Consider the following 60,948-nt stretch of genomic DNA (forward strand, 5'->3'; position numbering starts at 1 on the left):
AACAGGTATTGTATCAATTTAAAACTTGCACAACACAGTTCCCAGAATTGTCAATTTAAGTATATTTAGCCAATTTATTCATTACCAAATTTAGCTAACATTAGGTAGTTAATCCAGAGATTCTTACCTTAACCTCGATTCGACAGTCTCGTCCAGATCATGGTATTTGTAGTTCTTTATGGTAGCCACATTAACATTTCATTTATTTATTTATTTTTTTTTGGGGGGGGGGGTAAATATCAGCAAATATATTAATAAAAGTCATATTGTTATTAAAATGTTACCCTGTGGTAAGCCTACATGAAACACAGCCCTTATTTTAAGTGTTTCTAAAATCTCCTATGGGAAAAATGAATGGTGGAAAAACGATTGGAACCAATTTCTTGTTTGACCGTTAGGTTTGATGGGTATTATGACTCATACTGTGGTACTCTATTGCAATGACATTAAGTCTAAATAAACCTAGGCTACTCTGCTTTGTCAATACTCCAGTGTGATGTGCTTCAAAGTAATAGCTGTGCCATAATTTATTTGATGTTCAATAGCCTACATGTTATTTGATGTTAGGCATTATGAATGTTCAGAAACTTAACACTGTGGAGAGAGAGGCTTGTTTCCTAGGTAACCAGGATGGTTGAACATTTCCCCCCTGCTTAGCAAGATGGATGCTCTTGTGCCTCCTGTGGTTACTTGGACACCTTGCTCCCGTTCTCCATTCAGGGACATCTCAAATGACATTACCCGCCCCCACAATCAAACAAAACATCTAACCAGCACACATATCTGTCAATACCAATAAGGTAAAACGACACATTCATGTCACACTTTTGGAAGAAGTCGAGCTTCAATATTTCATTGTACACCAGGCTGGGCAATGCTTTAAGATGCAACTCTATAAATTATTCAGACGTTTTTATATTTGTGTATCCCCATGTCAGTGCTCGCAGTAGCCTAGACAAGCAGCATACTGTGCTTACGTTGGAGGTTTTGCATGATTGAAGAGGTTGAAATATGGATGACATGGTTACATAATTGATTGGCGGTTTGAAAGTAAAGGAGAGGGAGGGGATGTAGCCTACAAGTAATTGGTGGTCCTGGTTGGTCTGAGTCTATGAAATGATGGGGATTTACAGCAGGAGCCAGTTCAACTGAGACCGGAGACACATCCCCAGCCAAATAAACAAGCAGGCTTCCAACTGGGCACAGACATCAATTCAACATCTATTGCATGTTGGTTCAATGTAATTTCATTGAGATGACGTGGAAACAACGTTGATTCAACCAGTGTGGCCAGTGGGTTGAGTCCATCTACTCCGTGCATTATAGGAGTACTGTTTGAGAAAAAATCTCACATATTGGAATCGTTGGGTCACTGGATTATTGAGGTGTCAATTTTCATTGCAATGGCAGCAACCATCTGCAATATTCATTTATCCTACCTAAAGTAACCTACAATATTCACACTTTAAGAAATAATTCGTTTTTCATCACAAATGATGTTTTTTTAATGAGATCAATTATTGTTGTTCTCACACACCAATTGTGTCTTGCTTTTCTTTGATGCCCTATTCATAATCTAAACTGCCTACTACCATTCCTGTCATATAGTGAATAACATTGTTGTTGAGATGTTGAAAATACTTTTGGTTGATGATTAGCTTCCTTTGATTCATTTCCTGTGACATTCTAGAAGAAGAACGCCAACGCGAAATCAGAGATAGATCGCGGACGCGCGCACCACTGCGCGTGCACAGCTGTCAGCACCAAGGACAGCCGCTCAGCCCCGAGCACAGCGTCAGTATTATCACCTCACAGAACAGCCCGCGCCGAGCCCACAGAGGACCGGTAGAGCAATAATACTGTGCACAAAGGGAGCCGCATACGCCACGAAATATGCTCTAACTCGTTTATATCGACATTGGAAGAAAGACAATGGGGGAAATAGGCAAAGGAAGATAATAATCTTTGAAGAAATGCTTCTGAATCAGCGGAGATCCAACAACGAACAAGGTCCTGACCATGCACATTCCTCCGCATTGCACTTAAATCAAATGTGCAGATTTTCCATACTGTCCAGCGGGACGGTGGTTCAAGTCGTGGTAACCGGGTGAACAGTGCAGTCCAGAATCCGGGAAAGCCCACCTGCCAACACGAGGGAAAGACGGATCTGGGGTCCACTGTGCGTTTTGGTCGTTTACACGATGCGTTTGTTTCTGCTGGCGGTGTTCCTTTCGTGCTCCTGTGCGCGGGCTGGCTGCGAGCCGAAGATAGTGAACATCGGAGCCGTCCTGAGCCAGAAGAGGTACGAGCAAGTCTTTAAGGATGCAGTGACCCAGGCGAACCAGATATATGGGAGAGATAAATTCAAGTTGACCGCCATCTCCGTAACGCACAAACCCAACGCTATCCAGATGGCTCTCTCCGTCTGCGAGGACCTCATCTCCAACCAGGTATTTCAGGAGTGCACCAGCGTGCCAGCATTGGTGTTAAATGATAATAGCCTAATAACATGAGTCATTAGCACATATATAGCCCATCTATTCAATGTCAATCATATGAATCCAAATCATTTAGAGGGCTCAGAGAATTGTCCAACATTTGTATGAAGCCTATGGCCACTATTGGGGGGAAAATTAATCATCCTCTTTCGTGTGTTGCATCTTCCCGTTTCTGCTTCAAGGGAACTGACTGATGTGAGTAATTGGGCAGATGAGGTCGATATATTTTGACGATCACTTTATTTGCAATGAACAAACCAGTAAGCATCTCATTCTAGACTATAACCTCAGTGCCTGCGAAACAATGTGCCACCTGTTTCCTGCCTGATCTCATAGATCAAACATAACAGTAAATCCGGGACACTCAAATTAGTATGATATGTAACGTTTGGTATGTGTAACAGTGTTGCCTCCATCCATCTCTTTGCCCCAACCTGGGCTCGAACCAGGGACCTGTAGGTATAAAAATAATAATAATATTAATATATATATATATATATATATATATATATATATATATATATATATATATATATATATATATATATATATATATATATATATATATATAAATTATTGGAATAAACATTTAATTTGGCCTTACTGCTATTAGCGCATAGAAACGCATTGAATAACATGTTTATACATGGCAAAACAGGTAGTTCAAAAAATGATTCAAAAGGAAGTATGTTTTAAAGTGAATCCTATATGAAAAGAAATTGAATCCAATTTTATTAATCACATACGCCGAATAAAACAGGTGTAGACCTTACAGTGAAATGCTTACTTACGAGCCCCTAACCTACAGTGCAGTTTCAAAAATACAGATAAGAATACGAGATAAAAGTAACAAGTAATTAAAGACCAGCAGTAAAAAATAAAATAACAATATATACAGGGAGGTGCCTGTACAGAGTCAATGTGCAGGGGCACCGGTTAGTTGAGGTGGTATGTACATGTAGGTAGAGTTAATTAAAATGACTATGCATAGATGGCAACAGAGAGTGGCAGTGGTGTGGAGGGGGGGGGGGGCAATGTGAATAGTCTGGGTAGCCATTTTACTAGATGTTCAGGAGTCTTATGGCTTGGGGGTAGAAGCTGTTTAGAAGCCTCTTGGACCTAGACTTGGCGCTCCGGTACCTCATGCCGTGTGGTAGCAGCGAGAACAGTCTATGACTAGGGTGGATGGAGTCTTTGACAATTTTTAGGGCCTTCCTCTGACACCGCCTGGTATAGAGGTCCTGGATGGCAGGAAGCTTGGCCCCCGTGATGTACTGGGCCTTTCACACTACCCTCTGTAGTGCCTTGCGGTTGGAGGCTGAGCGTTTGCCATATGATGCAACCAGTCAGGATGCTGTCGATGGTGCAGCTGTAGAACCTTTTGAGGATCTGAGGACCCATGGCAAATCTTTTCAGTCTCTTGAGGGGGAATAGGTTTTGTCGTGCCCGCTTCACAACTGTCATGGTGTGCTTGGACCATGTTGGTTTGTTGGTGATGTGGACACCAAGGAACTTGAAGCTCTCAACCTGCAGCATGTTAGCTAATTCTTCCCCTTTAACCTAACTCCTAACCTTAGCCTTAACCCCAAACCTAACCCCTAGATTAGTTAAAGTTAGCCACCTAGCTAACATTAGCGTTAGCCACTTACAACCCGAATGTCTACCAACCCAAAGGTTGTGTGTTCGAATGTCATCACGGACAACTTTTGCATTTTAGCTAATTAGCAAGTTTTAGCTACTTTGCAATTACTTAGCATGTTAGCTAACCCTTCCCCTGATCCAAACTATTTAACCTAACTCCTGGCCTTGCTAAAGTTAGCCACCTAGCTAACATTAGCCACAACAATTTGGAATGCATAACATATCATACGTATTGCAAATGTGTCTACCCACCCCTGAGTCCAGGTTGCTATTTATTTATTTATTTTTTATCTAACTAGGCAAGTCAGTTAATACAGGATCAATGACCCCCGGCCAAACCCTAACCCAGACGACGCTGGGCCAATTGTGCTCCGCCCTATGGTAACTCCCAATCACGGCTGATTGTAATACAACCTGGATTCGAATCAGGGTGTCTGCAGTAACGCCGCTAGCACTGAGATGCAGTGCCTTAGACTGCTGCATCGCTCGGGAGCTGAATGCAACAATATCAAATGTTTTATTGCAGTTTACATTTTTTGTTTAAAAAAAATGGGACAGTTTATATGGTTAAAAATGGGACTGTATATTTGGGAAAAAGTCAGTTTCTGGCAAATATACAGGCAAGTCAGTTAAGAACAAATTCTTATTTTCAATGACAGCCTAGGAACAGTGGGTTAACTGCCTGTTCAGGGACAGAATGAAAGATTTGTACCTTGTCAGCTCAGGGGTTTGAACTTGCACCCTTCCAGTTACTAGTCCAACGCTCTAACCACTAGGCTACACTGCCATGTTACTCTAATATACAATATTTCTTCAAGCCTAGGCTATGATAACAATACAATGAAACTGCAGCCAAGCCTTTAAGAGATCCATCACATATGGTAATACAGATGGAAGCTGAAGTGAAATTCTACCTATTTATCCATATGTTGTTGTTACACAAACAGTGGCCAATATAATGAGTAACTACCAAACCAGAACTTGAGGCCAGACATTACAAATAAAATGGGCAGTGAGACTGTGGCTAAATCTCTATCCCCATATCTGTAGTCTATTATCCAGACGAAGCTAGGGTGTTCAAGGGTTAATATAAATCTTATACAAAAGTTGTTCTTTATCATTTAGAACTGGACAATCAATATATCCTTTAAAAGCCATGGACGGATTGTTTTTATCTCAGGGCCAAAAACACACAGATTTGTGGGGGATGAGAGGCCAACTCACTTCAGTGTACACAGCTGCAGATCCACTGAACTGCAAACAAACTAACTCACCAAGAGAGAAATGAGTGATGCATCCTTAAATGAGATTTACTGCAGTTTCAATTTTCACAGCTCGTGTCATGTGACGAAATGTTGCCTAAAAGGAGGCCAACATGGCCACGTATGCAATGGGCACGTCCATCAAAGCATCACAGGGGTAGCAGCTGGGAAATGTGTAGTTATAACTGGTTTATGTTATTACTAGATCAATAATGAGACACACAAGTGTATGGAAGGCAATGGTTTTCGGCTCTAGACTCCAAAAATTACTGTGTTTTTCACTTCAAGTGCGATTCTTTTTTAGGTCATAATATCTTTTGTGTATAAGACTTGTGCAATTTAAACCTAACAATGAAAACAATATCAATAAGTTATGCATTGCGATGTTACCCCTTTGAGATTTGTTTCAACACTGAAACACATTGCTAAAACCCTCGTCCATCCCATTCACATTAAGCATTACATTGCTTCTGAAAGCCGCAATATCATGTAGTGAAGAGAACTGAGGCGTGAACCACCCCTCCCCCATCCCTCTTTCTCTCTCTCTCTCTCTCTCTCTCTCTCTCTCTCTCTCTCTCTCTCTCACACACACACACACACACACACACACACACACACACACACACACACACACACACACACACACACACACACACACACACACACACACACACACACACACACACACACACACACACACACAAAGGTCTCTCCCTAATTCCTCCACTCAATTCCAATGTCCCCGGTTCTCTTCATTGTAATGATTGTTGTAATTGATAGAGATGGTTATGTGCTGACATATCTTTGCTCCCTACGTTCCGCAATATCTGAGTCCCATCCTATCATCTCAGAGGGCTGCAGGGATGAGAAAGGTGCCAATGTTCTACATGTACCTTTTCTTGTCAAATGCATGGAACAGTGCCTACTAACTGCCTAGATGGAGACCTAACCCTGTGAGAGACTCAATGAGATGGTCTTGGCTCTGTGGTCATGTTAGTCACTCGAGAGAGGGTCCATGACAGATGGTATGGTAGATGCCTGGAAGCGCTCTTCGGATGAAAGAGGCCCAACCATACGGGCTGCACACACTAACCATCATGCCTGCATATCATGCCAGTTTTGTCTTCCCCCTCAGTTGGATCAGTTTTCCATTTCTAAAGAATCCTATTAATCTAAGAATCGATATACAGTTAGTAGAGCTGCATTGAGGAGCATCTATCTACTTCATCCAGGATAAGTGTCATTCAGCTTTGAGCCAAATGAATAACCATCTACCATGCAGCAATTATGCTGATGAAAAGTGAGGATGGTTTAAAAGAGGAAAGAGCTGATTTGACATTTCCATGTCGCAGTGAGGAATCAATAGTCCCTACACTTTATTATCCTTTCACCTCTCTTTACAGGTGTGTGTTTTTCTTTAATCCCCGTACTTGTGTCTGCAGGTGTATGCCATCCTCGTGAGTCATCCTCCCCAGTCCAACGACCACCTCACCCCTACGCCTGTGTCCTACACCGCAGGCTTCTACCGCATCCCTGTTGTGGGCCTCACCACACGCATGTCCATCTACTCCGACAAGGTGAGAAATGATCGAGAGAGAGAGAGAGAGAGAGAGAGAGAGAGGGAGGGAGAGAGGGGGGGAGCTGAATGATGGAGCAGACCATGGGGATCTAAACAAATAAGAGAGACATACATTCTACTCCACTTCTTCTCTAGCTACCAAAATAGCTGTGGACGAATTACATTCTGCTCCAAATGTCCTGCAAGGACAAGACATTTCTGTTTGATTGTGAACAACTGCAAAGGCCTCATGAATATGTAAGAAAGAACATAAAAACCGTGGATAACATGCAAATATTTTCCTCGCACTCCTTCTTATTTTGCTTTCTCCCCAGAGTATCCACTTGTCTTTTCTGCGGACTGTCCCCCCGTACTCCCACCAGGCTCACGTGTGGTTCGACATGATGCGAGAGTTTCGATGGAACCACATCATCCTGATCGTCAGCGATGACCACGAGGGGCGGGCCGCGCAGAAGAGACTGGAGACCCTACTGGAGGAGAGGGAAACAAAGGTGAGACGCTCGGGCTCGCCGGACCCCTAGTGTGTGTGGGTGTGTGTGTGTGTGTGTGTGTACTCTCTGTTTAACTCTCAAAGGTCTTCTATGTATATAACTGTTTTCCTTTCTGTCGTGTGAACACATCTCTCACTGACCATTGTGTAAACATTGGCTAACATCAAAATGCTAGAGACATCTACAGCGTCTAATGTGTTCTGATCTGAGTACATCTTTTACTCATCTCATGTTGCTTTTCACCATAGTCAAATTCTCCTGGGTCAATCCACAATGGGAGCCAAATAGCGGACTTTAACCTGGGGCTTTGCAAAATATCAATGACTCCCAAACAGAATGATGGTCCATATATCCTTGATGAATATTTGTGCTGTGGTACATGTATGTTGTTTGGAAGGGATACAGTTCACAAATCCAGTGTAATGCTCACTTGGAGACTTGTAATGTGATGGATGGTTGACATACAGCAGTATATCAGATGGTCATCGTGTCCTGTGCTAAGACACTAAAACGGTGAAATACATATCTTTGGTTTTATTGTGTCCTTGTCAAATGATGGACTGAGACCATAGAAGTGAAATGACAGGCATGTGACAAACTGTCCATAAGCATTACTTTAGCCCAGAGTCACCTCTGAGGTTGTGTTGCTGGGTAGCTAGCTCATTAAATGTGCTGATCCACCTAAAGCCTAAAACACAGCAGGGATGAACACATGTGTCAAACTCATTCCACGGAGGGCCCAGTGTCTGTGGGTTTTCAACCCACCCCTGTACTTGATTGATTAATTAAGGTTAGTGAATAGTAAGGAACTCCCCTCACCTGGTTATTTTGTTCTTAATGTGAAAAAAACCTGCCGACGCTCGGCCCCCCGGGGAATGAGTTTGACACCCCTGCCCTAAAAGATCATGTTCCCTAAAGGAAAAGAGAAGGACCAATTTACACATTGTTAAAAAGACAGGATGTGGTTAAGACTGTTAGACACTGCGCTGTTTGTTCCCCTAAAGGGCTCCTTCCTGTAATTGTGTGACGGAGTGAAATGAGTCCTGATTTGAAGAGTAATTTAATCAGAGGCTGATGAAACGGTTCATGTGACAGACACATGCTCACGATAATCCACACCGAAGGGAGAGGTGAAATGTCAAACATGTTGTGGTTCATCAGTCACACTCAAACATGTTGTGGTTCATCAGTCACACTCAAACATGTTGTGGTTCATCAGTCACAATCAAACATGTTGTGGTTCATCAGTCACACTCAAACATGTTGTGGTTCATCAGTCGCACTCAAACATGTTGTGGTTCATCAGTCACACTCAAACATGTTGTGGTTCATCAGTCACACTCAAACATGTTGTGGTTCATCAGTCACACTCAAACATGTTGTGGTTCATCAGTCACACTCAAACATGTTGTGGTTCATCAGTCACACTCAAACATGTTGTGGTTCATCAGTCACACTCAAACATGTTGTGGTTCATCAGTCACACTCAAACATGTTGTGGTTCATCAGTCACACTCAAACATGTTCAAGATTGATTAGGAGTCACTAAGTATACTTTTTGTCAATAAATCATCTTGTTATAAAGGATTTTGACTTTATTGGATTATACAATGACTTTACCTGTGTTGAAGTGGTGTTTTCTATGGTAAAACCTACATTAGATTATATAATAGTTGGTTAACCGCTAGCTACATGTTTCTTCCTTCTTGGAATCCATCTTGTCGCTCTCTCTCTCGCTCTCTCTGTCTCTGTCTCTGTCTCTCGCTCTCTCTCTCTCTCTGTCTCTCTCGCTCTCACTCTCTCGCTCTCTCTGTCTCTGTCTCTCTCTCTCTCTCTCTCTCTCTCTCTGTCTCTCTCGCTCTCTCTCTCTCTCTCTCTCTCGCTCTCTCTCTCTCTCTCTCTGTCTCTCTCGCTCTCTCTCCCTCTCTCTCTCTCTCTCTCTCTCTCTCTCTCTCTCTCTCTCTCTCTCTCTCTCTCTCTCTCTCTCACTCTCTCTTTTAAATAATGCCATAAGCAACAATTGGATAGATTTACAGTTACCAGATTGTCAATGTCACAGAATCCTTGGGATGGTAGACAGTGTGAAGTGATGCTGTAAGGAAGTATCTGTGTTCTTTATCAGTGGTTTTAAGAAATGACTCAGCCAACTAGTTTAGCAAATGCTGAGTTTGCCACATTTGGGGAGTTTGTGTCATTTTCTCATTTAATATAAATATTCTATTTATTCACATTTCATATTCCGTATCGTGCAGATTATTCACACTGTAATTGCAGGTTTATGTGCTGTGCTGCTGTGACAAGTCACAGGGACAGTAGTTATATGGGGTTCTATACCACAGCCGGTAGCGAGAATCTTCTACCTGTAGTGGATTCAGTCAGAATACTGACATGAGCGACACAACATACAATATTCATGCTTGACTGAAGTAGCAAAAATAGAGCACCCAAAGAACTCTTTTGGGAAAACAAAGCCAGTCATCTAGACAGCTTTTTTTTACCAAGGCATTGCAGTGCCACACAGAGACAGCTGCAAGATGGTGGAGGGCTAGAGAAAGAAATGGACAAAAATAGATTTGGGTTTGGGGGACTCAATACATGATTTGATTATTTATATTCTAAATGAAGACTGTAGTCCCATTCACTCCAGTTCGATTAATACTTGTTTTGTAATGCCATGATTTATGATTGTGCACTGACCGTGAAACACTACAACACAATAGCATGCAACATTTGGAAGGGGAGCAGTGTTTTACAGAGCAGCAGTGACTACAATAACTTCAGATTACATTTGAGGCATAACAGATCTGTAAACCTTTCAATGGAGTGAGCGTGAATACAACTGAGGAGAATGGGATTTACTTTGGATTTGCTTGTCAGGCAGTATAATGAACGAATGCGGCAGAGTCACTGTAGCATATGGGATGTGGAGGACGCAGATCCTGAGCGCTCTGCCTGCCTGCGGTCTGAGCTGAAAGGTCGGGCATCAGGGGAGGCAGGTCTGTCAAGCAGAAGATGCTGTGTTTCACTGCAAAATGGCTCCCTGACTAAGGCAAAGCAGGAGACTGCCTTGCGGCTCCTTTCACAATATACAGGAACTGAGTGGAATTCAAAATGGAGAGAGCCTGAGGGCCATTAGTTTGCAGAATCAGACTGTTTACCTGTTGGGATTGCTGACACACAGACATTTTAGCCCTCTCAATCTCACTGTTGTACAGAGAGTATGACTGTTTCTGGACCAATGCTGGACAATGGTTTGAGGGTCTTGAGTAGTATTTGAAAGATTGTGAATGAGGTCATATGACATAGCATTAAATAGGATTGCTAGTTGTCAGTGGCTGTCTTTGATTTACTTTGCAAGCCCCAGTGTTAGGGATCCCAATTTGAAGCAGAAAAGTGAAGATTTGTTGGAATGCTTTACTGCGATCCATTTTCAACAGTTTTTTAATATTCTTCTGTGTCTGCATATTTTCTCTGTGCACATTACTCATCAGAATAAAAAAAGGAACTATGAAAACCTCGACCAACTGTCCTATGACAACAAGCGAGGACCAAAGGTATATTTGCATGGTCAATGCACGCCGCCCACCAACTTTCCAAACGTAGCAACTAGAAACCAGCCCAAGCAGCCACCAGCCGACCCAGAAATGCCCCTATCTTGGTAGCACGTGTTTCTTTTTACTTTGAGACATTATCCCTATAATTTCACTGAACAATGATTTTGTTATGGAAAGACTATAAACATTAACAAATGAACAGCGCTCCGTTTCAACCATTTTCATTTTTTCATTCAAATAAAGGAATGCATGTTCTCAGAAGGAAAAAAAAAGAGATTGCAAGTCTATTCCTTTGTGGAGATCCGGTGGGACAAACACCCAGATTACTACCCCCTCCTGTTCTGTAGCACCTCCCTAGTTTTCAATAGTTTTTTGTTGGGGGGAAAAGTTTCCCCGTCATTCCTCTTTACCTGTTTTTAGTTACTGGTTGCATTGACCTTCTTCTCCCCCCTACCTAACATGCACGTCCTTCTTTGGAGCCTTGATAACCCTCAGTTTGCATGCGAAAAAGGCAAACGTTTTCCCCCTCCAATTTTTTTTTTAGTTGAGCCGATTTCCCTGGATCGCTTTCCTTTTTTTCCTCTCTCCCTTTTTCAACAAAATCTGCCAAATCGAGCACAACAGGTAAAGAGTCAGCATGGTTTCTGAGGTGGGGGTAAGTAGTTGGCTTGACTTATTTTGTGCCCCAATCACAGGCAGAGAAAGTCCTCCAGTTCAGCCAGGAGACTAACTTAACTGCGCTGCTTCTAGAGGCCAAAGAGCTGGAGGCTCGCGTCATCATCCTCTCCGCCAGGTGAGACCCTCTTACAGCACCTCCCACTTGTCCCATCAGGCCCCTCCCATCAAAAAGCCCCTCCCATAAGTACATTTTCACTATTCCTATTGAAACCACAACATGATTTACAATGACTTACATTTTACACTTCAAAGTGGTATAGTTTACACCTCTATTGCTAAATGCTGGCATAATGCCACACAGTAGTGATTTACTGCCATGATTTAAATTAAGGATAAGTAACCATGTCTATGTCACTGAACATCTCTTTTTTCAGCGAAGAGGACGCTGCTGCAGTTTACAAGGCTGCCCGTTTCCTCAACATGACGGGCTCGGGTTACGTGTGGCTGGTGGGAGAGCGGGAGATGTCGGGTAAAGCCCTGAGTGAGGCACCAGATGGTACGTACCGTACGCTGCTACCCAACAGCCACTTGGAAAACACTTCAGAATGCTGGCTTTTTTCTGGGGTCACCTTTCATCATCTCACCTCTATGAATAGGGCGAAAACCCATAATAACGAGAATGCCTCGTTATTAACAATGTATTATGTATGATTATTTGTTGAGTGTTAAGCATTTAAACGTTTAAGCATTTTTTATGTTTAAAGGTTTTAAATGAGTCACAGAAATGTACACTATAATCTCTTAAACAAATGTTAACACAGTGTTAAGTCCTGTGTCTCCGAACCTATTTATTTATAGTCAGAACTATTGATAGGTTAACTCGTACATGTATGTTTCCTAAAAAATATATGTTGGGTTATCCAAAATTTCGCTTGCTGCCTTTATAGTGCCATTCTGATATATTAATAGCTTGGTTCTCATGAGTTTATAAAGGGTGTTTTGCAACCCCCACATTGAAGTGTAACTGAAATAGAATGGTAAGCTACAACTGTCCTTTCTTATGTCCCGGAGTCTGCACAAGTCTCACGTAATATGTCACTTTGTGGTCACAAACATAAGTGTAAACCCCTAGGCACTCCAACACCCCTGACGCCCATTGTCTTACGTTAGGTCGCGTCAACTCCTACGTGACGCTTGTCCCTCAGTGCAGACGATTAGTAGCGCTGTCTAACGTAAGGCAATGCCCCGATCCCTGCAGATAATTCTTTGTCAGTCATGTCCATGTCTCAGCATCTGTTGCTGTCTTAAACTCACCTCTGTGGCTTCTTTCAGGAGTCTGCAAGACTACTGGACCAGTTGCAATAAGAAAACTTAGCTGAAGTTGGATTGTTAATGTAATTTGTATATTAATTCTCTAATCTAGTTGATGTATGTTTGTTTGGTCCCACACATACACTGTAGCTTTCTGCTTGTGGTATTTTCTAACCTAACCCCTATAAAGTGGGTGATAGAATTGAATCGATCCAACTTCAAGGGACTCTTTTTCCCCCCATGCTGGGCAAAGTTCACTAACAACCTCAAATTATTGATCTAGCTATCACTCTCTGATCATGTTGCCTCTTCTTCTCGGAAAGGAATAAAAAAGAACATCCGAAATCAATTTCCATCAAGATGAAGTTCATTCTTCAAAGACTTCCAGTGCTTGTTTATTCCAGTGCTGGATGATCCAAATTAATATCACAAATAGAGCAACAGGATGGTGCTGGATCTAAAACTTGCGGTTGGACCTTTCCTGGTGATGGCTGAACAAGAGGTTCCTATAAGTTTTTAGTGTGTGTATTGCAAAAGGATCCGGATGGTTGGTAGTCTAGCAGGTCACTGATTTACTTTGTTCTGCTGTTGGTGTGATGTGAGCAGGTCTCATTGGCCTCCAGCTCATCAACGGCAAGAACGAGTCGGCCCACATCAATGACGCAGTGGCCGTGGTGGCCCAGTCCATCCAGGAGCTCTTTGAGAAGGAGAACATTACTGAGCCGCCCAGAGGCTGCGTGGGAAACACCAACATCTGGAAGACCGGGCCCCTCTTCAAAAGGTACATTTGTATAATTTAGGAAGACACCAACACAAACACTTTCTCACTCTGCCTATTCCCCTACACTCTCACACTCAGATCTACTTCAATTTCTCCTCTTGCTCAGGGTTCTGATGTCATCAAAGTACCCAGAGGGCCTCACTGGACGAGTGGAATTCAATGACGATGGCGACAGGAAGTACGCTCACTACAGCATTCTCAACTACCAGAAGAGTCGACTCATTCAAGTTGGGATTTACAATGGAACACAGGTAACTTCATGGCAACAGTGATTATTTATGTTTTTACTGTGATCTTCCTGTCTATTGCTATTACACATCTATGAAGAAGTAAGCATGGTAGTAAGAAAGCAGGTTTTAATAGCTAGATGCTGAGCTGTTGCTAAAGCAGCTGACTCTTCAGTATTGGACTCCCCTGTGCTTGGCTCTCATCAGCTCCACACACTATGTCAGCACTCCTCTAATCATGGTGTCATGACCATGTAGGTGGTGATGAATAATCAGAGGAAGATCATCTGGCCGGGAGGAGAGACAGAGAAACCGCGGGGCTTTCAGATGTCCACGAGACTAAAGGTATCACATTTTACCCTCTTCAAACAATGATATTCCGTATATACAGTATATATATATATATATACTGAACAAAAATATCAATGGAACATGTAAAGTCTTGGTCCCATTTTTCATGAGATGAAATTAAAGATCCCAGAAACTTTCCATATACACAAAAAGCTTATTTTTCAAAAATGTTGTGCATGAATTTGTTTACATCCTTGTTAGTGAGCGTTTCTCCTTTGCCAAGATAATCCATCCACCTGACAGGTGTGGCATATCAAGAAGCTGATTAAACAGCATGATCATTACACAGGTGCACCTTGTGCTGAGGACAATACAAAGACACTCTAAAATGTGCAGTTTTGTCACACATGTCTCAAGTTTTGAGGGAGCGTGTAATAGGCATGCTGACTGCAGAAATGTCCACCAGAGCTGTTGCCAAAGAATGTAATGTTAATTTCTCTACCATAAGCCGCCTCCAACGTCATTTTAGAGAATTTGGCAGTACGTCCAACCGGCCTCACAACCGAAGACCAACTATGCCAACCCAGGACCTCGACATTCTTCACCTGCAGGATCATCTGAGACCAGCCACCTGGACAGCTGATCAAACATCAGTATTTCTGTCTGTAGTAAAGCCCTTTTGTAGGAAACAACTCATTCTGATTGGCTGGGCCTGGCTCCCAAGTGGGTGTGCCTATGCCCTCCCAGGCCCACCCATGGTTGCGCCCCTTTCCAGTCATGTGAAATCCATAGATTAGGGCCTAAAGAATTTATTTCAATTGACTGATTTCCTTATATGAACTGTAACTCAGTAAAATCGTTGAAATTGTAGCATGGTGCATCATAGATATTTTTGGTTCAGTGTATATATATATATTATAAGTTAAACAACGCTTTATATCTTGCAGAATCTTCAATGGAATGGGCCTGCAAAAGATTCTACTATTCTCTCTCTCTCATTCTCTCTCATTTTCTCTCTCCATTTCTACCATGTGTGTGTGTGTGTGTGTTTTATGTGTTCCTTGTGGAGGGGTTGTTGTCTGGAGGGCTGGTGATGTAGAGCTCCCTCAGGGTCAGTGTGAGCTAAAGCCCACTGTGTGATAAACAGCATTCTCTCCCGTCTGTTATAGATAGTGACCATACACCAGGAGCCCTTTGTGTATGTGAAACCCACTGAGCAGGATGGAACCTGCAAGGAGGAAAAAACCTTAAATGGAGTGGCAGATATTAAAAAGGTGATCTGCACTGGACCAAATGAGACCATCCCAGGTAACACAACAGGGACGTTTATGATATCACTGTGCTTTTACTACGCCCGCTAAGTACCAACTGGAGATGCATACATATATATGCAGTAGGTATCTATATATGTATGCATGTTGCTGATTGTGCCTTTGTGTGATTGTTGGCGTGTGTGTGTGTGTGTGTGCGTGTGTGTGTGTGTGTGTGTGTGTGTGTGTGTGTGTGTGTGTGTGTGTGTGTGTGTACAGTGTGTACAGTGTGTATAGTGTGTACAGTGTGTATGTACAGTGAGTGTACATTGTGAATACTGTATGCTAGAGTGTTTGCTTAAATGTTTGCAAACAGTGTGGGCATGTTCCAGCCTGTTTTAAGCAAAGAGTGTAAGTGTGTGAAGTCTGGTTGCAGTGAACATGTGTGCAGTGTGTTACTGTATTATTAAGTGAATGGGTGATTTTGGATGAATAGTGTGCGGGCAAGTGATGTCTGGTGTTATAAAAAAAGATAAAAAAATGTTGATTGATTGATTGTAACTTGCAACCCTCTGCTGGTTTGGTTACAGGACGTCCAATTGTGCCTCAATGTTGTTATGGATTCTGTATTGACCTACTTATCAAGTTGGCTGGAACCATGAACTTTACCTATGAAGTACACCTGGTGGCTGATGGGAAATTTGGAACACAGGAGCGGGTCAGTTCCTATAAAAACTCAGACTTCTCTCTAGATAGAAAACCTTACTGGCCAAAAATGATTTGACCAACAATTGTGTATTTGCATATATTTATATTACATTCTATTAAGTAAGTTATGAAGCAAATTACACAAATCTTATCTCTGAGATGTGCTTTTTGCATTTGTAACGTTTTGAAAATGACACAGAATCCTCTTATGTTACTGCACTCACAAACACTGTTTTCACTAACTAAATCACTAACTAAAATAAGTTCTTTAGCCGAGAGAGCCATGGAAACCTAGGGTCCCACCACATTGGGAACTTTAGTTCCGTGTTGGAGGGACAAGGTGGTGGTGAGACCCACGCTGATCTGTCAGGATTTACTGAACAAGCAAGATAGGCTGAATGGAGCTTCTCTGGAGAGCCAAGCTCAGTTACCACATCTCTGAGCCAGAGAATACCATTCAGACCATACTGCTCATTTTCATTTGGGTTAATGGCACCCAGGTTTTCATCTTTGGCTACTCACCAGAGTCAAGAGAGGGCTTACTTGTTGTTTCTGATATAGAACAATTCATTCTGAAATTCATTGTCAGGTTGGTTTGGTTATTATTTACATCCATCTACCACAGGTGAACAACAGCAACAAGAAAGAGTGGAATGGCATGATGGGAGAGCTCCTGGGGGGTCTGGCAGATATGATCGTTGCCCCGCTGACAATAAACAACGAACGAGCCCAGTACATCGAATTCTCCAAACCTTTTAAGTACCAAGGCCTAACCATCCTCGTTAAAAAGGTATGTCCCCGAATTCCTCCCAAAACCTATGAGACAAATTGAAAGTTCATACAAACCATACCTGATTTAGTCCTCATTGCAGATGGGATGGTTGTAGACTGTAAGTGGTCTGTGAATGACTGTCGGTGCTGTGTGTTACAGGAAATCCCTCGCAGTACACTGGACTCGTTCATGCAGCCGTTTCAGAGCACACTGTGGCTGCTGGTGGGTCTTTCGGTGCATGTGGTGGCGGTGATGCTTTACCTACTAGACCGGTTCAGGTACAAGGGGATCCATGTGTCCGTCTGTCTATATGTGTGTATATGTGTGTGTGTTTGTGTGGGTGGGTGCTTACGTGTGGGTGCATTCGTGCACACGTGTTTTTGTGTGTGTGTGTGACATACTCTACCTCTGCTTATGCTCCAGACCTCTCCAGATGCTTCACAGTGGATGAGGGGACAGAGGTGAAGACTGGCTCCAATCATTCCACTGCTCTGCTCATCTGGCCTTCTCTTTCTGTTTTCTTTCTGTGCTCTCGTTCGCTCTTACGTAGCCACTTACACAGACTTCCTCCCTGTCTAGTGTTGCCAGGGTTTTCTCCTCTGTCTTCTCGTGTATGTCTCACTTCACATCTTGCTCTCTCTCTAGCCCGTTTGGGAGGTTTAAAGTAAACAGTGAAGAAGAAGAAGAAGACGCCCTCACCTTGTCGTCAGCCATGTGGTTCTCCTGGGGAGTGTTGCTTAACTCCGGTATTGGAGAAGGTAGGAGAATTACTATCACTAAATAACCGCTAAAGATCAGTACAGTTGTTACTATACTAGCTAGTTAGTGTACTATTTCTGCAAATACTACCAGTTTGTGATACTGATATTAACTGTGGAAATATTGCATGTCGATAAATAATGTTGCATGTCATATTTGGGAGATGCTACACATACATCGATATATTGAGCCACATTTGATGTCCCATAGAGTGAACATAATGTAATGTTTAATGGGCTTTTCTTATCCAGGCGCGCCGCGCAGCTTCTCAGCGAGAATCTTGGGCATGGTGTGGGCCGGCTTTGCCATGATCATAGTGGCATCGTATACTGCCAACCTGGCTGCCTTCCTGGTGCTGGACCGGCCTGAGGAGCGCATCACCGGCATCAACGACCCGAGGGTGGGCATAAAGAAATAGTCCTGCTTTAAATACATACAGAGAATCTCTGAGTACACCTCCACCTCGATAACTTGTGGATAGTAGGTTGCATACTACCAAAAATGTACATGTTTAGCGAGGTGCGAAAATTATTGGGGGTGTAAATGCTGTAAAGTAAGTGGTTGTGTAGCGTCAAAAGTTTTCATTTTTACAGAATTCCAGAATTAGTCAACTCTATGTGAATGCTGAATGTAATGTTCCCTCCAACCATTCCTATCCTTCAACAGCTGAGGAACCCATCAGACAAGTTCATCTACGCCACAGTGAAGCAGAGCTCTGTGGACATCTACTTCCGGCGGCAGGTGGAGCTTAGCACCATGTACCGCCACATGGAGAAGCACAACTACGAGAGTGCCGCTGAGGCTATCCAGGCCGTGCGCGACAAGTGAGTCCCGGCCGGGCCGGCCTGGCCTGGGCGTGTCGGCCGGAGCTGGTCAGATAGTCAGGTTAGGGAGAGAGAGAGAGGGTCAGTCAGTCAGACCTGGGGGTTCTGGACCTCTGGAACAGTGAGACCCAGCAGGTCTTACTGCAGCGCTCCTTCTGGTCCAGGCCCATCATCCAGCCAAGACAGATCCAGGCTCAGACTTAGAACAGGGCTGCATGAACTGTGTCAGTAGCACTGACACCAGTCTATAGTTGAGCTAACGTTGAGTTGAGGAGCACCCTTTTTCAGGTTTTATCCAAGACGAGCTTCTTTGAGGTGGGGAATCCAATGGGGGACGCGCCGTCGTCCGTCCGGCATTGGATTTCATTTTTCAAGCGGCGGTAGACATGGCTGGTAACGCTGACTCACACGCTTTGTGTGGCCAAAGGGGAGCCGTAAATGTGTGTATTGACAATCACTGTACTGTTGCACCGTAACCCCCTCCTCCCCCCTGCCTCCCTCCGCCAACAGCAAGCTGCATGCTTTCATCTGGGACTCTGCGGTGCTGGAGTTTGAAGCCTCGCAGAAGTGCGACCTGGTGACCACGGGAGAGCTGTTTTTCCGTTCGGGCTTTGGCATAGGCATGCGCAAGGACAGCCCCTGGAAACAGAATGTGTCCCTGGCCATTCTCAGGTCTGTCCCAGCTCAAGCAGCATTGTGTGTATGTTGTTATTTTTATTTTCCTTTTTTAACCATCCGACACACCGCTGTGTCAGCTCTCTTCTCTCTCTGTATCTCCTCATTCCTGCCCTTTGACTGTCTGTTAGTCTGTCAGTCAGTCTGTGTTTGTTTGTGTCGTCTGTGTTAGTGAAATTCTGGGCTTTCTCTTCTGGAGTGTATGGCTTGGCTTTTTGTTAACTGTCTTACCTCTCTGCCCACTCCCCTCACCCCTGCAGTTCCCATGAGAATGGCTTCATGGAAGATCTAGATAAAACCTGGGTGAGATACCAGGAGTGTGACTCACGGAGCAATGCCCCAGCCACACTCACCTTTGAGAACATGGCAGGTAGGGTTCCTCTTTTGGGTTTTAAGAAACCTAAAAGTGATTGGACAAAAACTACAGTGTTAAGGTACTGTAGCCTTTTTTTTTGTCCAATGCTTCTTTTTTTTTTGTTACGTGAAGTGTGTACTGTTAAAGTAATTTGTTGTGGGTTACTGTAGTTCTAGTTGTTATAGTTGTGATCCTAATATCAACTTGCAAGGTTTGCAGCGGACGGCGTGAAGTGGAAGCAGGTCGACGAAAGGACAGCAACCGTTGACCTATTAGACTAGATTCACACAGACACAGTCGTGGTCAGTGGGTTGCGGTCAGTGTCAGACGGCGACTCACCACCCATCCCTGTGTCTGTCTGTCTCTGTCTGACAGGAGTGTTCATGCTGGTGGCTGGAGGCATAGCAGCAGGGATCTTCCTCATCTTTATTGAGATCGCCTACAAGCGACACAAAGACGCCCGAAGGAAGCAGATGCAGCTGGCCTTTGCGGCCGTCAACGTCTGGAGGAAGAACCTGCAGGTATGGCATCTCTTTCCCCCCGTAAGCACTGGCACCCGGGGGGGGGGAGGGCAGAGATGGGCTGAGACACGCCCAGCATAGCCCTTCCTGCAGGTTCCTCCAATACAGGTGTACGACCAATCTTTTTTTTTTGTGTCACTATTAGCATCCTGTCTGACCTTGTTGCCAACTGGTGACAGTCACTCACGGATTGCTGTGTCACAATCAGTGATGAAGTTGTTCCCAAGGCATTACCATGAGCCACCGTGGGTCCATCCTCCAGTCCCTTAGACCAATGGCCCCTATGTCTCCTCTCTGTGCTGCAGGACAGTAAGGAGGCCTCTGGGAGCCAAGCTGTGGGCGCATCGATGACCCCATCGTTAGTATGTAACATAGACAAGAGCCATCTCCACCCCACGTCACCCTTCGCTTTTAGAATAAGAGTTAAGCTAAACCAAAAGTAGCTCTAACATGAGAACATTTGAAACTAAAATATGCATTCCACGTTCATGGCATGAGCCAGTTAAGCCTTAACACTTACTTTAGCACGTATGCAACGCAAGAACACAATTAGCTGCGCAAAATGGCCCTTCTGCGTACTTGCTTTGTAAAAATATGTGTGCAGCCCAAAATGTATAATGCATTGCAACTACGCAGAACGGCCATTTTGCGTAGCTAATTGCGTTGTTGCATTGCATACCTGCATAGGATATAAATTTGACTTTGTATGCTGCTGCTATAATGCTTTTAGGCTTTGTAAGGTCAGATGATGAGGACATGCAGGGGAATAAGGTAGTCGATGAAAGTAATTTAAATAAGGAGAATCTCACATAACTATGAGATTCAAAGATAAATCTCATGCTTTTTAATAGCTGTAACAGTGTGTTGTTACACTGTCATTTCTGACCCCGACTCTCCTATGCTTGACATCTATACTTGTCCAGTATTTACATCACTCCATCCCCCAGTTTCCCCACCCCCTACAGTGTTTATGGACCCTAAACATGAGAGTCCTCTCAGAGAAAGCCTGCGTGTCAGTGACTTATTTCAGAACGGTGGGCACCTAAAGATAATCAGGCAAAAACCATTCCAGCTACAGCTGAGTTATGTGCTCGCGCCTCAGTGCATCTAGTCACTGAAGAACATGATTTGCCCTTAACTCCAATATCTTCCGCTGTGAAGCGTTGGTGCCCCCCCAACTCCCTCATTCGCCTTTCCGCATCATCCCGCCCCACCCCTACCTACCCTACCTCCCACCCTGCGCTGACCTATCATCCTCAGCAGGAGGAGCGTGGTGTGGGGGTACATGGGAGGGAGGTGACGGGGGCACACGAGCTGAGACGGGCAGTGGACACTGTGAGCCTGTGATGTGGCTCTGGCAGCCAGCCTGCCCCCATGCTGGCTCTTTGTTAAGCACTCACAAAAGGTCAGTGGTGCACCGGTTGTATTGACAGCAGGGTTGGAGGAAGGTACGGTAAGATCACAGTCTCCAGTGTGTGTCAGCAAATCAATGTCCTTCCGAGACGGTCTGTCATCTACCTTACGACCAGATGTAACTGTTGTCCATGTCTTCATGTCTGTGTACATGTATAGGCACATACAGTAGACAAATGCATGCAGGCGCCCGCTGAGAAAGGAAAAGGTCTGTGTAATATCTGTGTTAAAGACAAGGTTATGTTGACACAGTTTATTAATAATTCCAGCACTACTGAACAAAGATGTCTTCATCCATGCAAATCGTACACAGCATTATTCTCAATAGGGCCTAGAGCTAATATGGGGTTCACATGCTTTAAACAAATGACAGTTTTCTGCTCTTATTCCTTAACTGGAGTATCATGCTTGGAGTAGCAGAAGCGAGCAAATCATTGAATCTAATACAGTATGAAATGAACATGATTAAAATTAATTGTCTCTCGATGCCATCAATATGATTACTTACAGAGGAAGTATAATTCATACAGTATTTCACACTATTCAGTATACACGATTATCATAACAACAGGGTTCGGTGACAGTTTATGTGAACTTTTCCTTTCTCTGTGGGTATTTCCAGCTAGGTGTCCAGCATCATTTTTACTGCTAGTGTGTTTGTATTTTTATATTTTTGTTTGTTTTTATACTTCTGTGCATAATGCAACATGTTTGTATATCTATGCCTTCCAACACAGGTACCTCCAGAGGACGTGCAATTCTGAATAACCTGTTTGAGTCCCTCTTAGCGTTCACTATATTGCTGCTCTGAATTGCTTACACCTTAGTATCTTCTCCAGTAACTAACCGACCCATTCCAGCTCGGGCTAAATTCCATTTGGAATTTCAATTCACTTCCTGAATTGATTCAACTGAATTATAATTTACCCCAACTCTCAGCACCTTTGTTTGCTTGTATCTACTGAAAAAGCATTGTGAACTGAATCTGTCCCCCTCCCTAGTTTAAGAGAAGCTACGGTATCAAGCCGTTCGTTTTCTCTGTTGTGGCAGGTCTTATTCAGAAGTGCACTGCCTAAAAGTGGAGGAGATATTAGGAGTGAGATCAACGAAATGTCAACGAGAACTAATGCACTCTAGTGGCTGTTGTTTCCTATTGGAGACAGGAGACATGCGTCCAGTGGGAAGCTTCCTCCATTGGACCAGCATGCTTTGCATGACCGGAACTTTGCAAACACAGCACTTCACAAGCGGTCGGTGTCGATTGATGTCATGTGAGACCTGGATATTCTACGCTGAAAAGTACAACAAGAAAAAACAATTTTGACGAGAAACAGAAAAATACAAAATAATATAAAAAACAATGCTTTGAGTTGCTTGGGCAATGAGCATTATTTTTTTAATCTAAATGTCTCTATGCCTCATCTTTACCTCACTGATGGAGTTTTAACATGAGGTGACTTTGACCATTGACTAACGTCTAGATGTCATCTTCCAACAGGAAATCCATTTTATTTACTTTTTTCTCACTGGTGACTTGTCCATCACTCCTCAGCCAATCAGCTCCACCCATCTTCCACACCACCCAATAGAACATCACCTCTTAATGCTGTGGCATTAAGATAATGGGGATGGTTTGGGTGGTGATGGGTGGCTCAAACAGAGGCCCAGTCATGTGATCTGATGACAGGGGATGTTCTGTGGGTCCAGTGCTGGCCTGGGTTGACTGTCATGCTTTATGTTTTTTTGTCTCCTTCTCTAGCCCTTCGCTTACTGTCCCCGCCAAGCTCTTCCCATCCTTCCGTACCCCTTTCTGCATGTTCTCAGATTAAATTCACACCACACTGCCCCCCAAGTGCCTTCTCAACTCCTAACTCACCTTACTCTCTAAATCTTTTACCCATCCACTCCTAGGGCCTCCCCATTCCCTATGACTAATTCACCTTACTCTACATCTCTTACCATTTATCTAGGCCTAGGTCCTCCCTAACTCCTACATCTCTTAACATGTATCTAGGCCTAGGACCTCCCTAACTCCTACATCTCTACATCTCTTACCATTTATCTAGGCCTAGGACCTCCCTAACTCCTACTCTCTACATCTCTTACCATTTATTTAGGCCTAGGACCTCCCTAACTCCTACTCTCTACATCTCTTACCATTTATCTAGGCCTAGGACCTCCCTAACTCCTACTCTCTACATCTCTTGCCATTTATTTAGGCCTAGGACCTCCCTAACTCCTACTCTCTACATCTCTTACCATTTATCTAGGTCTAGGACCTCCCTAACTCCTACTCTCTAAATCTCTTACCCATCCACTCCTAGGGCCTCCCCATTCCCTATGACTAATTCACCTTACTCTACATCTCTTACCATTTATCTAGGCCTAGGACCTCCCTAACTCCTACATCTCTTAACATGTATCTAGGCCTAGGACCTCCCTAACTCCAACTCTCTACATCTCTTACCATTTATTTAGGCCTAGGACCTCCCTCACTCCTACTCTCTACATCTCTTACCATTTATCTAGGCCTAGGACCTCCCTAACTCCTACTCTCTACATCTCTTACCATTTATCTAGGCCTAGGACCTCCCTAACTCCTACTCTCTATATATCTTACCATTTATCTAGGCCTAGGACCTCCCTCACTCCTACTCTCTACATCTCTTAACATGTATCTAGGCCTAGGACCTCCCTAACTCCTACTCTCTACATCTCTTACCATTTATCTAGGCCTAGGACCTCCCTAACTCCTACTCTCTACATCTCTTACCATTTATCTAGGCCTAGGACCTCCCTAACTCCTACTCTCTACATCTCTTACCATTTATCTAGGTCTAGGACCTCCCTAACTCCTACTCTCTATATCTCTTACCATTTATCTAGGCCTAGGACCTCCCTAACTCCTACTCTCTACATCTCTTACCATTTATCTAGGTCTAGGACCTCCCTAACTCCTACTTTCTACATCTCTTACCATTTATCTAGGTCTATTTTTTAGGCCTAGGACCTCCCTAACCCCTACTTTCTACATCTCTTACCATTTATCTAGGTTTATTATTTAGGCCTAGGACCTCCCTAACTCCTACTTGCTACATCTCTTACCATTTATCTAGGTCTATTATCTAGGCCTAGGACCTCCCTAACTCCTACTCTCTACATCTCTTACCATTTCATCTAGCTAACCATCCCCATCCAGACCTCACAACAACTTGGCCAAAACCTCTCATGCCGCCTATCACCAAAACCTTCCCACACCCCTAACCAGCTCGCCAAAATCTCTCATATTTCTAAATTCCACCCCCAATCCCTGCTCTACCTCCAGTTAGTAGTATATTGTATATAGTACATATATTATTCCATATACTACCACCCCATCACCATATATTTCACTCCCTAGGGAATTTCCATTATACCCAGCCACAGGTATAATGACTCAAGGAGCTTAAATTATATACTATTATTTGTTGTTGTTTATCTTATGTTGGTATGCATTTTAGTCGCTCCCCTGCCTTATAGAGCACCTTTTTATGACTGCTTGGCTTGCGCTGTGGTTTGTTTCCTTTGCTATCTTTTCTATTGGCTCGTTTGGTTCCCTTGGCTTTGCTTCTGGATCTTAAAGTAATAACTATCTAATAGCAAGAAGACGGATGTTTATTTATTTTTCTTTTCTCCCCCCCCCACCTCCTCCCCCCATGCAGCCCTCTTCCTCTCTAGAGACTCAGGATGTAAGAATACCTTAATATGAGCTTTTGCACATGAACACTGCCACGTACCTATAGAGAGTAGCTGTGGGGCACTTTGATGGCATGAGGGAGGGAATAAACACAGTTGATGTGTGAACATGTTGTAAGGATATGGTTAAACATGGGTTTTTGGAAGATGTTTGAACCTCCAATGAATGCAGTTGATTCTGTTGACTGTGACATTTCATAGTCATAGTATACTGCCCATTTAGTTGTTCCTCAGTCCTGGCTACTGTTTATTTTCTCTCTGAAAGGTTGTGTGTCTTGGGGTGAAGGGGTGGAGGTAGGGTGGAAGTGATTATGTGGGTGTGTGTGTGAGTAAGAGTGAGTGTGTGAGTAGGATGTGGTAGATGATTAAAGCAGCATATCACAGGTGTCACCTACACATGCTCCTCAAACCATTCCAATACATTTCTAGGGGCATGGGGGTGTTTGGATGTGTCAATGCTTGGCTAGGTATTTTCCATCATGTCCAGTCCCACTATGATGAAATGGCTGCTAGTGTAAAAACATTCTTATGGGATTGGCCAGACTACAGTCCCAGGCAGTCCCACCACTAAAAGAGGTGCAAAACTCCTGTTGCCTCCAATATCCAATGGAGACAACTTTGTGTCGGGAAACTCACCTCATACCACTTCAGATAGTGAAATGGAAGAGGGAGGGAGGGAGGGTGTGGAGAGAGGGTGAGTGGGTGAATGGGTGAGACTGAGACCAAGGTATCACTCCACCCCAAGAATATGAATAATTGTTCTACATATATTTATTTTAGGATAGGAAAAGTGGTAGAGCAGAGCCCCCCGACCCCAAAAAGAAAGCCTCTTTTAGGTCCATCAGTACCTCCCTGGCCTCCAGCATCAAGAGACGTAGGTCATCCAAAGACACGGTAAGGAGATGAAGAAGGGAACAACATCTTCCCTTACTCTTCCTACTCTTCTCTCTCTTTTCTTTTTCTCTACCTCTGTCTCCTCTTCTCTCTCAATCTTCCTCTTTTTCCTCTGTCTTTTCTACCGCCATTCCCATCTCTTAATTGTGAGAGAGACCCATTTCTCTCACCCATCCTACATGGCTCAGCAGCCATGGCCACATGTCTGTCAGTCCACCATCGATCAGCCATCCAACCAGATGCTATTTGTAAGCCGATGCCCCCTACAGGATGCTAGGCAGCAGGGCAGAGCAGGGCAGGGACTTGAGCTGGTGTGCTGGCAGTGGGGAGAGCAAATGCAGGGCCAGGCTGGGCTGGCTTCATGGGATTAGTGGGTGTAGTACTGGAAGAGAGGGCAATTCAGCAGTCTGTCTTGCTTGTTTGGGCTGCTCTTCCTCCCTGCCAATGATCTGGATGTGGTTTTGACCAGTTTGTCTCTTGGTGACTTTGTAGTGTGTGTATGTGTGTGTATTTGTGTTAGTCTCCTGTTTCTTTGATTGCCTGATCCTGTTCAATCCATCTTTTATACACTTCCGTTTTGTTTGTTTGTTGGTTTTGATTTCAAAGCATGTGCCAACGTTATGCCATTTGCCAAAGTCAGTCAACCGTTCTGAAAACAAACTAACATATTTTTTTTTTACCAACAGACCATCTATTTCAGGATTTTCTTCGTGGAGTTATATTATTAGATCTACTGTCTACTTTTGATTTGTCATGTTTACTTTGTGATGTTTGCAATCATATTGTCTGACAAAAGGATTTTCTGTGTCAATTTTGCATGCATTTTAAGGTCTATTTCTAGGTTGTTAACGCAGGTGGTTCTATTGTGTCTTCCTCTGTTTGTTGCCTTTCTCGGCTTGAGATTCTTTGAAGCATCACGCTTCTATTGTGTCCGCAGCTTAGACCCACTATAAAAAGAACTCAGGCCTTATTCACCTCTGTTTCTATTGGAGTCTTGCTGCAGCACAATAAGAGTGGGATGCTCTCTCATTTTCTCCACAGTCCAGTTGGAAGGGCCTGCTCTTTGCTGGTGGGGAGGCTCCTTCACAGTGGCCTGACAATCCAGTGAATTGCAACGTTCTCTGTTCTGCTGTTCACCCTAACATAGCTGGCTGATGTCCAAAATCTAAGTTAACCAGCTATGCTCAATCCGGATTTAGCTGAGAGTTGCACAGTAGATATCAAAGCTTTTAGGTTTTCCTTAATTACTTATTGGCCAAATCGAACATGGAAAAAAGTTCTCTGTTGGTCTGTCTTTGTTTGATTTTCTCTTTTTTTCTTGATCTTATATCTATTGTCTCTGACATTTAGAGTGATGTTATTCCTTTGATCCAAATCAAAACTACAAATCTGCCATCCGCCACCTACTATCACCTGGAGGTGTTTCTATAGAATTGGTCAACTATTGGAGTGGAGAAGATGGAATGACTGTTGCTGTTGTGGGAGGTTTGGGATGGTGGTTTGGGAGTTATCGTGCTCTTACACAAATCTATGGTGAAAAAGAGAAACCACACAAGTTACAACTAGATTATAACCAAATATGTACCATCCTCAATCTTTGACCATTATTTTGATTTTATATAAGTGTTCTTCTTTTATATTAATGGTTATCAATGGACTTTTGAGTGTCAGTGTCCCTCACCCACATGCCACACTGCTCCTCTCTCCCTCTACAAGCATGTGAATTACTGTTATTGTTGTCAGTAGTGGTACTAGCAGTAATACTAGTAGTTGAGATAGATGTAGTAGTATCAGTAAGAGATATTATTTTAGTACTAGTAATTGTAATAATACAGAAGTCATTGTGGTAGTGGCCATACTGTAAGTATTGACGTATTGAAGGGTCTCTCTTTTGCTGGTCCACCTTCGGCTAGTAGGGGGTGCTCTAAGTGATACCACTAACAGCAGGCCCCTGAAGTAGCCCCACGTGGTTGTAGCCCTGTGGTGATGCAACGTTTAGATCTAAGTGTTAGGTCTTTTGTAATTATTAGTCAAACATCAGTGTTTTTTTATATCTGTAATACCCTATGATGATGTTGACCCTTGACTTAGCATGGTAGTTGCATCATAACTTATAAAACGCAATATGGGTCAATGCTTGAAGAAAAACATCAACACAGCTTAAAATGAGACAATCATCAACATCTAAAATAATAATAATAATAATTATATGTGGATTTGCGAAATTGACACACAAAATAGATTTCATCAATAATTAAAAATTGATTTTTGTGAAGATAGAATGGATGGAGGTACACGGTGGATTATGATTGGCTTGTACTGAAGTGACCCTGTTCATCAAGCCATTTTCTTTAAGTCTTTTCACAGCGTGAAAAGGTGATGTTAATCAGGTTTTTCCAACTTTTGCACTGTAAATCGGAATCAATGGCAAAGTAAGTTGGATTTCGATTTGACATGTTGGAAACAACGCTGATGAAAACAGTATGTCTTGTAGGTAGCATGATTCAGCACAGTGGTATGGTAAGGAATTATAGGAAGGCAACAAACTTTACAAAAACACTCCCTTATATTTTGCAAGATCAGTTCATGGCCATATTTGCAATGCATAAGGAACAATCCACAACAATTGCAGTGGTTAGTGATATTGCTACAGCGTCACTTGCTAATGGAACCATCCTTACCATTGTCAAGTATGTTCCCTGACATTAAGCCCAAGGCAGATTACACAATCAATGACACTAAGTTACGCAATCCCAAAGTCACAGTTGCCATAGTAACTGAGCACCTGCATGGAGCTGGGTATGTTGCTACCCAGCACTGTAGATACCCATTAAAATCAACAACTCTGCTCCTCTGGAGTACAGTGAAATATGGCCTGGAAGTAAGAGTCCAACTGCACAGCACTTTGAACCAGCCGAGAGGCTCAAGCATGAACCATATTTTTCTCTCAGCTTAGCTGCGGAAAATTCAACAATGTCTACATACAAATGAGTGGTCTTATTTTTTGGCTGATTCAACTGTGTTCTACGCTCTGGGCCTTACCTCCACACCACTGTAGTAATATGATAACCCCCCTCAGACAGAGCAACCAACACATGTATTTCCATGGTTGTATTGTACTAATCTGAGAAACCCACAATGGAACCAAAATGTTTCCACCTTTCCTAACTACACTGCCTTTGGGGGGGGTTATAAAACACCTCTGCTTCGACGATTTCGACTGAAATGGAGCATAGATGTTCTCTTCTATATCAGACTTGTGTTTTAGGGCTTTTGTAGGGGACTGACCGTGGCTCAGTTTTCTCATGTTCTCTCCATCTCTGCAGCAGTACCCACCCACCGACATCACGGGCCAGCTCAACCTGTCCGACCCGTCTGTCAGCACGGTGGTGTGAGAGGGACAGAAGGAGAGAGCAACATTCACTCCTTGGAGAGAGAGAGAGAGAGAGAGAGAGAGAGAGAGAGAGAGAGAGGGTGGGTGGGTGGACAAAGAGAGGCTTCCCCCAGCTCGCTGCATTACTGCTGAAGCTAGTTGTCCCATTGGCTTTACAGTGGAGCCATGGAGATAACCCTACATTGAAGATAGGACTGATCTGATCATGGCACTTGTTACAGCTGGATCTAGCCCGGCATTAGTCAGCTCTAGGGTTCTGAGCTTACTTACACATACTGTGTTTTTTTCTGTTTTCTCTAGTCACGCTCAATTTATGCTTAAAACAGTCCTATCTTTGTCTAAATTGACTTACTGCAGTGCAGACATTGTGGTGTTGGATACAAGTACTATTTAATATATCTACATTATCAATGTTGCAGTTTAAAAAGTCCTGTTTAGTTATATGACTTAAGTAGAAAAATAAGTGGACTTAAGCACTGTACATATCCTTTAACTGACAAGAACTGACTGTAACACACATTATCATTTCACAGTATGAAAGGTACACTGCTAAATATCAACGTTTAAGAAATACCTGTCTTTTAACTCCACATATTTAAATAAAATATGTCTTTGATAAGTTGGACATGTTTTAATAGTGAGAACATAAACTTCTGTGCCAATATAATATTTTGAAGCAACGATACTAGAGATGGAAGCATGCATGTATTGTAAATGCATACCCACTGGGCACAGACATCAGTTCAACGTCTAGTTTGAACTTACATTTTGTTGAGTCTTCAACTAATGTAAATTTAACGTAAAATCGACAAAACATTTCACCATGTCATTGGATATAGATAAACGTTTGGGTGGAAAAAAACAGTGCCCTTACGTTGATGACTTTTTCCAAGACCAATCAGTTTTCCACATTGATTCAACGTCAGCGCATAGATTTTTGGCATTAAAATGACATGGAAATAATGTTGATCCAACCAGTTTTTGCCTAATGAGTAGATGCAAATGAGTATTTATTGAATGAATTATTTGTCCCCATGGTGTTAATACTTATACTGCTATTCTAATCACGGACGTTTTCAGAGATACAAAAATAACTATCCAGTAAGTATTATCCTTTAGCGAACCTTGAAAACGTTCTGCCTGTGACGTAATGTTCACATTTACCTGTATTTGGTCCAATGAGGTCTTTACACCTTTGGTATTGAGAAAGTGGCAATACTATATTCTTATTTGAAGGGGATTTTCAATCACTAATCCAGTTCGAAACTATAGGAAATATGTTATTTGTTATCACTCTCTGAAAGTATACTATCAATGTTTCTTAATCCTGGTCATTGGGACCCAAATGGGTGCACATTTTTGTTTTTGCCCTTGCACTACACACCTGATTCTGCTAATCAAAGGTTTGATAATTAGTTGATTAGTAGAATCAGGTATGTAATGCTAGGGCAAAATCTAAAATGCCTACCCATTGGTCGTATTCCCCTGCTCAGATGTTGCTGACACATGCGAGATCTTACACAGCCTGGATAGGTATTTTACATATTAGCTTACCACATCATATGTAATAGCAATCTGGTACCAGACTCCACAGTCGATGACATGACACGCAACCATTTGTTGATGCATGCAATGTCTGGGAAGGGGAACATGACCTTTGTTATCGGCCATATGTTTGGGAACACCCTCTCCCTTGCTTTCATTAGTCTTTCTCATCTCCAGTTTCAAAGGGTTGCATCAAAGAGCCAGGTTTTTCACCCAACCAGCACTTGGTATTTCATGCAAAAACCTCCTACCTGTGCACAACAGTCTATCTTCCATTTGCACTTTGGTATGTCTTACATGGAAGGAACCCAAGTGAATTGATAATTCAGCTTAACTTGCAGTCTTTGTGCTGTGAGGTTGTATACATATCTTGGTTAGATGCGAAAACGGGCCGTTTCCCAGGCTCTGGAGTTGAGAAACAACTGAGGTATATTGAAAGAAAGACTATTGCACAGTTCTGGCATGGCACTGCAGAGCACTTTAAAGGGATACTTCGGGATTTTGGTAATGAGTCCCTTTATATACTTCACCAGAGTTATCTACTTTGCCAAGTCATGGATACCATTTTTATGTCTCTAGTATGAAGCAAGTTAGAGGTAGTTTCACGAGTCAATGCTAACTAGCGTGCTAGAAGATACCCATAAACTTCCAGTCATTGCACTAACACTAGTTAGCAATTGCGCTACCGGTAGTTAGCAAATTAATTCAAACTGCACGCAGAGACATACACATTTTATCCACAAGTTCATCTGACTGGGGAAGTAGATAAAGGGCCTCATTGCCAAAATCCGGAAGTATCCCTTTAACTTGAGGGCTTCCCCATACTGTTCCCATCAACAAGGCTAATTGAGATATTATTATGCATTCAGCAGGCAAGTACATAAAAATGTATATGAATAGTAGTAGAAAAAGGCTCACAACAGAGATTATGGTCTAATTGTTATAATATGCGTATCTCATACAAACACACATTTCTTTATTTGTTTGGTGGCCAAGTTTTCTATGAAACATGTAGATTGTAGTACTTCGCTGGAGAAAAAAACACAATATTTGTCTATTTAAAGCACTAAAACAGCATTTAGTTTCTGAATGTGAAATTTGATCATTTAAAAAGTTACTTCTGGTCATGTTCTCATTCTGGCCTATGCATGCTTATGTGTGTTTAGCAGTATTCTTGTTTGGTTCTTGAATGCCTACTGATTATTGGCCATGCAGATCTTGTTTCGTTTTCTGAAACGCATACTATGAATGCAATGTAAATAGAATATTGCACTTGTCGTAATACTGCTGAAGAGAATGTCATTTTCACACACAAACACACACACACACACACACACACACACACAATCACCCTCAATGACACACACACATGCACTGTACACATTTTTAAGTTTTATCTCCTCAATTATAAAGATGATATAGAAAATGATTTTCAATAAAATAATATTGTTTGTATAGATGCACTTGTAAATAAAATGTACCTATTGCCAAATGTAATTATAGATGCTTTCATTTTTGCACATATACAACGTTGTCACGCCCTGGTCGAAATAAATTATGTTTATCTTCATTTATTTGGTCAGGCCAGGGTGTGACATGGGTTATTGTGGTGTGTTTTTGTCTTGGGGTTTTGTGGGGTGTCTTGCATAGTCTATGGCTGCCTGAGGCGGTTCTCAATCAGAGTCAGGTGATTATCATTGTCTCTGATTGGGAACCATATTTAGGCAGCCATATTCTTTGAGTGTTTCGTGGGTGATTGTTCCTGTCTCTGTGTTTATGTTCACCAGATAGGCTGTATAGTTTTTCACGTTCCGTCTGTTGTTTTGTACATTCAGTTTTTTCATATCTAGTTGTATTTTCATTAATAAACATGAGTAACCACCACGCTGCATTTTGGTCCGCTCCTCCTTCAACAGAAGAACGTTGTTACAGAATCACCCACCACAACAGGACCAAGCGGCGTGGTAACAGGCAACAGCCGCAGCAGGAGCAGCGTAACAAGACTTTTTGGACTTGGGAGGAAATCCTCGACAGGAGAGGACCCTGGGCTAAACCAGGGGAGTGTAGCGGCCCCAAGGTGCAGCAGGAGAAGGAATGGACATGGGAGGACGAATTGTTCGGAGAAGGATCCTGGGATCAGCCTGGAGAATATCGCTGCCCCAAAGAAGAACTGGAGGCGGTGAGAGCTGAGAGGCGCTGGTATGAGGAAGCAGCGCGGCGACGCGGATGGAAGCCCGAGAGTCAGCCCCAAAAATGCCTTGGGGGGGGGGGGGCTCAGGGAGAGTGTGGCAGAGTCAGGAGTCAGACCTGAGCCAACTCTCCCTGTTTATCGTGAGGAGCCAAGGAGGAGACCAGAACCAGAGCCGGTGTTGGAGGTGAGCGAAGCAGAGACTGTGAAGGAGTTAATGGGGAAATTGGAGGAGAGAGTAATGAGGGAGTTGCTGTGTTGGTGCATTAAGCATGATATTCGCCCGACGGAGCGTGTCGGGGATTTGATGGCACCTGGGTCAGCGCTCCATACTCGTCCTGAGGTGCGTGTTAGTCGGCTGGTTAAGATGGTGCCAGCCTCACGCACCAGGCTTCCTGTGCACCTTCCTAGCCTTACACGTCCTGTGCCAGCACTGCTCTCAAGATCTCCAGTACGCCTTCACGGTCTAGCCCATCCTGTGCCACCTTCACACACCAGTCCCCCGATGGCAGCTCCCCGCACCAGGCTTCCTGTGCGTGTCCTCGGCCCAGTACCATCAGTGCCAGCACCACGCATCAGGCCTACAGTGCGCCTCGCCTCTCCAGCGCTGCCGGAGCCTTCCTCCACTCCTGCGCTGCCGGAGTCTCCCACCTGTTCAGCGCTGCCCGGGCCTTTCTCCTCTCCTGCGCTGCCGGAGTCTCACGCCTGTTTAGCGCTGCCCGAGCCTTTCTCCTCTCCTGCGCTGCTGGAGTCTCCCGCCTGTTTAGCGCTGCCAGAGCCTTCCGCCTCTACAGCGTTGCCGGAGTCTCCTGCCTGTTTAGCGCAGCCAGAGCTGCCAGTCTGTATGGAGCAGCCAGAGCTGTCAGTCTGCATGGAGCAGCCGGAGATGCCAGTCTGCACAGAGCTGTCAGTCTGCATGGAGCAGCCAGAGCTGTCAGTCTTCATGGAACAGCCAGAGCTGCCAGTCTGCATGGAGTAGCCGGAGCTGCCAGTCTGCATGGAGCTGCCAGTCTGCATGGAGCTGCCAGTCTGCAAGGAGCTGCCAGTCTGCAAGGAGCTGCCAGTCTGCAAGGAGCTGCCAGTCTGCAAGGAGCTGTCAGTCTGCAAGGAGCTGCCAGTCTGCAAGGAACTGTCAGTCTGCAAGGAGCTGCCAGTCTGCAAGGAGCTGCCAGAGCTGCCAGTCTGCATGGAGCAGCCAGAGCTGCCAGTCTGCAAGAAGCAGCCAGAGCTGTCAATCTGCATGGAGCAGCCAGAGCCGTCAGTCAGCATGGAGCAGCCAGAGCCGCCAGTCAGCATGAAGCAGCCAGAGCTGCCAGTCAGCATGGAGTAGCCAGAGCCGTCAGTCTGCCAGGATCTGCCAGTCAGCCAGACTCTTCCAGATCTGCCAGTCAGCCAGACTCTTCCAGATCTGCCAGTCAGCCAGACTCTTCCAGATCTGCCAGTCAACCAGACTCTTCCAGATCTGCCAGTCAACCAGACTCTTCCAGATCCGCCAGTCAGCCAGACTCTTCCAGATCCGCCAGTCAGCCAGACTCTTCCAGATCTGCCAGCCAACCAGACTCTTCCAGATCTGCCAGCCAACCAGACTCTTCCAGATCTGCCAGCCAACCAGACTCTTCCAGATCTGCCAGCCAACCAGACTCTTCCAGATCCGCCAGCCAACCAGACTCTTCCAGATCCGCCAGCCAACCAGACTCTTCCAGATCCGCCAGCCAACCAGACTCTTCCAGATCCGCCAGCCAACCAGACTCTTCCAGATCCGCCAGTCAACCAGACTCTTCCAGATCCGCCAGTCAGCCGGGATCTGCCAGAGCCTTCCTCCTCTCCACTGCTGCCGGAGTCTCCCGCCTGTCCGGCGCTGCTGCCAGAGTCTCCCGCCTGTCCGGCGCTGCTGCCAGAGTCTCCCGCCTGTCCGGCGCTGCTGCCGGAGTCTGAGGAGCCCCTCTGTCCCGAGCTGCCCCTCTGTCCCGAGCTGCCCCTCTGTCCCGAGCTGCCCCTCTGTCCCGAGCTGCCCCTCTGTCCCGAGCTGCCCCTCTGTCCCGTTTTATTTAGCAGGGTTGCCGTGGCTAGGAGGTCACGGAAGCGGACAAGGTGGGGGAGGACTACGGTGAAGTGGGGGCCACGTCCAGCACCGGAGCCACCACCATGGACAGACGCCCACCCGGACCCTCCCTATTGTTTTGATGTGCGTCCGGGAGTCCGCACCTTAGGGAGGGGGGTGTTCTGTCATGCCCTGGTCGAAATATATTATGTTTATCTTCATTTATTTGGTCAGGCCAGGATGTGACATGGGTTATTGTGGTGTGTTTTTGTCTTGGGGTTTTGTGGGGTGTCTAGCATAGTCTATGGCTGCCTGAGGCGGTTCTCAATCAGAGTCAGGTGATTATCATTGTCTCTGATTGGGAACCATATTTAGGCAGCCATATTCTTTGAGTGTTTCGTGGGTGATTGTTCCTGTCTCTGTGTTTATGTTCACCAGATAGGCTGTATTGTTTTTCACATTCCGTCTGTTGTTTTGTACATTCAGTTTTTTCAAATCTAGTCGTATTTTCATTAATAAACATGAGTAACCACCACGCTGCATTTTGGTCCGCTCCTCCTTCAACAGAAGAACGTCGTTACAAACGTAGCCTACACACATTGCAATCTAGCTTGGGACACAAATTCTGACGTCTGTATTGGTTGGACTCCCTGAGTTGTGCATCATTTTGGCGGGTGGCGATGGAAAATAACCCTACCACAATATAGCCAGCAACAAGGCATATGTACCAGTAACTGCCAAAATTAAAGGAAACACCAACAAAGTGTCTTAATAGGGTGTTGGGCCGCCACGAGCCAGAACAGCTTCAATGAATCTTGGCATACATTCTACAAGTGTCTGGAACTATTGAAGGGATGTAACACCATTCGTCCATGTGAAATTCCATCATTTGGTGTTTTGTTTATGCTGGTGGCACCGCTCCAGAATCTCCCATAAGCGTTCAATTGAGTTGAGATCTGGTGACTGAGAAGGCCATGGCATATGGTTTACATAGTTTTCATGCTCATCAAACCATTCAGTGACCGCTTGTACCCTGTGGATGGGGGCATTGTCCTCCCACGGGGGCACAGCCATGGGAGCTGAAATAATGGCCCCCCAGCATTTTTATACATGACACTAAGCATGACGGGATGTGTATTGCTTAATTAACTCAGGAACCACATCTGTGTGGAAGCACTAGCTTTCAATATAGGCCTACTTTGTAGCCTATTCCTAGAGCTGAATTGGGTTAGCAAATTGGAGCCCTTTACACCTCCTTGCCCTCAGAACAGCCTCAATTGGTCAGGGTGTCAAAATCTATGTCATGGAAAGAGCATGAAAAAGCGAAAACCTACAGGATGGTAGCTCTCCAGGAACCCTGCAATACATACAGTATATTATGAAGGCACACAACTTTCACTGGGGACGGAGACTGTTCCAGGCAGCTGGATTTAGGACCACCCGGACACCACAGAGAGGGCGGAAAGGCAGTGTGAAGGCAAAGCTTCTGATAGGCTGGCTGGACCAGCACGGGAGAGTTGAACAGAGGCAGCTGCAGAGCAGGCAGAGCAGCAACTGGCTACTCTTTAGTTGACTGATGTAGCTGACAAGGTAACTGCTGTATAACTTAAAAGAAACAAAACTAAACTCGTGTTTTTTCCCAGTGCTGAGCTAATATTGTAATTGACATGCAACGTTAGCTAATATTTCATCCCCTCTTAACTGGGGTGAATGAATTAGATAGCTACTGTAGCTACCACAGTCAGTTCAGCTCTAGCTCTAGCCTCTAGAAACTACTTTTTCAACCACTCCACAAATTTCTTGTTAACAATCTACAGTTTTGGCAAGTCGGTTAGGACATCTACTTTGTACACGACACAAGTCATTCTTCCAACAATTGTTTACAGACACAGAGTGAATTAGAAGTGAAATAATCTATCACAATTCCACTGGGTCAGAAGTTTAAAGTCACTAGGTTGACTGTGCCTTTAATCAGCTTGGAAAATTCCAGAAAAGTATGTCATGGCTTTAGAAGCTTCTGAAAGGCTAATTGACATCATTTGAGTCAATTGGAGGTGTACCTGTGGATGTATTTCAAGGCCTACCTTCAAACTCAGTGCCTCTTTGCTTGACATCATGGTAAAATCAAACGAAATCAGCCAAGACCTTAGAATGAAAATTGTAGACCTCCACAAGTCTAGTTCATCCTTGGGAGCAGTTTCCAAAGGCCTGAAGGTACCACATTCATCTGTACAAACAATAGTACACAAGTATAAACACCATGGGACCACACAGTCGTCATACCACTCAGGAAGGAGATGCGTTCTGTCTCCTAGAGATGAACATATTTTGGTGCAAAAGGTTCAAATCAATCCCAGAACAACAGCAAAGGACCTTGTGAGGATGCTGGAGGAAACAGGTACAAAAGTATCTATGTCCACAGTAAAACGAGTCCTATATCAACATAACTTGAAAGGCCACTCAGCAAGGAAGAAGCCACTGCTCCAAAACCGCCATAAAAAAGCCAGACTATGGTTTGCAACTGCACATAGGGACAAAGATTGTACTTTTTGGAGAAAAGTCCTCTGGTCTGATGAAACAAAAATTGAACTGTTTGGCCATAATGACCATTGTTATGTTTGGAGGAAAAAGGGGGAGGCTTTAAGCCGAAGAACACCATCCCAACCGTGAAGCAAGAGGGAGGCAGCATCATGTTGTGGGGTGCTTTGCTGAAGGAGGGACTGGTGCACTTCACAAAATAGATGGCATCATAAGGGAAGAAAATTATGTGGATATATTGAAGCAACATCTCAAGACATCAGTCAGAAAGTTAAAGCTTGGTCGGCAATGGGTCTTCCAAATGGACAATGACCCCAAGCATACTTCCAAAGTTGTGGCAATTGCTTAAGGACAACAAAGTCAAAATATTGAAGTGGCCATCACAAAGCCCTGACCTCAAACCTATAGGAAATGTGTGAGCAGAACTGAAAAAGCGTGTGCGAGCAAGGAGGCCTACAACCTGACTCAGTTACACCAGCTCTGTTAGGAAGAATGGGCCAAAATTCACCGAACTTATTGTGGGAAGCCTACCTGAAATGTTTGACACAAGTTAAACAATTTAAAGGCTATGCTACCAAATACTAATTGAGTGCATGTAAACTTCTGACCCACTGGGAATGTGATGAAAGAAATGAAAGATGAAATACATCATTCTCTCTACTATTATTCTGACATTTCACATTCTTAAAATAAAGTGGTGACCCTAACTGACATAAAACAGGGATTTTTTACTAGGATTAAATATCAGGAATTGTGAAAAACTGGTGAATGCAAATTTCCGACTTCAACTATTGCTATGTGAGATGGCTATTATTACTATCTCACAACTGTTTGTATGGAAATGTTTTGTAGCCTTTTTGTCCCGTTTCAACAGAAGTAAATTAATTTAGCTAGCTTTCGCCACTTGATGTACCGTTAGAGAGAGCTGGGCAAAACTAGGTAGGGATTATTTTTGCCTCATTCACACTAGACCTGAATCAAATGATGAAACCAGCGGGCAAACGATTGAAGACCTATAATTCTGACATTTCTTTTGTGCAATGTGAGTTTTTATTAGAGTCAGGATAGCAATGTAATGTTATCGATTTGTCAGTTTCCCTAGCTAATTGCCTACTTTTAACACTAACACAGTAATAAACAGCTCTACAGGCTTCACCGTCAGTACACAATACTATGATCATCATGTCTTAACAGGATCAGATGGTGACATGTGTCCCAGTAAGGATCAGACAGCCAGTCTACAGAGCTCAGATGAATTTTGCAGTATACTAACAATAACAATATCAGTGAATGATACAAAGTTCCATCTTGAGTTGATGGTTGGACCTACAGTAGCTACAGGACAGCTTATTACAGTCTGGGATCTGGTTCAATTACTGAACCATTGATTATATTCTTGGAAAATATAATGTATAAATGTTCACCAAGTAAATCTTTGTCATGCCTCATCTCAGGAGGATCAGATTGTGACGGGTCTCAGCAGGGTGAAGCAGCCAGGGAAGTCCAATCTGTGATGAAGCAGAGGTGAATTTTTGCAGATACAACACCTTGTTCTCTTTGTGCAGCAACACTGGGCAACCCAGATGGTTCAAAGATTTAAACTATTGTATAGCAGTCTGACAAACCTCCAAAGTTGATTTCAAACTGTAACACGTGTTGATAGAGGCTTTTCCTGATGACACAAAGCATGTAAAATCAAAATGTGAGGAAGACATGGTAGAAGCTATTGATGATGAATTGATACAGATATGTTTGAATGCCCAGTCACGTTCATATAAATCTCAGACACACAGGGCATTCGGAAAGTACTCAGACCCCTTGACCTTTTCCACATTATGTTACATTACAGCCTTGTTCCAAGATTTATACAATAATCTTTTCCCCTCATCAATCTACACACAATACCCCGCAATGACTTACCGAAAACAGGTTTTTAGATTGTTTTGCAAATGCATTAGAAATGCTAAGCAGAAATACTTTATTTACACAAGTTTTCAGACCCTTTGCTATGAGACTCGAAATTGAGCTCAGGTGCATTATTTTTCCACTGATCATACTTGAGATGTTTCTACAACTTGATTGGAGTCCACATGTGCTAAATTCAATTGATTGGATATGATTTGGAAAGGCACACACCTGTCTATATAAGGTTCCACACAGTTGACAACGCATATCAGAGCAAAAACCATGCCATGAGGTCAAAGGAATTGTGCGTATAACAGGATTGTGTCGAAGCACAGATCTGGGGAAGGGTACTAAAATATTTCTGCAGCATTGAAGGTCCCCAAGAACACAGTGGCCTCCATCATTCTTAAATGACAGAAGTTTGGAACAACCAAGAATCTTCCTAGAGCTGGCCAAACTGAGCAATTGGGGAGAAGGGCCTTGGTCAGGAGGTGACCAAGAACACGATGGTCACTCTGACGGAGCTCCAGAGTTCCTCTGTGGAGATGGGAGGACCTTCTAGATCGACAACCATCTCTGCATCACTCCACCAATCAGGACAGACGGAAGCTACTCTTCAGTAAAAGGCACATGACAGCCCGCTTGGAGTTTGTCAAAAGGCACCTAAAGGACTCTCAACCCCTGAGAAACAAGATTTTCTGGTCTGATGAAACCAAGATTGAACTATTTGACCTGAATGCCACGTGTCACATCTGGAGGAAACCTGCAAAATCCCTATGGTGAAGCATGGTGGTGTCAGCATCATACTGTGGGGATGTTTTTCAACGGCAGGGACTGGGAGACTAGTCAGGATCGAGGGAAAGATGAAAAGAGTAAAGAACAGAGAGATCCTTGATGAAAACCTGTTCCAGAGCGCTCCTGGACCTCAGACTAGGGCGAAGGTTCACCTTCCAACAGAACATCGACCCTAAGCACACAGCCAAGAGAACGTAGGAATGGCTTCGGGACAAGTCTCTGAATGTCCTTGAGTGACCCAGCCAGAGCCCGGACTTGAACCCAATCGAACATCTCTGGAGAGGCCTGAAAATAGCTGTGCAGCGACATTCCCCATCCAACCTGACAGACCCTGAGAAGATCTGCAAAAAAGAATGGGAGAAACTCCCCAAATACAGGTGTGCCAAGATTTTTTGCGTCATACCCAAGAAGACTTGGGGCTGTAATCACTGCCAAAGGTGTTTCAACAAAGTATTCAGTAAAGAGTCTGAATACTTATGTAAATGTGATATTTCTGTTTTTTTTAAACATTTCTAAAAACGTTTTTTTACTTTGTCATTATTGGGTATTGTGTGTAGATTGATGGGGGGGACAATTTAATACATTTTAAAACAAGGCTGTAACATAACAAAATGTGGAAAAAGTCAAGGGGTCTGAATACTTTCCGAATTCAGTGTACATTCCTGCAGTTTGAGACCATCAATAGAATGTACTATATGCAAGTGTAACTGAATAACATTGACTCAGAAACTGCCTCTGGAAGCAACATCAGGACACAAACTGTTCATCGGGAGCTTCATGAATTGGGTTTCCATGGCCGAGCAGCCGCACACAAGCCTAAGACCACCATGCGCAATGCCAAGCTTCTTCTGGAGTGGTGTAAAGCTCGCCGCCATTGGACTCTGGAGCAGTGGAAACGTGATGTGATGGAGTGATGAATCGCGCTTCACCATCTGACAGTCCGACGGACAAATCTGGGTTTGGCGGATGCCAGGAGAACGCTGCCTGCCACAATGCATAGTGCCAGCTATAAAGTTTGGTGGAGGAGGAATAATGGCCTGGGGCTGTTTTTCATGGTTCGGGCTAGGCCCCTTAGTTCTAGTGAATGGAAATCTTAACACTACAGCATTGATAGAGGAATTCTAAATTCCTGTATGTTTTATTGCCAAAACCAATTCGCACTCATTTCTAATTCATTAATGAGTTGTAAGTTCATTAATTTTGCAGGAAGTAGATTGAGACCAGTCTTAAAAGCCAAAGGTAACAGCGTTTATTACAAGAGAGTACTAAACGCATACACACATTTCCACAGGTTATAAACTGAAAATGACGTCAGCGTTTTCCAAACGTTCTATTTACAAGCAGAGGGGCCCTCTAGCTCTTGAGCCTTCGCGTTATCAGCACGAAGTCAAGGCCAGTCAGTATAAATCAACATTCTAGACAATCTGGAGATGGCCCGTTCCCACCACCTGGAGATTTGTACAACTGAATGAACTAAGGAACAGACCTTCATTGTTACTAAACTCCTGACTACATTATATACAATTGGGAAAGGGAGCAAGAGAGAAAATTCACATGTACAGTACATTATAGCATTTGGAATAGTCAGTTCTGATTGGAATGTATACATAATTAGTAATTTCAACCATAATTTCCTCTATCAAGCATACAATGACATTCTAGACGATTCTGTGCTTCCAACTTTGTGGCAACAGTTTGGGGAAGGCCCTTTCCTGTTTCAGCATGACAATGTCCCTGTGCACAAAGCAAGGTTCATAAAGAAATGGTTTGTTGAGATCGGTGTGGAAGAACTTGACTGGCCTGCACAGAGCTCTGACCTCAACCCCATCAAACACCTTTGGGATCAATTGGAATGCCGACTTTGAGCCAGGCCTAATCGCCAACATCAGTGCCCAACCTCACTAATGCTCTTGTGGCTGAATGGAAGCAAGACCCGCAGCAATGATCCAACATCTGGTGGAAAGCCTTCCCAGCATGGAGGATGTGCTGTTTCTCTGTGTTAATTTACATGTGTAGTTGTATGTTTTTTTTATTGTTGTTTTTTAAACTTTTGTTTTTAAACCTTTCCCTTGGGAATAAAGAAAAAAAAGGTGGAGAAAAATGTGTTTTGGGAGAGCGTTTAGGTATTGACTAGACTGTTGGGGGTGCAGGTGGCTCAGGCTAGCTCGGCGTCTGGCAGAAATTTTATATAGAGGATGTCTTAAAGAATGTGTTTGATTGTTAGGCTATTAGTTAAAAGCGCAACACTATATTGATTATTGAATTACTTTTTATCTAGTTCAGTCTTGTCAATCACTTAAAAACATATTTAATTAACAATGATCTCTCACCTAGCTTGATGACTGGGTGCATTTTTTCTTAATTTGAGTTGTTCTGAATAGAGAGGGCTAGAAGGGCCATTGGTTATATTGGATTGTGTAGAAATGCAGGAAATTTGCTTTAGATGCCAGACCCCTCGCAAAGTTATGTTCCCCCCACTTCTAAAACCAAAGTTGGGCCCCTTATATTAAGGTATTTTAATGTTGCGTGAACCCCATCCAAACCGCACGCGGGCAAGCTAAATCAAGCTCTTTCGTTTTCAGTGGCTGGAGGTGGGTTCAGTGTTGCCTGCTCCTCAGTAAGGAAAGTAGCTATTGGCTGTCCTAAAAGTCACTAGAAATCGCTCAATTATGTCATCACCTAATTTGCATAATTTGCCATGTGCATGTAATTGTGATGGACACTGTAGGTGAGAGGAATAACGTCGTCGGAGGGACAAAAAGTGAGTGAAAAACACCCTAAATATGTTTCGAACTACAAATGAACTTTCTTCTGTCAATTCTTTTTTTTAATGTCACAATTCCAACCCTCCTCCTCTATTCGAGCTTGGGACCGGCAAAAGTGACCCAAAAGAGACACTCTGGCGGAGTTACTCAGTTAAAAAAAAATGTTAAGTTCGTTTTTTTAGTTTAGTTTTCTTAATTTGGTTTGTTTTTTAACCTTATGGTCCACTTGGGAGTCTACAACAAGTTACAGTAAAACATGAACATTTTTAACCATAACATTTTTAACATAAAAAAAAATACAATCTACATTAATAATCTAAATGGACTAAAAATAGACAATAGAAAAAAAATGTTCATGACAATGTGAGAAAATTGTGTTCAGGTTAATTAATAATAAAAAAATGGAAACCAGGGCGGGATCAGCCAGCCGCGGCTTCCCGCATGCGCGATTCATTTGCAGGCTGGACGCGGAGGAGTTCTCTGACTGAAGCTGGGAGGGACTGCTATGCGAGGACTGGGCTGCCTGTGAGTGTTTTGGGACCGGGGTGGTCGTTGAGAAGAGTAAGAACGATACGTGCTTTCACGTCTCCAATAACACCAGAAAGGGGTCTGAATACTAAAGGGGTCTGAATACTCGCTAAATATAGCGACACATTCGCTAAGTTGGCAACACTGGGTTTCCACTAGTTATCACAGCCACAAAGCTGTGTCATACTACTTCAATATTGACTATATTGTAAAAATTCATGAAAACACACATTTGCTTTATGGTCTTCATTTAAGGTTAGGGTTAGGCATAAGGTTAGCAGTGTGTTTAATGTTAGGTTTAACATCAGATTTGAAGAAGAAATGGTAGAATTGGGCTGGGTTTTAATTCTGTGGCTGTGGTAACAAGTGACGACCCCGGAGGTGGAGGCAAGGACAGCAGGACGTTCTCGCGCCTGCTCATCAGGTAGAAGGTTTCCAATTGGGTGTGGCTTACGTATATTTGTTTTGTTTTTGACTGTTGTTGTTTCTTCAGAGGCGATAGGGGTCGTGAATCGTTTTTTAAGTGTTAGGTATGTCATATGGGACTATTTTATAGAGAAATATACCTAGACGTGTTAAACCCGTCCACACCTGTTTGGAGCTGAACCTCATCTGAGTTCTGGAGTTTGTAAGGTAAGAAGCTCGACGAACTCAGGGATTTTACTTTTCAGTAAAATATGTAGACTGTCATTTACAGTATTCACCCGCAGGGTTGTGTGCCTTTACTGTACAGACTACTTCTCTTGTATTTAAACAGTAACAAATTGCAACAACAAACATGTCTCAATATTTAGCCCATATCCGTTTGACTTACTGTGTAGAAAAATTATTTACAGAATATGGGTATGTAGGCCTAACTTTAGAAGACTACTTCACTGCTGAATCTACTGTACTAGTTCACATCAACACCCACAGATGCAGTCTTGAGACTGCATAGCCAGACACTTTTTGATGTCTGGGTTTAAAAAAATGACAGTACAAACTGATGTCATAATGGCAAATTGTAGTAATAGTAGGCCTAGAGTATCAATAAGTAGTATGACACTACCATGGTCTTTTGTCCAGCTTGCCTTAAGTTCTCAAGTGAGATCTATACAAGGGTCAGGATGGCTGAGACTGAGCCATGGATCAGGGCTGGAGGTCCATGGGAAGCCACTGTCCATCGCCTCCCTGTCTCATGGATCAAACAATGGCTGTGGCATCCTCCAACCTCCAGACCCAAGGTTGAAGACCTGGAGAGACATTATGCAGGACTGTTAGAAGACAGCACTACCAGTCCCTCCAGTTGCTGCTCTCGCCAGCGCATCCTCCTGGCCATCCTCATCATGGTGGCCCTGACAGTCATGGCACTGCTGCTACTGTGGAACTACCAGTGCATCATGGTGTGGCACCTCTGCCAGGAAGAGCACTCTGGCTTCCCTAAGATGATGGAAGGGGGTATAGGACTGGCACGTTGGGGGAGAGACTAGGGCAGCTTGAACAGGTTTAAGGCGTGATGATGCGAAAGCACATTAACCCTATCCAAACATATACACTAGCTAGCTCATTTTTGTCCTGATTTTGTTTGTTTTTCTGCTTGTATTCTATGGTGCCATACATTTTGCACAATGTTAGTTTTTCCATATAAGTTATGAACAGGTGACAGGTTTTTCAGTTACTGTCAGATTTGTTTGTATGAAACTCAGGTTCAGAAATAAACAAGGCCAAAAGTATGTGGACAGCTTATTCCAAAATCATGGGCATTTAATATGGAGTTGGTCCTCCCTTTGATGCAACAACAGCCTCCACTCTTCTGGGAAGGAAACTTTATGTTAGAACATTGCTGCAGGGACTTGCTTCCATTCAGCCACAAGCATTAGTGAGGTTGGGCACTGATGTTGGGCGATTAGGCATGACTCGCAGTCTGCGTTCCGATTCATCCCAAAGGTGTTCGATTGGGGTGAAGACACGGCTCTGTTGGTCAGTCAAGTTCTTCCACGCCGATCTTGAAAAAACATTTCTGTATGGATCTCGCTTTGTGCACAGGGGCATTGTCCTGCTGAAACAGGAAAGGGCCTTCCCCAAACTGTCGCCACAAAGTTGAAAGCGCAGAATTGTCTAGAATGTTGTGTGCTGTTGCATTAAGATTTCCCTTTACTGGATCTAAGGGGCTTAGCCCGAACCATAAAAAAACGCTCCAGACCATTATTACTCCTCCACCAAACTTTACAGCACTATGCACTCGGCCATCCCGTTCTGTGAGCTTGTGTGGCTTACAACTTCGCAGCTGAGCCATTGTTGCTCCTAGAAGTTTCCACTTCACAATAACAGCACTTATAGTTGACTGGGGCAGCTCTAGCAGGGCAGAAATTTGATAAACTGAGTTGTTGGAAAAGTGCATCCTATGACGGTGCCACATTTGAAAGTCACTGAGCTCTTCAGTATGGGCCAATCTACTGCCAATGTTTGTCTATAGAGAGTGTATGGAAGTGTGCTCAATTTAATAGAACTGTCAGCAACGGATGTGGCTTAAATAGCTGAATCCACTAATTTGAAAGGGTGTCCACATACTTTTGTATAAAACACACTTTCAATGGTTTATTTTTGCCATGTGTATTACTCAAGCTGGAATATAAACTCTTATGCTCTTATTTCTTTTGTGAATATTAGAGGGTGATTTTATATTTTGTAAGTGTTCCTACACTAGAAATAAAGATACTTGTTTGTCATATTAAGCTTGATGCAAGTTTGCCAACCTACTATAGTTTTGTTGTTGTATTTTACCACAAGGGGGAGTTATTGTCCATAAATAAAACATCATCAAGTCCCAGCTCTCAGATGTTTCAAGGTGCAGCACTAACTGTTGTTTTGCATGTCTTTTGGGGTTGAAGGTGGTCTCACTGAATTTCCTGCTAATTTAAACCAAGGGTTGGATAAAAATAAATAAAACAGTGTGGCTTTCAAATGGACTGTGTGTCTACATTGTGATGCCTCTGTGTGGTCAAGCATGGGGGGAAATGTGTGTGTGATTATGTGAATGTGATTTTCACTTGGGTGGTATCGGGTGTAATCATACCGCAGATTTTTGCATTTTTGTTTTGCAACAACAGCGTCTGCTAAATGACTTAAATGTAAATGTAAACAATCTTTTAATTCCAAATGGAAAATGTTTTGTAATGAAAACAAGAGTTTCTATTGGAAAAGTTCATGAAGCTCTTTCGTCATTTCATTCCATTTGGTTGGTTCTTAAACGGTAAATGGTTTCCTTTACAAGACATAAAGAATACATCCCAGGACTTTTGCATGCAACAGTGTTCCTGTCCATAAGTGTGTCTTGTGGAACACAGTCCATTCTGACCCTTAGATTCTGGTGTCCCAGGGCCCTGTCTGGTTTGAGGAAATGACCATTTTTTTCCCTTGGCATTGCCTTTTTAGCCATGTGTGTCTTTAAGGATAAAAGGTATGTTGAGCGGACACAGGTCCTTGTTAAGGACCGGTAGTTGTGCCATTCTTCAGGGGATTGATCACAGATATTCCAATGGAGGCAATGAGGCATGAGCCCAAGGGATGGAGGGGAAGTAGACACGTCGGAAGGCTGGTAAAGAACATTCTGAAAGTGGACAATAGGACAATCCCTGTTTATGTCATCAAAATTGTTTTACGACTATCATACTATCTTGTATGGTGTCTTATTGTCGTTCAAAAAGGTGAGGGCAAACTAAAACATGGTCATTATTGCACTTGTTGTGGAATGAAGTTGCCATGTAGGCCTAGTTTATAATGCCAACCATCATTTTTCCAACACTGCTGCAATGCTGTACTAGCCCACCATCTTTATTGTCCCCGGCGATGACAACCGGGAGGGGACTGTGGAGCTGTCCCAGTACGTTCGTTTGTGTGTTCTTTCTTAGTCGTCACACGATAACTCAGACGGCACTGGCCCAGTTTTTTTTTTTTCTAAACAAACTTGGCCGAATGATGCGTCTTGCCATAGAGATCCAGCATTTACAAAAGTACACTGATTTGGCAGATTATGGCGCTATAACAAGATATTAAAAATGCAAGGTTTGAAACGTCAAGCCCCCCCTCACCCTGTTTGACCTAAAGTAATGAAATTCAGTATGGGATGGGTCCTCTCCTCAGAAGGAACAAATGAGCCCTGCCACAATGGATTTTCCGTAATTTTGAATTTAGTGAAAAATTATTTATGCAACTCTTCAGGCAGCAAATTACCTATTTGCACGAAACTTGATATGTGGCATCTATGGACAAAGGTGTCTCAATGCAATATTCTCCAGACTAGTGCTTAAAACAACATTCAGCCTTGGCAATACAGCCATACCAATCCACATCAGTGTGTGTTTTTCTGTCTTTGTTCCTCTGTTGTCACTGTGTCTGTCTGTCTCACTCTTAAGTGTTAATTGCTGTAACATATAGAGCCAACAAATTAAGGAACTGGCAGTACATCTGTGTCTCTCTGTTTTCTTCATACCAACACTGCACTCACCTCTGAGCTGTGTCTGCTAAGCCTAGCATCCTTTCCCACATCACTGGTACCAGAAGACCAGAGGATCACACTGCCTGTGCTGGGTCGAGCAACAATTTAGTTGTGAATGAATAAACACACTTATTTGATAAAGAAGAAAGATTATTGAACCTTTTTTTTTTTTTTACATTGTAGAATAATAGTGAAGACATCAACTGAAATAACACATGGAATCATGTAACCAAAACCGTGTTAAACAAATCAAAATATATTTTATATTTGAGATTCTTGAAAGTAGCCACCCTTTGCCTTAATGACAGCTTTGCACACTCTTTGCATTCTCTCAACCAGCTTCATGAGGTACTCACCTGGAATGCATTTCAGTTAACAGGTGTGCCTTGTTAAAAGTTAATGTGGAATTTATTTTCTTAATGCATTAGTAATGTTGTGACAAGGTATTGTTGGTATTAGTGATGCACCGATATGACATTTCTGCCCAATGCCGATATCCAATATTTTCCTTGCCAGAAAAACCAATAGCAATAACCAGCAGGGTAGCCTAGTGGTTAGAGCGTTGGACTAGTAACCGGAAGGTTGTAAGTTCAACCCCCCCCCGAGCTTACAAGGTACAAATCTGTCATTCTGCCCCTGAACAGGCAGGTAACCCACTTTTCCTAGGCCATCATTGAAAATAAGAATTTGTTCTTAACTGACTTGCCTAGCTAAATAAAAGGTAAAAAATAAATACATTAAAAAAAAAAAAACAATAGCGGCCTTTTAAGCATTCTAGTACAGTTAAATAGTTGGACGCAGTGGTCTAAGGCACTGCTTCTCAGTGCAAGAGGCGTCACTATAGTCCCTGGTTCGAATCCAGGCTGTATCACATCGTCCGGGCCATCATTGTAAATAAGATTTTGTTCTTAACTGACTTGCCTAGTTAAATAAAGGTTACACACATACCACACTGCCCAAAAAGTTATTTATGTCCCGATTGCCAGTAAAACATAATCAAAACCAATTTCTTTCACTTACTTGCTGTGCTGTTTTGTTGTTCACTTGTTCAGTCGTTTCATTCTCAACCAGGATTTCTTTGGAATGCAGTTTGGGTCTTTGCGTGTCAAAAAAGATACACAATCTGTTGGCTAGCTAACTATTAGCTAGCTAACTATATAGCTAGGTGTCATCATCTAAAATAACCCTAATTTATAAGACAGTTTTTATTTGATTTAATGGTGGTCGGACCCATCTATGTGAAGCTAGCCACAATAATGATTATCCACAATAGTGGACTTTGCAGGTTAGCCTTCAAAATAAAAGTATGGCATTCTACTATTTGTATTAATTTGTATTACTGTCAATGCCATACTTTTATTTTGAAGGCAAACAGCAATTTCCACTATTGTTCCTAATCCCTATTGTGGCTAGCTTCACAAAACAACCCGGTGTGGTCGAGCCTCACAAGCCAGATAGCTGGCTGCTTATATTGTTGCTTTTGGCAACAGGGTTAAGTTGCTGACTAGCTATTTATTTTCATGAACTGAAGTTCAATTTCAATAGGCAAACAACAAGTGGCAACCTAGCTAATACTTACAAGGATTCCTAAATCATTGCTAAGATTGAATGAAAATGACTGCAGGTTCTACTGGTCATTGTTTTCAGGCTGATTGTATGGGTGCTAGCTAGGTACTAAGCTAAAGATAGCTACCCCAGACATTGCGGTCGAACAAATTATGCTTAATTACCAATGCGATATTGTAAACACATCGTTTGTGGCCGGTGTTTGCTTGTTTGCAGACTTTTTTGTACAGCTTTGACAGTGCTACTGTATCTTTTTTGACACGCAAAGACCCAAATGGCATTCCATCGTATGTATGTTGTGAAGCTAATAGCAGTGACGTTATTACTGTGTAACTCTGGTAGGGCAACATCTTAAAAATAGCGCACTTGGTAGTGTGGTCGAGCACTGGTACAGTTGGCGAAAACCAACATCACCCACAACAGAGAACGGTTGATTGCCAAAGAATGAATTCCATTATTTTTGTATTAATGGATTAAGCCTTTGAGTTGTCTAGTAGGGGGGGGGGGCTTTATGATTAACAACTCATGGTGTAATCGTGAAAACATACAGGAACTCATGTCCTTCTGTTCTGCCGATCTAGAATTCCTTACAATCAAGTTCTGGCCATTTTACCTACCAAGATAATTCTCATCAGTTAGTCACAGCTGTGTACATTCCCCCTCAAGCAGACACCAAGACGGCCCTCAAGGAACTTCACTGTACAATATGCAAACTGGAAACAATACATGCAGAGGCTGCATTTATTGTAGATGGGGATTTTAACAAAGCAAATTTGAGAACAAGTCTACCTAAATTCTTCCAGCATTTTGACTGCACTGCGTGCATGCGCAATACCATCAACCACTGCTACTCTGACTTCCGCGACGCATACAAAGCCCTCCCCAGCCCTCCCTTCGGCAAATCTGACCACAATGCCATCTTGCTCCTCCCATCTTATAGGCAGAAACTTAAACGGGATGTACCGGTGACGAGAACCATTCAATGCTGGTCCGACCAATCGGAAGCCACGCTTCAAGATTTTTTTGATCACGTGGACTGGAATATGTTCCGGTCAGCCTCCGAGAACATCAACCAATACGCTGACTCGGTGAGTGAGTTTATAAAGAAGTGCATTGGAGATGTTGTACCCACGGTGAATAATAAAACATAACCGAACCAGAAACCGTGGATGGATGGCGGCATTCGTGTAAAACTGAAAGCGCGTTCCACCGAATTTAACCATGGAAAGAGGTCTGGGAATATGTCTGAATATAAACAGTGTAGCTATTCCCTCCAAGGCAATCCAACAAGCGAAATGCCAGTACAGGGACAAGGTGGAGTCGCAAGTCAACAGCTCAGACACAAAACGTATGTGGCAGGGTCTATAAGAAATCATGGACTACAAAAAGAAATCCAGCCACGTCACGGACACCGACGTCACGCTTCCAGACAAACCATACACCTTCGCCCGCTTTGAGGATAATACAGTGCCACTGTCGCGGCCCGCTAACAAGGACTGACCCCCCCCCCCCTTCTCTGTGGCCGACGTAAGTAGAACATTTTAAATGTGTTAACCCTCGCAAGACTGCTGGCCCAGACGGCATCCCAAGCCTCGTCCTTAAAGCATGCACAGACCAGCTGGCTGGTGTGTTTATGGACATATTCAATCCCTCCCTATCCCAGTCTGTTGTCCCCACATGCTTCAAGATGGCTACCATTGTTCCTGTACCCAAAAAGGCAAAGATAACTGAACTAAATGACTACTGCCCTGTAGCACTCACTCCTGTCATCATGAAGTGCTTTGAGAGACTGGTCAAGGATCATATCACCTCCACCTTACCGGCCACCCTAGACCCAGTTTGCATACCGCCCCAACAGGTCAACAGACGACGCAATCGCCATCACACGGCACACTGCCTAATCCCACCTGGACAAAAGGAATACCTATGTAGGAATGCTGTTCATTGACTACAGCTCAGCATTCAACACCATAGTCCCCCCCCAAGCTCATCATCAAGCTGGAGGCCCTGGGTCTCAACCCCGCCCTGTGCAATTGGGTCCTGGACATTCTGACGGGCAGCCCCCAGGTGGTGAAGGTAGGAAACAGCATCTCCACTTTGCTGACCCTCATAAACAGTGCTGTGCTTGCGAAGAGCTGCTGGAAAAATGTGCGAAAGTGCTGTTTGAATTAATGCTTATGAGCCTGCTGCTGCCTACCATCGCTCAGTCAGACTGCTCTATCAAATCATAGACTTAATTATAACAAAACCACACAGAAATACGAGCCTTTGGTCATTAATATGGTCGAATCCAGAAACTATCATATCAAAAACAAAACGTTTATTATTTCAGTGAAATACGGAACCGTTCTGTATTTTATCTAACGGGTGGCATCCCTAAATCGAAATATTGTTGTTACATTGCACAACCTTCAATTACGTAAAATTCTGGCAAATTAGTTCGCAATGAGCCAGGCTGCCCAAACTGTTGCATATACCCTGACTCTGCGACAGCGCAAGAGAAGTGACAATTTTACCTGGTTAATATTGCCTGCTAACCTGGATTTCTTTTAGCTAAATATGCAGGTTTAAAAATATATACTTCTGTGTATTGATTTTAAGAAAGGCATTGGTGTTTATACAGTGCCTTGCAAAAGTATTCGGCCCCCTTGAACTTTGCGACCTTTTGCCACATTTCAGGCTTCAAACATAAAGATATAAAACTGTATTTTTTTTGTGAAGAATCAACAACAAGTGGGACACAATCATGAACTGGAACGACATTTATTGGATATTTCAAACTTTTTTTAACAAATCAAAAACTGAAAAATTGGGCGTGCAAAAGTATTCAGCCCCTTTACTTTCGGTGCAGCAAACTCTCTCCAGAAGTTCAGTGAGGATCTCTGAATGATCGAATGTTGACCTAAATGACTAATGATGATAAATACAATCCACCTGTGTGTAATCAAGTCTCCGTATAAATGCACCTGCACTGTGATAGTCTCAGAGGTCCGTTAAAAGCGCAGAGAGCATCATGAAGAACAAGGAACACACCAGGCAGGTCCGAGATACTGTTGTGAAGAAGTTTAAAGCCGGATTTGGATACAAAAAGATTTCCCAAGCTTTAAACATCCCAAGGAGCACTGTGCAAGCTATAATATTGAAATGGAAGGAGTATCAGACCACTGCAAATCTACCAAGACCTGGCCGTCCCTCTAAACGTTCAGCTCATACAAGGAGAAGACTGATCAGAGATGCAGCCAAGAGGCCCATGATCACTCTGGATGAACTGCAGAGATCTACAGCTGAGGTGGGAGACTCTGTCCATAGGACAACAATCAGTCGTATATTGCACAAATCTGGCCTTTATGGAAGAGTGGCAAGAAGAAAGCCATTTCTTAAAGATATCCATAAAAAGTGTCGTTTAAAGTTTGCCACAAGCCACCTGGGAGACACACCAAACATGTGGAAGAAGGTGCTCTGGTCAGATGAAACCAAAATTGAACTTTTTGGCAACAATGCAAAACGTTATGTTTGGCGTAAAAGCAACACAGCTCATCACCCTGAACACACCATTCCCACTGTCAAACATGGTGGTGGCAGCATCATGGTTTGGGCCTGCTTTTCTTCAGCAGGGACAGGGAAGATGGTTAAAATTGATGGGAAGATGGATGGAGCCAAATACAGGACCATTCTGGAAGAGAACCTGATAGAGTCTGCAAAAGACCTGAGACTGGGACGGAGATTTGTCTTCCAACAAGACAATGATCCAAAACATAAAGCAAAATCTACAATGGAATGGTTCAAAAATAAACATATCCAGGTGTTAGAATGGCCAAGTCAAAGTCCAGAGCTGAATCTAATCGAGAATCTGTGGAAAGAACTGAAAACTGCTGTTCACAAATGCTCTCCATCCAACCTCACTGAGCTCGAGCTGTTTTGCAAGGAGGCATGGGAAAAAATTTCAGTCTCTCGATGTGCAAAACTGATAGAGACATACCCCAAGTGACTTACAGCTGTAATCGCAGCAAAAGGTGGCGCTACAAAGTATTAAGGGGGCTGAATAATTTTGCACGCCCAATTTTTCAGTTTTTGAAATGTTAGTTTGAAATATCCAATAAATGTCGTTCCACTTCATGATTGTGTCCCACTTGTTGTTGATTCTTCACAAAAATATACAGTTTTATATCTTTATGTTTGAAGCCTGAAATGTGTCAAAAGGTCGCAAAGTTCAAGGGGGCCGAATACTTTCGCAAGGCACTGTAGTTAGGTACAGTCGTCCAACGATTGTGCTTTTTTCGCAAATTCGCTTTTGTTAAATCATCCCCCAGCGTTGCATTGATTATTTGCAACACAGGACACGCTAGATAAACTAGTAATATCATCAACCATGTGTAGTTATAACTAGTGATTATGATTGTTTTTTATAAGATAAGTTTAATGCTAGCTAGAAACTTACCTTGGCTTCTACTGCATTCGCGTAACAGGCAGGCTCCTCTTGGTGTGCAATGAGAGGCAGGTGGTTAGTGTTGGACTAGTTTACTGTAAGGTTGCAAGTTTGGATCTCCCGAGCTGACAATGTGAAAATCTGTTGTTCTGCTCCTGAACAAGGCAGTTAACCCACCGTTCCTAGGCCGTCATTGAAAATAAGAATGTGTTCTTAACTGATTTGCCTAGTTAAATAAAGGTATAAAATAATAATCTGCGCCCAAAAATCCTGATTTCCGATTGTTATGAAAACTTGAAATCGGCCTTAATTAATCGGCCATTCCGATTAACCGGTCGACCTCTACAATGGATATGAGACTGGTTGAAATCTATCCTGTCGTCTGAGTCGAAACTTGCGATTTTTGATTCCACCCGTTGTGTCTTTGTGAGACGCCAAGTAGTTAAACGGATTATCTCCGCATGTGTGGTTCCCACAGTGAAGCATGGAGGAAGAGGTGTGGGGGTGCTTTGCTGGTTACACTGTCAGTGATTTGATTTAGAATTCAAGGCACACTTATCCAGCATGGCTACCACAGCATTCTGCAGTGATACGCCATCCCATCTGGTTTGTGCTTAGCGGGACTATAATTTGTTTTTCAACAGGACAATGCCCCAACACACCTCCAGGCTGTGTAAGTGCTATTTGACCAAGATGGATAGTGATGGTGCTGCATCAGATGACCTGGCCTCCAAAATCATCTGACCTCAACCCAATTGAGATGGTTTGGGGTGAGTTAGACCGCAGAGTGAAGGGAAAGCAGCCAACAGGTGCTCAGCATGTGGAAACTCCTTCAAGAATGTTAGGAAAGCATTCCAGGTGAAGCTGTTTGAGAGAATGCCAAGTGTGTGCAAAGCTGTCATCAAGGCAAAGGGTGGCTACTTATTGGACATGATTTGGAAATGCGCACACCTGTCTATATCAGGTCCCACAGTTGACAGTGCATGTCAGAGCAAAAACCAAGCCATGAAGTCGAATGAATTGTCTGTAGAGCTCCGAGACAGAATTGTGTCGAGGCACAGATCTGGGGAAGGGTACCAAAACATTTCTGCAGCACTGAAGTTCCCCAAGAACACGGTGGCCTCCATCATTCTTAAATGGATGAAGTTTGGAACCATCAATACTCTTCCTAGGGCTGGCCACCCGGCCAAACCGAGCAATCGGGGGAGAAGGGCCTTGGTCAGGGAGGTGAGCAGGAACCCGATGGTCACTCTGACAGAGCTCTAGAGTTCCTCTGTGGAGATGGGAGAACCTTCCAGAAGGACAACCATCTCTGCAGCACTCCACCAATCAGGCCTTTATGGTAGAGTGACCAGATGGAAGCCACTCCTCAGTAAAAGGCACATGACAGCCCGCTTGGCTGTCGATTGAACCCAATCGAACATATCTGGAGAGGCCTGAAAATAGCTGTGCAGCTACGCTCCCCATCCAAACTGACAGAGCTTGAGAGGAACTGCAGAGAAGAATGGGAGACACTCCCCAAATAGAGGTGTGTCATGCATGAAGTGTCATACACAAGAAGACTTGAGACTGTAATTGCTGCCAAAGGTACTTCAACAAAGTATTGAGTAAAGGGTTTGAATACTTATGTAACTGGTTTATTTTTAATAAATTACCAAAAATGTGCTTTGTCATTATGGGCTATTGTGTGTAGATTGATGAGGGGATAAAAACAATTCAATCAATTTTAGAATAAGGCTGTAACCTAACAAAATGTGGGAAAAGTCAAGGGGTCTGAATACTTTCCCAAGGCACTATAGCTGATTTAAGATGAAATCGTCAACGCTTGCTTTATTTGTTACGTAATATGCGCTTACTATAGTCATTTTTATTTAACCTCCTGAGATGGAAAATAACATTTTTGATTAAGTTGAACATGTGCTGTTTTAAATTATAATTTTTTTAACTCTTAAGTTTTACACACACACAGACGAGAAAACACAAAGCAATATAAATCATATACTCAACTAGAAAAAAATACAAATAATACATTTAAAAAAAATAGTTTGAAGATACCATACTTTAGACAAGTTAAACACACCAGGCAGAAGGCTACAAAGGTTAAAGGGCAATTTATAGTACAGGAACAGAGCAAACACCGCACCATTGTTCCTGTATACAGTCAAGGGATAGGAGTGGAGAAATGCAACCACTCACAGACCGTCATGGCCACAGACCGACCATTCAGAAAAAAACCACAAAGAAATGCTCATCCAACCCACAAGGGGGACAAAAACAGACTTATTTTGGTTTTAATAGGAATGCCATCAGAGGATGGACTGTTTAAAGTAAGACCGGAATGGAGCCCAAGCCTCATTAAACAGTTTGGGGTTCCCACGTGAATTGAATATCATTTTTTCTCGTTTGAGAGCACAACACATCTCTCACCCAATATTTATAAGATGGGAGAGCTGCCATTCATTTTACATCTGACACAGGTAGGATCAAAATCAGAGAATATTCTTCCAAGTTTGGCCCCAGACCAGTGGATACAGTGAACCACCTTGAATTGAATGAGGCTGTGTCTAGTGCTAAAAGAGGATGAATGCACCCTGTGCAGCACAGATTCTCAGGTGTCTTCCCCAAAGTTCCTCCCCCAAATCCTTTTCCCATTGAGTCTTTAAAGGTACCAAAGAAGGGTTCTGTAAGTCATGAATGATTGCATATACATCTGAAATTGCGCCCCAGGAAGCTTGTTCAGCTCCAAGATGCTCTCTATGGCTGTATTCGCAGGCCTATGGGGAAATTGAGGTGTGTTAGCTCTGACAAAGTTCCTAGTCTGGAGATAGCGGAAAAAGTGGGATTGGAGGAGGTTGAACTTTTCCTGTAGCTGAGCAAAAGAGGCAAATGTATCATCAAAGAATAATTGGGCTCGTGAGGAGAGGCCTAGTGAGTGCCAGATGGCAAAAGCCCCGTCATTCAAAGATGGAGGAAATAAAATTGTATTATTAATTGGGCCTGATGGAGAAAAGCCTCGGAGGCTAAATGGAACTGATTCCAAATTTTAATAGACTGCTTTTCAATTGGTTTGACACACCTTTTGCCTAGGGACACTGGGAGGGACGAGCACAACACAGAAGCAAGTGCAGCAGGTTTACATGACTCAGACTCCATCTGGACCCAGAGTGGTCTAGGATCAGTCTGCAGCCAGTACAGAAGGGCTCTGAAATTTGCAGCCCAATAGTAAGTCTGAATATTTGGTAGAGCTAAACCCCCTAATGACTTAGGCTTCTGTAAATGTTTTCTACCAATTCGTGGTACCTTGCCATCCCAAATAAAATGCATGAATGTTTGATCCAGTGAAATAACATAAAAACATTTTGGAATAAAAATGGGTAAACATTGAAATAAAAATAAAAATTTGGGCAACACACTCATTTTAATGACATTAATCCTTCTGATAAGAGAAAGAGGTAGCGAATTCCAAACAGTAAAAGATTGTTTCAAACTGTCTGCTAGAGCAACAAAGTTTTCCTGAAACAAATTTGAATATTTCCTTGTTACTTTAACTGCCAAGTAGGTGAATTGATCCTGGACAATCCTAAACTGAGAATTTGTAAAAGAGCACTTTAAAGCAGCCTTATTTACAGGAAAAAGCTCACTCTTGCATAGATTCAGCTTGTACCCTGAGATTGATCCAAACTTTTTAAGAACAGATAAGGCACGTGGCAATGAGGTATCAGGGTTAGAGATCAACAAAAGGAGGTCGTCAGCATATAGCGAGACTTTCTGCTCTAAACCCGTCCTGATTATTTCTTGAATGGCAACATTAGAGCGTAGTGGAATGGCGAGAGGCTCGATTGCCAAAGCAAACAACAAGGGGGAGAGTGGACAACCCTGTCTGGATCCGCGGTGCAAGGGAAAATAGTCAGAGGACAAGTTGTTCGTCCGTACCGAAGCCATGGGGGAAAAATAAATCATCTTTATCCACGCAATGAATTTGGGGCCAAAGCCAAATCTATAAAGGGCAGCTGTTAGGTAATCTCACTCAACGCGGTCAAAAGCTTTTTCCGCATCAAGTGAGACCACCACCTCCGGGTCCTCCAGCGCTGGGGAGTATATATTCATAAGGCGCCTAATATTGAAAAACAAATGCCTATTTCTCACAAAGCCAGTCTGGTCAGAGTGTATTACTTGGTGCAGCGAGCCTTCCATACGGATGGCTAAAAGCTTGGCTAGGATTTTGTAATCACAATTTAAAAGCGAGATTGGGCGATAGGATCCACATTCCAGGGGGTCTTTGTTTTTCTTTAATAGTAATGAAATTGAAGCCTGATAAAGACTAGGCGGTAGCTTTGAGGTATTAAGGCACTCTGAAAATAGTCGAGACAAGAATGGGCAAAGCAGACCAGAAAATATCCTGTAAAATTCAGTTGGAAAACCGTCCAGACCCGGTGATTTACCACTTTTCATTGCGGACACTGCTATTGCAATCTCCTCAGGTGTAAATTCTTCTACTACACAGTCATGGGAGTCCGTATCAATTGAAGGCATATTCAAGCCATTAAAGAAGGAATAAATCAGCAAAGGGTCTTGAGGGGATTCAGAGGTGTATAGCGCAGAGTAAAATTGTTTGAATTGATCTCTTTATGTATAACTGTGGTGGCACCAGACGGGGTCCTTATTTGTGGGATTAAACGTGAGGCCTCTGATTTACGGATCTGATGTGCAAGGAGTTTACTGGCCTTGTCCATACACTCTGTACTGAGCTCACGAGTAACTGTTCAGCTTGACTGGTAGAAAGCTCACCAAATTCAGATTGGAGTAGTTGGCGCTCTTTATGCAGATAGGAGGTCGCTGGGGAAACTCTAGCTCAAGAACTAATGGTGAATGGTCAGAAATAACAATACTCTCGTAAGTACACTGCCGAAGGTTAGGCAGAAGTTTTTTGTCCAAAAAGAAGTAATCAATCCGGGAGTATGTTTGATGAACATGAGAATAAAAGGAATACTGTCTATCTGTAGGATGGAGGAAACGTCAGGTCTCAAACATATTCAATCCTTTCTTCAGAAATATGCTAAGTAGGGCACATTTAGATGGGCCTGTAGTTGTTCGTGAGGACTTGTCAAGAACTGGGGACATTTTACAGTTGAAATCCCCCCCTACAATCAACAAATAAGAATCTAAATTGGGTATAGCATACAAAAAGGAAGAAATGAAACTTGTGTCATCCCAATTGGGAGCATAAACACTAGCCAAAACAAGAGGGGTAGAAAACAGTTTAGTAGTCTTGGTTTTTACGGAAAGGGATCACCAAACTAATATTTGAAAATATATACGGTTCTGCTGCAAAATTCAAACTTTAAGAATACCACGGGAGCAAACGGAAAACATGTCAGTCGCACATGGCGTCCCTCCAATCCCCCCGCACGTGTTCTTTATGCCAGAATGTAAAAACGTCAATCTGGAGTTGAAACAGTAAAGTGGAATCCCCACCCATTCGTAAAGAAACTGAGGGATGGGGCTGGAGAATGTAGCCACTCTGGAAATCATAGACCGAGCTATGGATGCAAGGACTGACCATCCATGATATACATTTTTTTAGTTTTAATCATGATGAGGTTATAGTGTTTGTTTACATTTGGCACCGAAGGAGATGGCCGCCGTTTTACGATCGCTTAACCAATTGTGTATGTTTTTTTGCATTATTTGTCATATTTTTTACATAATGTTTCTGCCACTGTGTCTTATGACCGAAAATAGCTGCTTGATATCAGGACAGCGATTACTCACCCTGTACTGGAGGAATTCTTCTTCAATGAGTCGAACGGGAAGGATTTACTCCAGACACCCCCGACATGGCCCTCATTCCTGTCATTCGCAGGAGGAAAAGATGGAGGTATCATGTACGACGGTCCAGGTGCCTTGTAAGGATCCATCGCCAAGAGGGTAATCTACCTTTACCATCGGTCCTATTAGCCAAAGTACAATCAATCGATAATGACATAGAATCAAATCAAATTTATTTGTCACATACACATGGTTAGCAGATGTTAATGCGAGTGTAGCGAAATGCTTGTGCTTCTAGTTCCGACAATGCAGTAATAACCAACAAGTAATCTAACTAACAATTCCTAAACTACTGTCTTATACACAGCGTAAGGGGATAAAGAATATGTACCTAAGGATATATGAATGAGTGATGGTACAGAGCAGCATAGGCAAGATACAGTAGATGGTATCGAGTACAGTATATACATATGAGATGAGTATGTAAACAAAGTGGCATAGTTAAAGTGGCTAGTGATACATGTATTACATAAGGATGCAGTCGATGATATAGAGTACAGTATATACGTATGCATATGAGAAGAATAATGTAGGGTAAGTAACATTATATAAGGTAGCATTGTTTAAAGTGGCTAGTGATATATTTACATCATTTCCCATCAATTCCCATTATTAAAGTGGCTGGAGTTGAGTCAGTGTCAGTGTGTGTTGGCAGCAGCCACTCAATGTTAGTGGTGGCTGTTTAACAGTCTGATGGCCTTGAGATAGAAGCTGTTTTTCAGTCTCTCGGTCCCAGCTTTGATGCACCTGTACTGACCTCGCCTTCTGGATGATAGCGGGGTGAACAGGCAG

At 43.2% G+C, this 60,948-nt stretch overlaps 1 protein-coding gene and 2 long non-coding RNA genes across 14 annotated transcripts; 2 read left to right on the top strand and 1 right to left on the bottom strand.

Annotated features, from left to right (window-relative positions):
- Positions 1–1,778: 1,778 nt before the first annotated feature.
- On the top strand, positions 1,779–32,987 carry LOC135544413 (glutamate receptor ionotropic, NMDA 1). 12 transcript variants are annotated; one of them, XM_064971997.1, is made up of 23 exons: positions 1,779–2,450; positions 6,844–6,978; positions 7,295–7,471; positions 10,963–11,025; positions 11,721–11,818; positions 12,078–12,199; positions 13,561–13,735; positions 13,842–13,986; positions 14,221–14,307; positions 15,423–15,569; positions 16,090–16,221; positions 16,837–17,001; positions 17,143–17,261; positions 17,629–17,741; positions 17,994–18,142; positions 18,409–18,566; positions 19,077–19,238; positions 19,502–19,611; positions 19,972–20,117; positions 20,423–20,479; positions 25,232–25,258; positions 26,046–26,159; positions 29,486–32,987. In XM_064971997.1, the coding sequence occupies exons 1-23, from the start codon at positions 2,202–2,204 to the stop codon at positions 29,552–29,554; spliced, it is 2,919 nt and encodes a 972-aa protein (XP_064828069.1). In that variant the 5' UTR covers positions 1,779–2,201; the 3' UTR covers positions 29,555–32,987. The 12 variants fall into 12 exon arrangements, with proteins under 12 accessions (XP_064828069.1, XP_064828070.1, XP_064828075.1 ...); XM_064971998.1 differs by having other exon boundaries at positions 15,423–15,561; positions 16,094–16,221; XM_064972003.1 differs by lacking the exon at positions 26,046–26,159.
- A 6,315-nt stretch (positions 32,988–39,302) lies between these two features.
- Positions 39,303–48,436, bottom strand: LOC135544418 (uncharacterized). The gene is made up of 3 exons (XR_010456334.1): positions 48,345–48,436; positions 39,491–39,537; positions 39,303–39,373 (listed from the first exon to the last, which is right to left on the bottom strand). It is a non-coding gene; the product is annotated as an uncharacterized LOC135544418 (long non-coding RNA).
- Positions 43,803–46,802, top strand: LOC135544417 (uncharacterized). The gene is made up of 2 exons (XR_010456333.1): positions 43,803–44,491; positions 44,924–46,802. It is a non-coding gene; the product is annotated as an uncharacterized LOC135544417 (long non-coding RNA).
- Positions 48,437–60,948: the final 12,512 nt, after the last annotated feature.

Source organism: Oncorhynchus masou, chromosome 8 (assembly GCF_036934945.1).
Source record: "Oncorhynchus masou masou isolate Uvic2021 chromosome 8, UVic_Omas_1.1, whole genome shotgun sequence".
Lineage (NCBI taxonomy): Eukaryota > Metazoa > Chordata > Actinopteri > Salmoniformes > Salmonidae > Oncorhynchus > Oncorhynchus masou.

Coding starts and splice junctions, on each gene's coding strand:
- LOC135544413 (XM_064971997.1), top strand. CDS start 2,202: ATGCGTTTGTTTCTGCTGGCGGTGTTCCTTTCGTGCTCCTGTGCGCGG. Junction 19,239..19,501: donor GTGTCCCTGGCCATTCTCAG/GTCTGTCCCAGC, acceptor TCACCCCTGCAG/TTCCCATGAGAATGGCTTCA. Junction 19,612..19,971: donor CACCTTTGAGAACATGGCAG/GTAGGGTTCCTC, acceptor TCTGTCTGACAG/GAGTGTTCATGCTGGTGGCT.